The 70,690-nt window shown below is 36.8% G+C and overlaps 2 protein-coding genes across 5 annotated transcripts; one reads left to right on the forward strand and one right to left on the reverse strand.

Annotated features, from left to right (window-relative positions):
• The first annotated feature begins 25,472 nt into the window (after positions 1 to 25,472).
• On the forward strand, positions 25,473 to 38,688 carry KRR1 (KRR1 small subunit processome component homolog). Of its 2 annotated transcripts, XM_037845272.1 has the most exons (11): positions 25,473 to 25,694; positions 28,191 to 28,363; positions 29,820 to 29,954; positions 30,160 to 30,285; positions 30,391 to 30,474; positions 31,656 to 31,712; positions 32,871 to 33,041; positions 34,368 to 34,445; positions 34,556 to 34,649; positions 36,352 to 36,490; positions 37,263 to 38,688. In XM_037845272.1, exons 1-11 carry the CDS (start codon positions 25,610 to 25,612, stop codon positions 37,273 to 37,275), a joined length of 1,155 nt encoding a protein of 384 aa, XP_037701200.1. In that variant the 5' UTR covers positions 25,473 to 25,609; the 3' UTR covers positions 37,276 to 38,688. The 2 variants fall into 2 exon arrangements, with proteins under 2 accessions (XP_037701200.1, XP_037701201.1); XM_037845273.1 differs by lacking the exon at positions 37,263 to 38,688 and having other exon boundaries at positions 25,474 to 25,694; positions 36,352 to 36,942.
• Positions 37,508 to 60,688, reverse strand: GLIPR1 (GLI pathogenesis related 1). Of its 3 annotated transcripts, none has more exons than XM_037845279.1 (7): positions 60,499 to 60,688; positions 53,194 to 53,486; positions 52,156 to 52,401; positions 46,761 to 46,867; positions 40,933 to 41,018; positions 37,797 to 37,823; positions 37,508 to 37,698 (listed from the first exon to the last, which is right to left on the reverse strand). In XM_037845279.1, the coding sequence occupies exons 2-7, from the start codon at positions 53,365 to 53,367 to the stop codon at positions 37,544 to 37,546; spliced, it is 795 nt and encodes a 264-aa protein (XP_037701207.1). In that variant the 5' UTR covers positions 53,368 to 53,486; positions 60,499 to 60,688; the 3' UTR covers positions 37,508 to 37,543. The 3 variants fall into 3 exon arrangements, with proteins under 3 accessions (XP_037701207.1, XP_037701206.1, XP_037701208.1); XM_037845278.1 differs by lacking the exon at positions 60,499 to 60,688 and adding an exon at positions 59,845 to 60,071 and having other exon boundaries at positions 37,509 to 37,698; XM_037845280.1 differs by lacking the exons at positions 37,508 to 37,698; positions 37,797 to 37,823; positions 60,499 to 60,688 and adding exons at positions 37,830 to 40,723; positions 59,845 to 60,083.
• Between the last annotated feature and the right edge of the window lie 10,002 nt (positions 60,689 to 70,690).

Genomic DNA, 70,690 nt, shown 5'->3' on the forward strand with positions numbered 1-70,690 from the left:
ATTGTTAACATTTAATGAAATCTAAATAGGCATTAACTTTAAAATAAATAAGGTGTGTGTATGTATATGTATGTATATATTTGACTAGTTAGAGGATATTTAATAAGTGAAGGATATTTCTGTTTGACAATATACTGGATGATTAAGCCAGCATGGTTGAAGAAAAAGAAGGTATAAGGCCTGGAAAGGAAAAAAAAAAACACTATTATATGGAGACTACATTATTTATTTAATATCAATATAGAAAAGTCTATTTCATTCCAAATTAGCTACAATAACAGAAAAATATAATTTTAAAAGATACCATTTAAAATAAGAATAGATTCCCAGTTACCTAGGAATATGTCTAATAATTGCACAGAAGTATATGAAACATTATGGTAAGACCTTAAAGAAGACCTAAATAAGCAGGGAGTTTCTATGATGTTTATGAATACAAAATTGAATATCTTAATGACATCAGTTTTTACTAAGTTGATCTATAAACTGATTGCAATCAAAGTCAAATCCCAATATCTTTTTGTGTATAACTATTAGACTGGTAGCCAAACTGTTAACAATAATAAAGGCAGGAAGACAATGAACTAGTATCTGTAAAATACTGAAAATAATGTGAACCTAGAATTCTATACCCAAGTAAGTTTCTTCAGAGTGAGAACAAAATAAAGACATTCTCAAAAGAAGACTGAAAAAATTCCTTACAATATATTTTGTTTAGAAAGAAATTGAATCCAAAGGGTAAGAGTGGCAGTAATAAACAAAGAAATTGTTAACATTTAATGAAATAGCTTTTTGTGTATAACGAGAACTGATTCTAAATATTTGATTAATGAGCAAAAGGGCAAGGATAGCCCAGGCAGTTCTTTAAAAGAAGGACAAGGTACAGGAAATCTTGCTACTATATAGCAATATTTATTATAAAAATAGTATGCAGTTTGTGTAGGGATAGATAAATAGACCAGTAAAATAGACTGAACAGCACAAACCATATATGGAAACTTGATATATGACAGAGGAGGCATTGCAAAACCAAAGAAAGAACAGACAGTTCAATCAGCAGTGGTAGGACAATTGGTTTCTCATTTTGAAAAAATATAATTTGATTCCCACTTCAGACCACACACAAAAATCGGTGCCAAGTCAATTAAGTGTAAAAAGAATGTTCTGAAGGCCTTTAGAAAAAAAAAATGAGGATGTTTTATTATATTTTATAAAGAGAAGAATTTCTAAAACAGGACAAAAATCTCAAATCTTAAAGGAAGAAATTGATAATTTAGATTACATTAAAATGTAAAATCTCTATACATCAAAAGACACCATAGATACCGCAAACAATTGTATACTTTGGATGATTTTATGGTATATGAATATATCTCAATAAAATTGAATTTAAAAAAAAAGACCATAGAAAAGTGAAAAGAAAACTACATACTGGGAGAAATTGTTTGCAACACAATGCGATACCATTTTGTGACTATTGAATTGGTAGAAATTGAAGGCTGAATACCAAATATTGTGGAGGATGTGTAGTAAAGGGAATAATTATTTACAGCCGATGATGTTTAAGTTGATACAACCCAACTGGAGAAGTAATTTGGCAATATTTACTGAAGTTTAACTTGAACATTTCTTATGACCAAACTGTTTGATTCTTAAGTATATGCCCTGGAAAATTTCTTGCACATTGCAAAAGAAGACATATACAGAAATGTTTACTGTGGCTTTAATTGTAATAGCAAAAATTAAAATTAAAAGTGTTAGCAATAGAATGGAAAAACAAATCATGGAATATTTATATATTTATATTCCAATATCATTAAACATTAAAAGAAATGAATCAGGACTAAATATACCAACTTGCATAATTCTCAAGAAAAATAATATTAAGAAAGCATGTTACAAAATTTGTTCAATATAATGCTTATGTAAATTAAAACCATACAAACAATACTGTACGACACTATGAGTGCATGCATATGTTGTAAACGTAAAAATATGCTGGAAAGGATACTCATCAACCTCAGGATAGGAATAATTATTGGTGTGAAGGGTTAGGAATTCTGAAAACCAAATATGGCAAAATGTTACTCTGGGTAGTAGTTACTAGGGTGATTATTAAATTTTTTCTGTACTTTTCTGTGTTTAAAATATTTCATAATTAAACAAAACATTTTGAAAGAAGCAATGGAAAGATTATTCTTCTTATAAAAAGTCTTACATCTTAATCTGGTCACATTACATCCATTACCCTTGGTACATGACTCATTCCCTAGAAGGATGAAAACAAATAGTGTTTTCATGCCTGGTTCATCTTCATCCCTGTGTGATGTTCTCTCTGAAGATGATGAGGGTACAAAAACTGGTCTGGAGAAAACTTGAAAACTGGTGATGGAATAAATCTGGTTTCCAAATAAATCGAAATTCTGAACTCTCCAATAGCACAGATAGAACTGATATAAGCAAAATCACAGAAAGCACAGAGCTCTGGATGGCTGAACCAAGTTTATGTTTGGAGAGATTTCAGTTTGCATTTTTCTTTTAAATGAGGGTGGAGAAGAGGGCATGAAGAACAAGGACATTCCAGAGAGTTTTCTCTCTTGGTCACACCCTGCTGACCCTTGTTTGGCATTGAGGCCATCAGTCTTCAGTGCATGCTAAATAGTTGTCTAGCTGTTAAGAACTGATGGGCTTTTCCTATTCACTCACCATAAGCCAAATTTATTTAGGAGTTTCTTTTTATGGGGTGGCAGAACTGCCTCAAGGGCACTGATGGCACAGCTAATTAAAGACGTGGCTTGGCTGAATAAAAATTATGGCCAGAATGGTTTTCTGCTACAAGAGTATGTAGCCCTGCCAGATCCTCTCCTTTGCAGCCCCCACCTCAAACCAGTCCCCAAACTACAAGCTTCTTACCCCATCCCACCCCCTGTTGCACCCCAGGTTTACTTCCATGATAGCATCTACTACTTAGAATATACTATGCCTTTTTGTAGTTCTGTATTTATGGATTTGGAGCTCCTTAAGGGCAAGAACTATGTCTTAAACAATATACAGGTGATTTGTGCATTGTAGCCTAACAATGTTTGTGAAAAAACATATCTGCTAATAGGAAACTATAAGGATGCCAGAAAAGAAATTACAGAGCTTACATATTAAAAAGTCTTTCTTACAATTTAGACATCCTTAGAGACACACACACCACCACTTAGACACATATACATCCACAATTTATTCTAGTTAACATATTTTTAAACAGAAAATCACAAATATTTATTAAAAGAATGAATTTAATTTCCTATATGATTTTAGATTTTTTTATTGGAATATAATTCACATAACATAAAATTCACTATTTTAAAGTATACTGTAAATATTTAATATCTGCCTTCACCTCTACAATGTAAGCTCAAATGCAGGTATAAACTACATCTGTCTCATTAACTGCAGTATATCTAAGGCCCAACAGAAGTTGGGGGATAAAGTAGGCACTTAACATATTTATATTGAATAGATGAATGAAAGAACTAGATGCTGAGTTCAAAAGATGCTCAACAATATCTAAGGGAGATTGTAAACTTTTCCAATGAACAATATTTCCATGGCCATGGTTATTCATATCACAGCACAAATTGTGTTACAATTTTATAGTATTAGGCCACAGGGGGTTTTCCTACCTATTAAACTTCTGACCCCTCATTACCCATTTTTCCAGGACTAATTTCCTCCTGTTTGTGAATCTGTGGGTGAAGGAAAATGGGTATATTTTTGGTGAAGTGCTCCACTATTTGAGAAGATGGTAGCTACCTAATAGATATTATCCCAGAAATTATGAGTGAAGAATGAACCCAACATATACTTATAAGAAGAGAGCTAGAGATAATAATAGCATTTGTCATGGTAAATCCTAAGGAATCTTCATTGAGTAGCTCGGGGTGGAGTGGAATGTTTAACAGCTCACGTATTCTATCCTATACCCTTTACCTAGCTTAAGCCCAGTGACAAAACACCTTATTTTATTTTTGCCATATCTTTGGGGACCACTGTTATCTTATGTTTTCATTAGCTTACTTTTGGAGGTCGGTCTCAGCTTTTTATCATAACAAACCCTTAGATAAATCCAGAAAGTGACAGAGATTATTTGTTCTGTTTCACTTTGTTTCAAACAGAGATGCTGCCTAGTTGACTGGGGGTAGAGAATATGCCAGATTGCACAGATTGCCTAGTGAGAAAGGCATGTGAGAAGTTGGAAATCTCTGTCATTTGTTGCCCAAGGTAAGAATGCATTATAGGAAGAAGAATCACTTATTGTCGCCATTTTTAAATCTGTTTATAAACCCTATGTTCATAGCAAATAAGGCCCCATGGAATTAGGAAGACAGATTTTATAAGATGGGAATGGTAATTTCAGAGCTTCTTGGGAGTAGGTAAGGTTCTCTCTAGTGGTTGAAGGAGAAAAGTTTTGAATCCCTTTAAAGGCTGTAGTTTCTTCCACTGAAGAGCTTGCCCTATAGATTGAATGCTATTTTGTTTCCTAATGAATTAAAGACTTAAACAAATTGCTTTTGGTGTTAAGCTGATTGTTCTAACTGTAATTTTATCTCATTATCATTAATTTTAAAATCTTGGTGAATCTCACCATTACATGTTCTCATCTTGCCAAGTGAAGCTTATACTCTAAAAGCTGCACTATCATCTCACTTGAATTTTATCAATATTCTGTATCAGTAAGTCTTCACTCATTTATTCCACAAATTAATTGATAAGCATAAAAGTGACAAAAACTATTCATTTGCGTGATTTTTTTCTTCCTACCCTATTACCTTCATTCATTAAAGACAACTTTCTTTCAATTTCTACCAAGTCCTTTTCAGGCAATATCATGATTCACATCATCGGACTTTACAATGAGTTTTTCATGAACACAGACATTCCAGGATTTGCTCTTCTGACATTAGACCTATACGTGAATCAGATTAGAATGAAGCCAGATTGATTAGAAAGACATGTGAAGCACACTATGCATTGAGTTAACGAGTCTCATTTTATTCAGTGTTTAATTAATCCAATACACATTGACTAAGCAGTTGCTCTATATTTAGGACCACATTGGTCAATCAAGAGAAGATAACCTCTCCCAGCCTTCCAGGACCTTCAAGTCTAGTTGCCCACATCCACAGATCCTGGAGCAGGCAGATTGTGATAGAAGATGGTTGGGAAAATACAAAGTAAGGAATTGCCCAAGATGCACTAAGAAAAGGAAAAGAGCCCTGTTTTTGAGGTGACAATAAAATGACTGAGTCAAGAAAACTTTTGATCTGTTCTTGAGAGAATGTGTGATTTCTCAGTTATGGAAGTGCCATGTGCTTGCTGCACAATCCACTGTTTTCTTACTGTGCCTTGAATCTTTACAACAAGCTCAAGTCGCCTTTAATAATCTGAAAAGTTTCTTCCTAGCAACCTGGAAAAGTAGGACAAATACATTTCCTAATCTCATGATGCCTTACCTTTCTCTAGCTCACAGATATTCCATGATGATAAAAGAAACCATGGATGGAAATGGTTTTAAATGCCTTTATTCATTTAATTATAAAAGGAAAACAACAACAATGCCTACTCCATGCTCTGCACGCCACTGGTATTGGGAATATGTTTATAAACCATACAGACATTGTTTATTTAAACAATGTGGAAATGCCTTGACAGAACACTTACGGAATATCCTAGAGAATCACGCTTATGTATGAAAGAAGAGAAGAGTTTTCCTCTTAGAGGAATTTTCTTATAAAAATTGCCCTTAATTCAAAGGAAAATAGGTAACTGAAGCCTCCTAAGAAATTTAGGACTGTAAAAAATCTGTTCCTTTGTTTGTCTTTCCTAATTCAAACTTATTTTCTTTATATATATTTTTAAATTCAATTTTATTGAGATATATTCACATACCATATAATCCACTCAAAGTATATAACCAGTGCTCACAGTTTCATCTTATAGTTGTGCATTCATCGCCACAAACAATTTTAGAACATTTTCACTACTCCAAAGTAAAGGAAAAAATAAAAACAAAAAAGAACACCCCAAGCATAGCATACCCCCTTTCCGTACCATTAAACTTATTTTCTTTAAAGGACAGCAATGGTCATTTCTCAGGATCTGTGTTAACAGACTGGGAATGGGTAAAAATACTATCTGTTCTTCTGGTTCTAGCACATTCCATCTTTACCTTCCCCAAAACTAATAAGGTATGGAAGAAAAAAAAACTATCTCATCACATCAATTTCTTTGTCAGAATGAAACAGCCAGAGACATAAAGTCCAAAATGGGAAGGCCCTGCCTGCACCATAAATTGTGAGTATACATTCACACCAAGAAATTGCTAATTAGGTTGCAGATAATTAAACTGTGTTACAAGCTCAGGGGAACTTTTTCTTTCTTTTTTTCTGCCTATTAGTTTAATGCTGATGAGTCAGGGAGGGACCCTTTGAAAGACTATAATAATGCTATCGCATTACCCCCTCCCTCAATTGCAGTATCACTAGCTGAAATTATCTTTTCGTGGTGGTTGTTGTTATTTGTCTTCCCCAATTAGGATGTGAGCACCATGATCAGGGACTTTATCTGCCTCATTCAGCACTGTATACATCAAACCTAGAACTGTGGAGATAAATTTATTCAACAAATATCTATTGAACATGAATGAATGAAGGAAGAAAGAAAGGAATAAATGCTCTATTTTAAAAGACTTTTATGAAGCTAAAAACTGTATCCATTTAAAAAGAATTATAGTTTACTCCCATTCATTTTACCTAACTGTTACTTATTTTCCCATTTCATTTCTCTGAAGGAACCTTCTATTTCATTTCAAAAGAAAGGGGATTAAGAGATATATGACTGTAGTTTAAATGTTGATATGTGTTTCAAATATCTATTGCTGTATAGCAAACATCCCCAAAACTTATTGGCTTAGAATAACACAAATTTATTAATTCTCCTGGTTTTGCAATGTGGGGTGGGCAGATCTTTTGCTCAATGTGATGTCTATTAGGGCTGAAATGTCTAAGATTGCTTCTCACTCACATGTCCCAGAAGGACTGGAACATCTGAGAACTGACCTGGCATGTCTCTCCATCTCTGTCTCCACGTCCCTCTCCACATGGTTAGCTTTGGCTTCTTCACACTGAGGTGGTCTGAGGGTGGTTGAACTTCTTACATGGTAGCTCTCTTCCAGGAGAAAAGAGGTAGAAGCTGCCAGTCTTCCTAAGGCCTAATTAGCACAAAGTCATGTCCACAGCATTCTATTGGTCTAAGCAAATTTCAGAGCCCGTCCAGACTTGAGGTAGGGAGAAATACACTTGATCTCTTGGTGTGAAGAAGGGCATGTATGTATAACGAGGGAAGGCATCAATGGTAGCTCTCTTTGAAGACTATGCCAAATAGTGAGATGGTTCTTCTCGGGCTACCTGCTTGCCTGCCTTGGAAATGCTGTGACAGTGGACCAGTATGTGTCAGGCAGCAGCGATGAGCAAAGCCATTTTTCTCAATCTCTTATCCCATTGCCAAGAAGAACAGTATTCAGTCAACATGGCTGTTGTTTGGCAGCATCGCGTGAAGTAGCCTGATATTGCATCTTCCTTGCTCCTGACTCGATGCTGATATTTTGACATTATTTCATTGTTTTAGGGTGGCAGAAGCTCCAGCCAAGAAACTACTGCCATATGCCTGCCCATCTGTCCTAAAATATAACTAATGATCATTATAATGATCCTTCAACTTTATTAAACAGCTGACTTCTGCTGAATCAAATGAGATTCATACTTTCTCATTAATCATCACAGCCTCCCTGTTGAGATGCTGAAGGAGGTAGGTGAATCCTCATTTTAAAAATGAAGAAGGTGCAACAAAATGAAATTCTAGGAAGGGTAATCAAGCCCACATAGCTGGTCAGCTAGCAAGGGGTCGGGCCAATGTGTGTGTGTGCATGCATGTGTGTTTGTGTGTATGAGACAGATAAAGAGACAAAGAGAGGAGTCCTCTGGGAAGAAAAGGAAGAAGAGTCATAAAATTATTTGTTTTTCTTTCCTTTATCAATGCTATATAGCAACCACTCTTGTGAAAATATCAACATACTAAAGAAGCAACAAAGTTCTGGTGTAATCCCTAAGAAGAATTATAATGAGATTTAAACTGTATCAGATTCAAATTTCTGCTTTGCTACTTTCTAGCTGTATAACCTTGGAGAAGGTACTGACTCTTATGCATTGATGGATATAACTTTCAAAGGCTTATTGTACAGATTTAATGAAAATACACATAGTGTAGAGTGTAGGTAAGTGGCACATAATAGGCACCCAATAAGTGGGAAGGGTTGTTATTATCATAAATTTTGTGGTCTCAAGAATCTTAATATGCTAATTTAAATAGGGAGAATAAAAATAAGTCTTCTCTCTTTATTCTATACCTAGTGATTTTCAAAAACAACAGAATTGATTAATAGTTACCTGGTCTGCATGTTATTAAGCACAGCTGAGTTTGTACAAGTCTGTGTGACCTACACAGTCTGTTAATATCTCTGGACATTAGTTTCCTCATCTGTAAATTAATGGAGCTGAAACAAATGATCGCTTGGGTATTTTGCATCTCTGACCTCTGAGGTTCCATGGAAAGAGAAAAAGCCATTCGTTCTTTATCAACCCATCATTTGTGACCATGTTGCCCTCTAGTGGCAACAAGCAAGGAAAAACATTGCTATTGAGAAAAAGTTTCATGCTCAAACTCCATCAAAATCTGATAAATGCTTTGATAAATGCTTAGCCTTGCTTCAATATTGTGCTACTTATATCTAAGTAACAAATTACCCCCATAACTAGCAGCTTAAAACAACAAATTTCTATACAGTTTCTGAGGGTCATGAATTCATGAGCAACTTCACTGAGTGGTCTGTCTTAGGGTCTCTCGAGAAGCTGCAATCAAGGTGTCAGCTGGGACCATAGTCATCTAAAAGCTTGGCTGGGCTGAAGGAACTGCTTCCAAGCTCTCTCACGTGGCTGTTGGCAGGAAGCTTCAGTTCCTTACCTGTGGGTCTCTCCATAGGACTGCTGATGACAGGGCAGCTGGCTTGCCCAGAGTGACTGATCAGAGAGAGAGAGAGAGAGTACAATCAAGATAGAGGCTGCTAGGTCTTTTATAAACTAATTTCAAAAGTGATACACCATGTATATTAGTTTTCCAGCTGCTAAAACAAACATTCTACAGTGGGTTGTCTTGAACAATGGGAATTTAGTGGCTGACAGTTTGGCATCAGCAAGGCCCAGCTATCTTCCCGAAGACCTGGTGTTCTGGGGCTGGCTGCAGGTGATCCCTGATCTTTGACATTCCTGTCACATGGCAAATCACATGGTGGCATCTTCTCCTTTCTCCTCCAGATTCCATTGACCGCTGGCTTCTTGCTTCTCCACGTGACTTTCTCTTTCTCTGTCCAATTTCCTTTACTTATAAGGACTTCAGCAATATTGGATTAAGACTCTCCCTCATTCAGTTTGGACATAGTTTAACTAATAACATCTTCAAAGATTCTATTTACAAATGGGTTCACATCCACAGTACCAGGAATTGAGACCTGAACATGTCTTTTGTGGGGGACATATCCCAACATCATGGATAAATGAACTAGAATTACATGGATTCAACATGAATAAATGTCAATATGAAGTATTCAGCCAAAAAAAAAGCAAATTGCAGAAGAGCAGATTTAGCAGGATATATCACACACACATACCATGTCTTTGTATATATAATCTATAATGCATACATATATTAAATATGTATATAACTAATATACCATAAGTATACAATATTACTATAATAATTATATAATGTATCAATATATCATATAGTGTAAATGCAATGATATATATATAAATATGTAAAGCCTCCTTTATCTTATTTAAGAGCATGTAAATATGTAGTAGAAGTACAAAAATATGCATAAAATGGATAAACTCTAAAGTCTGCAAAGTGGTCACCTTTGGTGGAAGGAAAGGAATAAGGCTAGGGAGGTATACACAGAGGCATTGACTGGCAGTATTTTATGTCTGAAGCTGAATTATGACTATATATGCATTTTTATATTAGTCTATCTGGCTTTTTATAAGTATGAAGTGGTTCATAAAAAATAAAATAATATAGTTATTGCCTCTGGAAAATAAAACAGGGAAAGGTGACTGTGGGGAGAATGATTTCAATTTTGCATGTATGTAAGATTTTATTATACTCCAGTTTTATGTAAATCTGGAGCAAAAAAATGATAAAATGTTAACATCTATTAATCCTGCATGGAGAGGTCTTAGATGATGGTTATATCATTCCCTGAAGTTTCCTCTTTTTTTCCCCCCAAATTTACAGATACCTCTTCTAGGGACAATATGCTTGGGAGTCATTATAGATGGGATTACACCATGTCACCACAATTACAGCATATCACCTTTTCAGTATTGCCACATGTACCTGGCCAAATATAGAGCAACTTATTAGACCAATCTTTTAGAAACCTCACAGCAAATATAGTGAATTATGTTCCCTCCAAAAGTCAAAACAAAACAAAACCTTTTAGCAAATAATCCATCTATCTATCTGTGACTGAACCTAAGTAATTCTTCAAGTGTGTGGCTTATTTTAATAAAATTTTGGCATGGAGATGGGAGGTGGTGATGAATAAAACCCAAGAATGAATTAATCACTTGCATAACTTAACGATACTTACTATATGGACATCTTGTGGGTTTTTCCCCCTTTGAGAAAACCTTTTGGTAACAGCTCTCACTTTTCCCCCGGGACTCATCCCTTTCCCACTCCCAGTCCCATGGTTTATGTAGATGTGATCAACCTCTGGGCTTTTTGCCTGTGACTCAGGACTGGTTAATGGTAGTCTTCCTGGGACTTCTGATGAAACTCTTAGGAAAAAGAAACTCTTCTATTGAGAATGTAAATCCTGAAATTGCTGGTGGACCTTTTTGTTTCAGAACAATGAAAACTCAGAGGAAACCAGAAGCAAAATATAGAAGGGGTGAGAAGGAGAGAGATAAAGCAATTGAGAATACGACTGTCTTTATGACATTGTTGAGTTCCTAGATGTAGTTCCCAGCTATGTAAGACAATAAACTTATTTAATTTACTTTAAGTTGAGTTTCTGTCATCTGCAGTCAAAGGAGTCTTGAGAAGTATAACTACCTGCAAATGTCTAAATTACAATGAAACTCTAACTATAGAAGTAATGTACATATTTATTAAGGTTAAGTATCCCTTTGTGCCAGTTTGAATGTATTATGTCCCCCAGAACGCCATTATCTTTGATGCAATCTTGTGTGGGCAGACATATTGGTATTGATTGGATTGTGATGCTTTAATTGAGTGTTTCCATGGAGATGTGACCCACCGAACTGTAGGTGATCACTCTGATTAGATAATTTCCATGGAGGCATGGCCCCACCCATTCAGCATGGGCCATGATTAGTTCACTGAAGCCCTATAAAAGCTCAGACAGGAGAAGTGAGCTTGCTGCAGCTAAAAGGGACACTTTGAAGAATGCACAGGAGCTGAGAGAGTAACTGCAGTTTATAAAGACATTTTGGAGACAGGCTTTGAAAGCAGACTTTTGCTCCAGAGAAACTAAGAGAGGACAAACGCCCCAAGAGCAACTGAGAATGACATTTTGGAGAGAAGCTGAAGCCTTGAGAGGAACATTGTGGGAGAAAGCTATTTTGAAACCAGAACTCCGGAGCAGACACCAGCCATGTGCCTTCCCAGCTAACAGAGGTTTTCCGGACACCATTGGCCATCCTCCAGTGAAGGTACCTGATTGTTGATGCATTACCTTGGACACTTTATGGCCTCAAGACTGTAACCAAATAAACCCCTTTTATAAAAGCCAATCCATTTCTGGCATTTTGCATCCCGGCAGCATTAGCAAACTAGAACACCCTTCCATCCCTCTCTGCTTCTCCTGGACAGCTCTAAGAGCAGGGAACTGGTGCTCATGAAATCATACCCAGCTTCTCAGACACTTCTTTCATGTTGCTTTAAGGCAAGGGTCATTAACCTGACAGCCCAATCCTCTAAGGCATCTGTGGTAGAGCTTCATGGGGTGTGTGAACGTCCATTAAAATGTGTGTAAAATTTTATGTGTATCCAAATGTATGTATTTTTCTGGGAAAAGGGTCTATAGATTTTATCACATTAATAAAGGGACTGGTAAATCCAAAGATATTAAAATCACCTTTAGGTGTTCTAAGGCAAAAGTGTAGTATTAAAGTTTATATTTTTATGTTTCCAAGTGTTTCAAGTAGCTAAACGTATCAGTTAGAGTATTTGAAGCAATGAAGATGTCACAATCTTATTAGCATCATGAAATGACTTGTTTAAATAGAAGCCCACTTAATGTTTAAAATACTTCACCCAAAAAACTCATTTTATCACAACCCATCAGCAGTTACTACTATCTGAAAGGTGGTTGAGGTACATAGATTTAACAAATAACAAATGAGAGGCTGCCTAGAAAGGTTCAAATAGTCCTCCAGTGTCATGTATACAAATAGAAGACTGTAGTTTTCTAGTTCTCTTTGCATGAAATGTTAATTCTCAGCAGTATCAATACATTTCACATGCCACTGATTAAATCTTGAATATCATGCATGCATTTAAAACCCTTCTGTTGCTATGGTGGAAACTAATAACATGAAATGTGTTCCAGTTTCCCTTTAGGGAGAAAAATATTATAACTGAAAATTAAATCAAATCCATTGCTTATCAATGGATACAATCAGAAAGAGAAAGGAGTGTCCTGTGAATAGCAGGAGAGGCTAGATTCGATTTCCAACCAAATATTAATGTTTTGTGAGGCTGGGGCATGGAGAGATTAATAGTCCAGCAGTAATGGATGTCTTTAGATCCTCAAGTCCTATTGTTTATTTGGATAATAGGCAACAGAATTCCAGAATGACAGGGATGGAATTGAGGGAAATGGAGCAAGATTGCCCCACCAAGCAGCCTGGAATAAAATGAACAGCCATCAGGAAACCATGCTTTTTGACACCAGGTGAATTCTGTCCTGGGGTTGGGGGGTGGGGGGTGGTAAAAAGAACAGAAAATAGCTTTGCTTTCATGGCATGCCTGTTTAGGAGTAAGGCACTTAGTAGCCCTTTGAAGTAGAATTACGTAAATTCAGAACTCCTATAGGCCAGAGTTTCTCAACATCGGCACTATTGACATTTCGGGTCAGATAACTCTTTGTTGCTGGAGGGCTGTCCTGTGCCTCATGGGATGTTTAGCAAGATCCTTGGCCTCTATCCACTAGATACCAGCAGCGCCCAGTTGTGAGGGCCAAAAATATCTCCAGACATTATCTAATGTCCCCTGGGGGGCAAAATTGTTCTCTGCTGACCACTACTTCTGTGGACCTTAGCTACCAGCCAGCTCAGTGATTCTCAAAGTGTGGTCTCCACACCAGCAGTATTAGCATCTCCTGGAAACTTGTTAGAAATGCAAATTCTTGGGCCCTACCCAGAACTTTTGAACTAGAAACTGGGGGTTGGGCCCAAGAAACTGTGTTTTAATAACCTCTCCAGGTGATTCTGGGATTGATTCAAGTTTGAGAAACAATAATCTAACCCAATTTCCTCATTTTACAATTGAAGAAAGGTTGGTTAAGTGCCTACCCAAAATCAAATAGCTGGTTGGCAGCCAAAGCAGTATACACCATATCTCCTTATCCACAGAGTTTGCTAAGCCTGGCCTTGGAGGAAGACGTGCATATCCTGAAAAGATATGTCATCCAGACACTACATCACAGAAATGACATATGAAATATCCTGCTGCACAGCAGAAAACATTCCAACACTGGCTGAATATGTTTCTAAATTTGATCTCTCCCTTAGATTCCCAGGTTGCCTGTTTCCACATGAAACACCTCAAACTTAATGAGTCATTTTTTTTTATATACAATTGGTTAATAACATGATTCATTACAGCTAGGCTGCTTTATTGTGTATTGTTCTTTCTAACTGTTATCACTAGATGCCAATTTTATACAGTCACATAGTGGTAGAAAAGGCATATTTTCACAGCCACAGTTATTATTACTGTTATTGATGTCACTGAGTATTGATTTAAGATTTTAAACCTTTCTGTGAGGTTGAGTGGGATAATAAGCAGCATATGTATGCTAGAACATAAAAATGTGTCAACCTTATGCATTTGAACAATCCTATCTAGATTGCTTTTACTCCTATGCAAGCTTCAGCTAGATATGCCAAATGGCCACAGTATGTTAAACCTAAGTCAACAGCCATCCAGAAAACCCTAAAGAACACACAGATCCCTATCTAAGACTCCATAAAAGTTTCACTCACTAGTTTATTCTTCAGAAACTTAAATTCTCCAGAGTGCTCCTATGCCAGTGAAGTCCCTAAACCCAGAGGCAATAGCCTCTTCAAGAACATCAACCAGATGTGTCCCCTTTTCCCATAATTTTGATACCCCTTTTCAAAATGAAGAAGTTAGGGTGGACACTGCCTAGACATCCCTGAAGACAGAGGAAATGATTAATCTAGAGGAAGGGGTAGCAACAGACAAGATGGAATTTAACAAAGGATTATGAATACTGAATCCCAATATAATTTTCTTCTTTCTAGTTTCTAGGGTATTAGAATAGCTAGAAGGAAAGAATTGACATAGTGGAACTGTAACCCATAGCATCCTCTGAAATTTGTTCTATAGCTACTTGTTAAATTGTAATTTGAAAGTTATTACCTTTTTGTATATACGTTACACCTGACAATAAGGAAAAAACTGAAACTATGGTACTGTAATTCATATTTTTGGAAATTTCCTATATAATTACTTGTTAAATCAACTTTGAAAGATATTACCTTTTTGCATATATGTTATATTTCACAGTAAGGAAATAACTGAAACTGTGAAACTGTAACCCATAACATTCTTTGAAATTTGTTGTCTAACTACTTGCTAAATTGCACTTGGAAAGTTATCACTTCTATGTAAATATATTATATTCCACAATAAAAAATATGATTAAAAAAAATGAAGTTAGCAAAAAAAGGAAGAAAAAGGTTACTGTGCAAAAAGTAACCCTGGTAAATGAGGGAAGAAATGTTAAATGGAAAATAAACTGCACTTATTTGTTCAGTTTTTCTGCTCTTTTCAATAAGAAGATAAATGCACCCCCAGAGACACTGTTAAACTACATCCTGACTCCTTCCTTGATCACTCCCTGTCTGGTTACTGCGGGAACTAAGACTTTTAATTCCAAAGGCAAGTTGTGTGACCAATGTACTTTCCATGGGAAGATGGCTAAGCAGAATAAGAGCTGGCAGAGCACATCTCCTGGGAAGATGATGGCTCCATGTGCAAGTCAATCACCTAAGAGGCAGGGACTGAGGAAGGCACAATCAACATGGACCTGTCTGCTGTAGCTGCAGCCTGGAGGGGACGTTCCCACCCCAGATTTGTGCCAAGGAACTATTTAGAGATGACAATCTCTCTTCCCCTCTTTAGTGTTAGTTGCACAATTTCTGGAAATAACTTTGTGGATTTGAGTACATTTTTACACTTAGATTTCCAGGAATGTTAAAATAAAATGATGTCGGTTGCAATTGATCATTGGTATTGCTATTTAATTGCCTTCCTTTGAAATGCCTCCTTAATGAGAGGTAACATGGTACACATTTTGGGAATAATATTTTCATAGATATCCCTAGGTGCACACGCATAGACATACACACACAAATACGCAGTTTTACATAAATGGAATCATATTACACATGCTGTTTTATCGTTGTTTAGGCTACCTTCATCATCTATTCCAATAATCTTTATCACTGAGGTAGTCAGCCTTGAAAGCTTAATGTGTTTCCTTCCAAATCTTTTTTCAGGGTCCAATCACACACAAACATATATTCATATATAAGATATTATTAGAATTATTATTAATCCAATACCTGGAACAAAACCCAGTATTTAGAAGAGTACCTGAAATAACATCAGTGTTCAACAAATATTTGTTGAATGAATGAATGGTTTGCTTTACAAACATGGGATCATATTATATAATGCTTTTCTGTATCTGGCTTTTATCACTCAATACCTCTAAGTAATCTATCCATGTAAATCAAACTAATTCTTATGAATGGCTGCATAATAGTCCATGGTATGGAGGTAACATCAGTTTGTTTAACTATACTCCTAATCAATAGTCAAGCTGCTTTTATTTTTTTGCCACTATAAATAATAACAGTTAACACCTATTGAGTTTTTATCAGTGCTAAGCACATTTTTGGGGGAGGAGCACTTTACATGTATTAAGTTACTGAGGTAGGGTTATCTTCTTCATTTTAGGAAATTGAGCAGGAAAATCTAAAAAATGCATCAAATTCCATATATATAGCCAGTAGGAGGCAAACTAGTCAGAGAGGATCCAAAGTAAATCTCCCCAAACTACCTCTATACAAGGTAATAAACAACACCATTGTACAAACATCTAATGGACTGATGCTTTTATTTCTATTTGATAGTTTCCCAGGAGTGGGATTGCTCTGAAAGAATATGTATATTTTGATATTGCTAAATTGCTTTGCAAAAAGACAGCAACAATTTACATTTCCACCAGCAGGCTATGAGAGTGCTCTCTCACCCAGCAGTATTATCATTTTTAAAATATATGCTTTTCTCTGACAGTAGTGAAGTTGAGCATCATATATTTATTGGATATTTTGTTTTGCTCTACTATAAATTGCCTATTAATAAATTTTCCTTATTTTTCTGTTGGATTATCTTTTTCATATCATCTTGTATATCATTGATATTAACTCATTAAATAATATCTATGCTGTAAATGTTTTATCTGACATAAATGTTGCAAATATTTTCTAAAATCTATGTCCTTGTCTTTTCATATAAACATTCTAAATTTTAAATTACTATTTTGAATACTTTATAGGTGAACTGCAAAGTCATTGGAATTAGTTAAAATTTGTACAGTAGATGTGGACATCATTACTCTAATAATCACTTTTGGGTTTTTCATCTTTTAAGTTGATGTTAGGAGACCTTCCAATAATTATTTAAAATCAATTTTTTCTTTCAGCTCTAAAAATATTTGGGAAAAAGTTGAAATTAGATTATCTGCCCTTTTCCAAAGAAAGAAAACTACAGCAAACAGCTCCAACATATGGAAACTATTGTTTAGATGCTTTAAAGTTTGTAGTCATCGAAAGGCAATAACGTTTATAATGTTTAAGTCTTAGAAGAAGCAGGTGAGTGGATTTCAGAATTTATTAATTTTATAATGTCACTAAAATAAATAAGTTTATGTTTTTAAATTTTTCCCTCAAAATTCTTGGAAACATACTCATGAGACAATGATAATTAAATGCAGTGCATGGTCCTGAATGGGATCTGATAAGGGAGGTGAGGAGGCTCAGAAGGACACTATTGGGACATATGAAAAATTGGAATATAGGCAGTAAGCGTTATACCAATATTAAATTTCTTGAACTGGATAGCTGCACTTAAAGTGGTTAGATAACTGAATGTCCTTGTTCTTAAGAAATGTACATAGCAGGAGTAGGTGTTCAAGGAGCATGTGTATACAGCCTTCACTCAAGTGTTCAAAAAATGGATTGATAGAAGGATGGACAGATAGGTGGGTAGGTAGATGGTAGATAGATATAGGTCGATATCTAGATGGATAAAATGATATGGCAAATGTGGCCAACTATTGAAATTGGTGGCTATGCATATAGAGGGGAGTGGTAATATTTTGGAGTTCTCTGGGGTTTGTATTATTTTTGCGAGTTTGAAAGTATTTCAAAATAAAAGGTTTAAAAAATAAGAAAAAATGTACTCGTAAGCGAACTGTAGAAACAGAGTTCTTATTCAACTTATTTGATTTTTAATTTTCATTTTTAGCATTTAAATACAAGTATAAATACCTGCTTTTAATTAAATGATATATTATTTTAATGGTATTAAAATAATATTTAATTACATAAATATTTAAATTAAATAATGTATCATTTAAAGTAATAATAAGGAAATTAGGTAAATAAATACAGTCTTTAAGCATCAAAGACTGTTTAAACCTGAAAAAAATTATGCATGGATATTGAGGAAATGCCTCAGACCCTCAGATTTACATAAAGTTTTTATTCATTTAATGTTATATCACTTATTACCATAGCTACTAGTATCAATTTGGTATCTTGCTATATTGTTAATATCATATTTTCATCAAAGAAAAATACAGCTACCTTACAATTTTACATACCCTTCAGTGAACTGAAAATATTTTCATATTAATTTGTAAGTTTTTTTTGCCAGATTTATTAATAAAGTCTTTTCTTTCCCATATGTAAAGTTAATCCTCATTCCTAACTTTGACACCACCTTGGGTTAGATTATTGGCTCCTGGACTCACTTAACTTCCAGCCATATGCCTACTGGGTTCTGCATTGTGTATTCTGGTTGGATGGTTAGTTGGTTCGTCAACAATATGAGGATTTTAAGTTAGGCAAGAGAAAGAAACATTTAATACTGGAATAATTGTCTCTAGGAACCAGTTAAGTCTTTTTCCTTGGATATCTGAGAAAATAGTTTGGGTATGGTCTCATCTGTCACAAGGGATCTACAGGACCTAAGGAATCTTAGCACTCAATCATTAATTATCCACATTTGTACACACCTTACAGCAATGATAAGAAAGGGTGTAAAAAAAAATGGGATAGGGGCAAGATGGCGGCATAGAGAAGAGTGGAAGCTAAGTAGTCCCCCTGGAACAACTACAAAAAACCAGAAACAACTAGTAAATAATCCAGAATAACTGCAGGGGGACAAACGAGACCATCCACTCATCATACACCAACCTGAATTGGGAGGAATGCCCGAGAACACAGCATAAAATCTGTAAGTAAAACCTGCGGAACCAAGTCGTGGGACCCCTCCCCCATAGCCCGAGCTGCAAAGCCTCGTGGTGCCAGAGAGAAGCTCTCTCCCAGCAAGCGAATATAGCTCAGCTGAGCTCCAACTGGGGTTTTAAGTAGCGAGTGTGAACTGCTCACTACAGGTACGCATCCCCAAAAAACAGACAGAGGCTTTGGGTGACAACTGACCTGGGAGAGCCGGAGGGTCGCCTTGGACTGGGTCTGAAGGGGACTATCTGTTTCTTTTTTGGCTCAGTGGAGAAAGCCCCAGTCATTTTCAGTTTCCAGGGCTGTGAAGCGGAGAAGGGTGGAGACAGCACAAGCAGAGAGAGAGACCATTGAAATGCTAATGACCTCCACCTGGGGGCTCTGTCTTCTCTAGGAGGAAAGGGGTGGGGCCCTTTCCATTCAGAACCAGACCCCAGAGCCTGGGGGAACACGGCCATACCTCCTCACACCAGTCAAGAATTATAGGCTAACAGGCATCACCTGCTGGGCAGAAAAGCACAGTGACCTGAGGCATCAAAGGGTGGAGCAATTTTCTAAGACACACCCTCAGGGAAACCAGATACTGAATATTTCTTCCCTCTGGGACCTGAGCCTGTTCTGGTCTGGGAAAACCTGATTTGGATAACCAAGGAAACCATGCCTAGACAACAGAAAATTACAACCTACACTAAGAAAAACAAAGTTATGGCCCAGTCAAAGGAACAAATGTACCCTTCAACTGAGATACAGGAATTTAAACAACTAATGCTAAATCAAATCAAAAAGTTTAGAGAAGATATTGCAAAAGAGATAGAGGCTGTAAAGGAAGCACTGGGCATGTATACGGCAGAAATCAAAAGTTCAAAAAAACAACTAGTAGAATCTTTGGAAATGAAAGGCACAACACAAGAGATGAAAGACACAATGGAAACACACAACAGCAGATCTCAAGAGACAGAAGAAAACACTCAGGAACTGGAGAACAAAACACCTGAAAGCCTACACGCAAAGGAGCAGATGGAGAAAAGAATGAAAAAAATATGAGCAACGTCTCCGGAAACTCAAGGATGAAACAAAGTACAATAATGTACATATCATTGGTGTCCCAGAAAGAGAAGAGAAGGGAAAGGGGGCAGAAGCAATAATAGAGGAAATAATTAATGAAAATTTCCCATCTCTTATGAAAGACATAAAATTACAGATCCAAGAAGCGCAGCGTACTCCAAACAGAAGAGATACGAATAGACCTACGCCAAGACACTTAATAATCAGATTATCAAATGTCAAAGACAAAGAGAGAATCCTGAAAGCAGCAAGAGAAAAGCGATCCATTACATACAAAGGAAGGTTAATAAGACTGTGTGCGGATCTCTCAGCAGAAACCATGGAGACAAGAAGGAAGTGGAGTGATATATTTAAGATACTGAAAGAGAAAAACCGCCAACCAAGAATCCCGTATCCAGCAAAGCTGTCCTTCGAATATGAGGGAGAGCTCAAAATATTTTCTGACAAACAGACAATGAGAGACTTTGTGAACAAGACACCTGTCCTACAGGAAATACTAAAGGGAGCACTACAGGGTGATAGAAGACAGGAGTGCGTGGTTTGGAACACAATTTGAGGAGATGGTAGCACAACAATGTAAGTACACTGAACAAAGGTAACTATGAATACGGTTGAGAGAGGAAGGTGGGGAGCATGTGAGACACCACAAGAAATGAGGAAAGATAAAGACTGGGACTGTGTAACTTGGTGAAATCTAGAGTATTCAACAATTGTGATAAAATGTACAAATATGTTCTTTTATGAGGGAGAACAAGCAAATGTCAACCTTGCAAGGTGTTAAAAATGGGGAGGCATTGGGGTAGGGATGCAATCAGCATAAACTAGAGACTATAACTAATAGAATCATTGTATCATGCTTCCTTTAATGTAACAAAGGTGATATACCAAGGTGAATGCAGATAAGAGGGGGGGATAGGGGAGGCATGTTAGACACTTGACATTGGTGGTATTGTCTGATTCTTTATTCTACTTTGATTTAAGGTTATTTTTCCTTTTGCTGCTTCCTAGCTGTCATTTTTTTTTTCCTCTTTCTTTTGCCTCTCTACCTTCTTTGACTCTCCCTCCTGCCTTGTGGAAGAAATGTAGATGCTCTTATATAGATAATGGTGAAGGTGGTGAACACATAAATGTATGACCATGCAGAAAACCATCGATTATTTACTTGGGATGGAATGTATGGTGAGTGAACAAAACCATATTAAAAAAAAAATGGGTTGATGACAAAACCTCAAGGGCAATATACTGAGTGAAATAAGCCAGACACATTAGGACAATTATTGCAGGGTCTCACTGATAGGAACTAATTATAATATGTAAACTCATAGACATGAAATATAAGGTACCAAGATATAGGACGAGGCTTAAGAATGGGGAGTGGTTGCTTAGTATGAGCAGAATGTTCAATTAGGAGGGACTTAAATGTTTGGAAATGAACAGGGGTGTTGGTAGCAAGATGTGAGAATAACTAACAGCACCGAATGGTGTGTGAATGAGGTGGAAAGGGGAAGCTCAGAGTCATATATGTTACCAGAAGGAAAGTTGGAGGTCAAAAGATGGGAATGTATAAAACTGAATCCTATGGTGGGCAGTGTCCATGATCAACTGTACAAATACTAGAAATAGCTTCCATGAACCAGAACAAATGTATGACAATACAATTAGAAGTTAATAATAGAGGGGTATATAGGGAAGAACTATATACCTATTACAAACTATATACTACAGTTAGTAGTATTTCAACATTTTTTCATAAACAGTAACAAATGTACTATATCAATACTACGAGTCAACAATTGAGGGGGGCTGGTTAGGGATACGGGAGGATTAGAGTTTCCTTTTCTTTTCTTTTTTTTTTTTTTTCATCTTTCACTTTATTTCTTGTCTGGAGTAATGAAAAGTTTCTAAAAATTGAACAAAAAGTAAGTGTGATGGATGCACAGCTGTATGAGGGTACCCAGAGGCAAGTGATTGTACACTTTGGATCTTTGGATAATTGTATGGTATCTGAACAATCTCAATAAAAATGAAAAAAAAAAAAAAAAAACAGAATGAGAAGAAAAAAAATCACTAGAAGGTAAAAGGCAAGAAATGCTTTGAAAAGCTGGCTATGCCATAGAAGCAGTCTTAGTAAACAGCTGTTGCTGAAAATGTTAATAATTAAGACACCCTAAGATCTGGAAATCTCTTCTGAGGAGTGAACTGATTAAAGGAAGATCTCAAGTATACACAAATGGATAAGAGATGGTAAAATACAAAATATAAAACAGTTGTTTGAAACAGAATCTAATAGGCTGAATAAAAAGTGATCCCATACACTTGGTTTTCAATTTGAGTTGGGACAGGAAAAATAATAATTCCATGATATTAAGAAATAAAGTCCTTGGCCAAAAAAAAAAAAAAAAAACGGACAAAGGTACTCTGGGCTCGGTATAGTGTTAGTAGTAGAGTGTGGGTTTTAAAAACAGAATCAATAGTGGCAACAAAGGATGAGTTGGCTTTAGTCCCCCCCACCCCTGCCCCAAATCTCCATCAGCTTCCCAGACATCCTCAAATAATAGTAATAATGCTTACAGTAAAACGAGTATATATATAAAACATACATTTGCATTTTAGTGTAAATGAGTATATATAAATTTTGTAAATATGTAAATATGCATGTAAATATATATATATTCTACACATACATCTGTAGAAAATTTTTCTATTAAATTAAATGTGCTTATGCAAATACTACTTCAAGGCCATTTCCCCACCCCAACCCACCAGTGGCCTGCCATTACATATTTGCACATCATAATCCCTTTACTATAGTAACGCTGTCTGGATTTGCTACTGAGAAAACTGCTTAGACTTGAAGCCTGGATCTCACTTATTAATGACTGAGGGTGAGTTACTGAAAAATAGAATAATAAAAACCTGTTTCATAGAGTTTCTGGGAATGCTGAAGGAATTACCCCTCCCTGCATAATTTTCACCTATTGTTATTTTGTTGTATTGGAGGGATTTGCAATTGTTTTTGAGCAAATTGGAAGAACATAGGAATGAAATCCCTGCCTGTAATTTATGAGACACAGGATAAAAGCAAAATTCTTAACATAATCATCTGTTCCACATTTTTATAGAAAATACACGTGGATTTATGATAAACAGCCACCTGTTTCACTAATGCAAGAAATTCAGCTCTCAAAGTCTTTTCCTATTTGTGTTGCAGAAAATTTTACAAATAGTAAGCAAGAAGATCATTTATTTAAAGATTTTAGCATGTGTAAGAATATTTAGATTTCTAGAGTGTAGTGATTTATGAACCTCTTCACACATCTTGAAATCAGCCATATGCAGTGTTGGTGTAGAGAACAGGTAGTTATTTTGGGAACTCTTAGGCTGGTTGAAGTACTTCAAAAGTGCAGCTTTATAGTAGGGAAATGCTAATCAAAACCACAATGAGATATCATTTCACACCCACTAGAATGGCCACCGTTAAACAAACAGGAAAATACATGTGTTGGAGAGGATGTGGAGAAGTAGGCACACTTATTCACTGCTGGTGGGAATGTAAAATGGTGCAGCCACTGTGGAAGACAGTTTGGAGGTAACTCAGGAAGCTAAGTATAGAACTACCATATGATCCAGCAATCCTGAATCCTGGGTATATACCCAGAAGAACTGAAAGCAGGGATGTGAACAGACATTTGCACACCGACGGTCACAGTGGCATTATTACAATTGCCAAAAGATGGAAACAACCCAAGTGCCCATTAACTGATGAATGGATAAACAAAATTTAGTATATATCTATAATGAAATATTATTCGGCAGTAAGAAAGGAATGAAGTCCTGAAACCTGTGACAACATGGATGAACCTTGAAGGCATTGTGTTGAGTGAAATAAGCCAGACACAAAAAGACAAATATTGTATGATCTCACTAATATGAATTAATTATAGTATGTGAACTCATGGAATTAAAATCTAGACTATAGGTTACCAGGAGACAGAATGAGGGTAGAGAATGGGGAGCGGATGCTTAAAGTGTGCAGAATTTTTAACTAGGTTGAATTTAAATGTTTAGAAATGGCTAGAGGTAATGGTTGCACATTATGGTGAGTGTAATTAACAGCACCAAACTATGTTTATGATTGTGGTTGAAAGGGGAAGGTTAGAGTCATGTATGTCTCTAGAAGGAAAGTTAGAAGATAAAACATGGTGTTGTATAACACAGTGAACCCTGTGGTGGATGATGACTGTGATTAGCAGTACAAATATAAAAATGCTCTTTCATGAAATAGAACAAATGTATGTCACTATTACAAGGAGTTAATAATAGAGTGGTATATGGGGAAAACGTACCTGTTGCAAACTATTAACAGTAGTATTCTAATACCTGAAACTATCAAACTACAACCCAGAATCCATGAATCTCAAAGACAATTGTATAAAAATGTAGCTTATGAGTGGTGACAATGGGATTGGGAAAGCCATAAGGACCACACTCCCCTTTGTCTAGTTTATGGATGGATGAGTAGAAAAATAGGGGAAGGAAACAAACAAACAGACAAACAGACAAAGGTACCCAGTGTTCTTTTCTGCTTTTTACTTTAATTGCAAACTATTAACAGTAATATTTTAGTATTCTTTCATCAACAATAACAAATATACCACACCAATGGTAGGGGTCAATAAAAGGCGGGTGAGGTGGGATAACGATATGGGATGTTTTTATTTTGTTTTGTTTTGAGCAATGAAAATGTTCTAAAATTGTGGTGACCAATGTATAACTATGTAATGATACTCTGAACCACTGATTGTATAATTTATACGGATTATAATGGTGTATCAATATATCTCAGTAAAACTACAAAAAAAAGGGCAGCTTTAATTACTATTCCTCTGTCTTAGAAAGAGAAATATCAAGACTGGAAAATTACCATCATAAACAAAGATTTTTAAATCTTACCGTCCACAAAATTTACAGGCTTTTGTTTGGTCTAATTTTGGTTTTGTTTTACAGATTAGAAATAATGTAAAAAAAAAAAAAAAAGGTACCTTGCACAAAGTAGTCACACAACAAATGGTTGCTGTTATTGTTCTTTCTTGAGGACAAGGAGCATATATTTTGCTCCTCCTCCCAAGGTCCAGCACATATTTGGCAATCATATAAATGGTTATCGGATGGATGGATGAATGAATGAGTGAATGAATGATTGAATTGAATCGAATCCTAGACCGGTTGCAATCAGTTGCCAAACTCTGGAGTACAGCCTCCCCGGTAAGTCTTAGCCAAGGAGAAAATTTCGGTAAGACACGCTAACTAGGCCACACTACTAAACTACAATTCCCAGCATGCAAACTCCTAAGTGCATCTCGGGAAAGAAGTCTCCAGCTCTCCATTGGCCACTTTCGAGATGCGCTGTACTTTGTGCAAATACGCGAGCTCTAGCGAACGCATGTTTGGAGAGTGCGCAGATCGTCTCCTCACCCGAGTTCCACCGAACTCGTTTTCAGTAGCAGGGATTTTAGCCGGCAGGATTTAAGAATAGTTCCACTTCCGGGAGCACAGGAAGCAATTTGAAGATGGCGTCTTCCTCAGTAAATGGGTCAGCTACGGCGTCTGGGAAATCTGAATTTCGACACCAGAAGCTGAAGCCGGAGAACCGAGGTGAGTTGTATGACAATCAAAGCTTGGAGTTTATGCTCGTTGAGCTGCGATTTTTTTCTTTTGCTGGGTGTACACTTCAGCGCCTCTTTGAGTCTGTTCTGTGGGATCGAGAACCTGTAACTGCTGACAGTTGGGGAGCTGGCTGGGCCCACAGAAACGACTGAGGTGGCCGGTGTGGTGCCTCTCACGTGTACCTAACTCATTGCTTTTGCTAGCGACCCCCCTATAGCGAAGGTGTTGAGGAACCCGTCCTCCTGTAAAAGGGTCAGGATTAAGAAACTGCAGAGGGCGCTGCGGGACTTTACGGAGCGATGGTGGCTGGAGGTCGTTGACAGCATGAGGGGTGAGGTGGGGTTGGGGAGGGTCTTTATGTACGCGAGTGAAAAATGCTAATTGAAGGAGCGAGGCAGACGTAGGGATATAGGGAAGGAAATGTCTGGCCTGTTCTTATCGCTAGTTTATCAGTCACTGAAGAAATGTTGGAATGTTTATCATTCCATTACTCCATTTTATCATTTATCAGATTGCTAAAACGTTAGACCACGCAACTTCTACTCTTAAGACCGTCCCACTTGTTAATTGTTCTCCTACTTGAAGTCTTGTTTTCCCCATTTTTTTTCTGTATGAGTGACAGGTAGAGAGAGGTTAGAGAAGTTTCCCGGATCCTGCTTAAGCAGGCTTATAGGAAGTGTTAAAGACCTTGAACTCTCATTCTAGGGTATTGGAGAGATAGTGAAGGTTTTATTTTGTTGCTGCTGCTGTGCTGTTTTGTTTTGTTTTTAAATTAAGTATAACGTCCATAGCAGAGAGTTCAGTATATGTACTTGTGAAACAGTAAAATGAACACGTGAGAAACCAAGCACTTAGTCCATTTAGTAGAACAAAAGACATCAATGGTAGGGGTCAATAAAAGGGGGTTAGGGGTGGGATAAAGATATGGGATGTTTGTTTGTTTAATGAAAATGTTCTGAAATTGATTGTGGTGATCATTGCACAACTATGTAATGATACTGTGAGACACTGGTTGTATACTTTGTATGGATTATATGGTGTGTGAATATATCTCAATAAAACTACAAAGAAAAAGAGCAGCTTTAATTATTAGTTTTCTGGCTTAGAAAGAGAAATATCAAGAAAATTACCATCATAAACAAAGATTTTTAAATCTTACCCTCCACAAAATTTACTGGCTTTTGTTTGTTCTAATTTTGGTTTTGTTTTAAAGATTAGAAATAATGTTTTAAAAAAAAGTGCCTTGCATAAGAAACAGTAGTTATTACTGTCCCTTCTTGAGGACAGGGAGCATGTATTTCCTACCTCTTACCAAGGTCCAGCAGGTATTTGGCAATCATATAAATATTTATTGAATGAATGAATGAATGAATTGAATCCTAGACCAGTTGCAATCAGTTGCCAGACTCTGGCGTACAGCCTCCCAGGTAAGTCTTAGCCAATGAGAACATTTTGGGTAAGACTGATGCTTAACTAGTCCACAGTACTAAACTTATGATTCCCATACCCTAAAAAGCCTTCCGTGGGCACCTCCCACATCACATTCTTTATCTTTCTGGGACCATAAGTAACCATTCTGAGTTGTATTGGTCATTGTCTTGCTTATCGTCATAATTTTTATTACCTACCCAAAATGGTTTTGTTTGCCTGTTTTAAAATTTTATATGAATGAAAGCAGTCTGTATGCTTTCTTTTGTCTTATTTCTTAGGCTTAATTTTGTTTTTGCTGTTCAACAAGGCAGTATGTGTAACTAGTTATTTTCCTTGCTATCCTGTGTTGCCTTGTGTGAGTAAATATCCCCCATTATTTTCATTCTGTCATTGGTGGATTTTGAATTGTTTCCATTGTTTGTTATTATAAATAATGTTGCTATAAACATTTTTGCACCTGTCTCCTGGTAAATATGTTCAAGGAGTAAAACTGGTTTTTCTACTTTTTGTAGTTGTCATGAAAGGCATCCAAATATAAGGCACATGAAAGCTCTCTGGAACACCTAAAATCCTATACCAGTGATTACTAACTGAAAGTGTACATCAGAATCAGCTTTTTAAATGTTCATACATACATACAAATATATATATACATATATTTTACACACAAATGCCAAAGGCTCTACTCCAGGAAAGCCAGAAAGGATACTTATATTTAAAATAGTGATATAAACAAAATGGTATTTGAATCTTCATTCCACGACAGTTCAGTGCAATAAAAGTTAAATCTTGAGTACTCACTGTCTACCAGGCATATACCAAACAATATGGATACAAGGAACTTACTTTTAGGAGGTGACTGAACTGTATACAGATGCTTTTAATAGTATGCAGATGATAATCTGAGGAATGTTCTCTGCTGAATAATATAAAAAGGGAGGGAAAAGGAAATGCAAGGAAAGTTTTGGGAAGCTTGTGTATGTGTGCGTACAAGTGTTCAAAAATTGTCCAAATGACACTTAAAATGTGTGTGTAAAATTTTCCCCTCTGTAGATGAAGCAGAGCTCCTCACTGTTCCTGATGGTTGGAAGGAACCAGCCTTTTCCAAAGAGGATAATCCCAGAGGACTTCTAGAGGAAAGCAGTTTTGCAACTTTGTTTCCAAAATATAGGGAGGCTTACTTGAAAGAATGCTGGCCATTGGTACAGAAAGCCTTGAATGAACATGTATGTATATTTTATTAATTTCTTTGAAATTTTTCCTGTTTACGTGTACACATAAACAAGAGGAAACATGTATACGTGATGATGGAATTTTTTTTATAAAGTGTTGGCATAGCTGGTTAATTTGATTGCTTTGGTATTTTTAACAGCTTAGTTAAACTTTATTCTTAGAGTTCATTAGTTTATAATTTTGTGGGTAAAATATTGCTTTGAAAAATTTGCATACCTTTAAAATTTTATGGGTTTCATGGACTGTCTGAAACTTACCCCTGAACTCCAAATTTCAGAATGCCTATTCTAGGCAATGGTAGTTGCCATGTATATCCATTATGAGCTGAGGCATGTTCCTGATTCATTGTTTAACTTTCCATTATAAATGAAAGATGTGGATGTGGCTATCTTTCCTTTCCTTGTTTCTGCTACCATACCTCTAGAGCAGTGTGTTTGTTTTTGTCTCTCAAACTGCGAATTGAAACCTATTCATGGATCAAGAATTTAAGATAGTAGATGCAGTGAGCATTAAAAAATATGAATGTATCATATTTGGTAAGGGAAAGTATTGTTTTATGAAGCGTTTGTTTCAGTTTTGTGTATGTGAGTGTGTAGTGTACTAGGTTTGTTATAAAATATACTTTTACTGTAGGAGTTGCTCAGGAGTCCGGTGTGCCCATTAGGGTGAGAATGGCACAGTAAGCTGCAGACTCTGTTACAACTGTTTACATCTGGGACTGGACACATTTTGCTTTGGTTAACCCATAGAGAGCCAACTTCATGTTGAGGTGTTTATCATTCACTGTGTTGTATCTTCAGGTTATGCTCACGAGTTAGAAAATAGCATTTTTATTTGCTTTATTTAAATCTGATTCTTCCTACTGAGACCTGATGCTTACTTTCCCTTACTTTTCCCATATATTAGGTATATGCCTAATTTTAGCTTCTTTCTTGAATCCATGATAATTTGCTTTTACTTTGCCGTTAGTCCCTTAAACAACTAGAAAAAAAGTTCGAAAGGTAAAGTCCATTCATGCCCTAGGGACCAGATTGTAGATTGAATCTGGGTCCGGGGTGGAGAAACTATAAAACTTTACTGAGTTTATAAATCTACCTGAGTCACATCTTAAGTATGGCCTCATTTGAATTGATGCGTATTTATTAAACTAAAGGTAATCTTTTTCCTAATAAGTATAAGGTATTCTAAAGCCAAGTATAAATGGTTTCAATTGCCTGAATTTCTTATGTTCTGGGGGGGGTGGGGGTGGGGGTGGGGGGGGTGAAAGTAGACAAGTATTCTTTATTTGTATTTAACTACCCAGCTTCTTCAGAGAGGAAGTTGAAAGAATATGAGCGATGCCTTAATGGCACAAGAATGGATTAATGTTTGGTTGGGATAAGCTCTAATTATCTAAAATTGAATTCATTTTTAGGCAGCTGCCTGTTTGTTCTTTCTGTCTTTTCATAGCACATTAATGCAACCCTGGACCTGATCGAGGGCAGCATGACGGTTTATACAACAAAGAAGACTTTTGATCCATACATCATCATTAGGGCCAGAGACCTAATAAAACTTTTAGCAAGAAGTGTTTCATTTGAACAGGTAGGTTTAAAATTACAAAGACTGCTTTAGTTGAATCAGTATTAGAGATAATACCTAATGCTGCATTTATCTTTCTTTTATCTTTCCTTTTTTCTTTTGCCAGGCAGTTCTCATGTTTGTGCTTAGGTATTATTAACCTGGGCTTGGAAAAGAAATGTCTTTGTAAAGAATATTGATAGGAGTATAATCTTTATTTTTCCAAAAGGCAGTTCGAATTCTTCAGGATGATATTGCATGTGACATCATTAAAATAGGTTCTTTAGTACGAAATAAAGAAAGGTTTGTAAAAAGAAGACAACGGCTTATTGGTCCAAAAGGATCTACACTGAAGGTACATTTTGTCGATGAAAAACTTTTTATCAGAAAACTTGAATATCTTCCTCTATCAGTAATTTTTTCTTTTTGGTGTACTAAGTTTATTGTTCTTTTGACATAGGCATTGGAACTCTTAACAAACTGTTACATTATGGTTCAGGGAAACACGGTTTCTGCCATTGGACCTTTTAGTGGCTTAAAAGAGGTAAGATAACTATTTATTATCTTCTTGTTAAATTTTCAGCAGAGAACAAATTAAATAATTTTTTTATAATGTAATAGTTCATTGGATAATATATAGCTTTATGATTATTTTATTTTCTTAGATTTTCTTTGATTTCTCATGAGTAAATAATTTATATTTCACATAATTTGAGGGAATCATCACTCCTGGAGCCTAACCTGTTATGGCCAACCTCTGGCAGCTATGGAGAAGTCCATTTCTGAATTAGAAGATCTGCTCATCAGCATTCTTCCTACTACATATTTTAAATGGGCATTAAAGAGCTTGTGCCTGTAGCATATATAAGAAACTTGAGCTAGTTACATTTTTTTTTTTAAATCATTTTATTGAGATATATTCACATACCAGCTAGTTACATTTTTGCAGTAACGTATATAGCCAGCAGAGGTCAGACTCTGAAAACATCTTTCCTTCAAGAAATACTTTTTGTTTGTTTGTAGTTTAGTCTAATATTTATTAAATATTTCCATGAATATTTTCATTAACTTGTCAAATTAGTATTAGGAGAAAATCTGTGAAGCAGAGACTGTTTCTATTAACTACTTTTGATACTATTGCTATCTATGTGTCTAGGAGATTTTGCTTCCTTTTCCAGATCCCTTAATAGTAATTCAGTTTGGAACTCATTCTCATAAATTGTCTGCCCTTGTCTCATGGGGCAATAATAATTTAAATATATTGACTACTTCATAATTTTGTAAAGTGTTTAATATATATTATCTTATTTAATTCTTACAACTGACTCTTGAAGTAGGTAGTTTTAGTTCCTTATTACAAATGAGAATGCTGGAACAGGAAAATCAAGTGACTTTCCCATTTATAAGTAGCAGTTCCATTATTTGAACCCAAATTTTCTGTCTCTAATACCGGCCCTCTTCCCCATACATTGCATGACTCCACGGTGTTGCATTAGTTCTAGGTACCACATTTTAACCAGATGGTTGAGAAACTTCATTGTATCCAGGGGAAGTTGACTATTATGAAAGGTCTAGAGGCCACTCAGAGCAGTTGAAGGCACTACTGCATTCAATTTGATAACCATTGCCTGATTCATAGGATATTTTACAATATATTAATCCTCTCCTGTACCTTTCATTAAAATCTTTATAAGTGATTAATTCATTTTTCTTTGTAAATTTCAGGTTCGAAAAGTAGTCTTAGATACTATGAAGAATATTCATCCAATTTATAACATTAAAGTGAGTTAATTGTATATTATACCAGTGGTTGTCAAACTTCTTTTAGCTTGAAATTAATCTCTTATGAAAGCCTTATATATTTAAAACTGATGAAGCAGAGCTATTTTGGGTGAATTATAGGTAGAGTCAAACTCACTTAAAACTGCCCTCACTCTACCCCAGATTTTTGGTTACCTCCTTGTAAAGCTCAAATTGTCTCTGTGGAGCAATTTGAAAACATTGAAGAGGAAACTGATGTGTTGTATAGTTCTGATACAATTAAAATAAGCTTAACAGAATTTGTAGTAGATGATAATCAGTCCAGTTTTTCTTAGATTATAAGCCCATGTATTATGTTTAAAGATGTGATATATCAACAGAATTCTGCCTTTTTCTGTCAAAATCCGGAATATCCCAGATCACATTAAAACCTTTTTTGGAATTTTATACTCAAATTGTAGACCCTTTGAGAGAGATGTTATGTCACTGTGTGAACAAAGTTTGTTGTTGTGCTGGGAATTGTAACGATATTATAACAAGCTGTTTTATGATGGGCATTTGTTGAGCAGTCTACTTAAATTTAACAAAGTTAAGTCAAAAAGTCACTATTAGATTAGGACGAAAGAGTGATTTTGATTTACATTGGGACATTACAAATAAAAAGAAAGCTAGTGGTCCATCTGATGCCTGGCTTGCATCCTTTGATGTTCCATTCTCTATAAAATTCACATAGAATAGGGAAATGTGAGAATATTGACCTTGACTAATCATAAAAAAGCTTATACTTTTCTCTTTCCCTAGGATATCTGAGTTGCTACTAAAAACTTCCTGCTGTAAGGAAACATAGGGCTAATTAAGAACCCTCCCTCGATTAACACCTTGAATTTTAAGGGTTTTAATGAAACTAATGGTTAAAAAGCTGAATTACAATTTCATTTTCATCTTGATTTATTTTAATAGTTCTGTATTTCTTAATTTTCTAATGGTTTTCTGATACTTGATTAATTACACGTTTAAGATTTTTTGTTTCTTTATGGAATTGGTTTACTCTCACTGAAGAGACTAGAAACTACTACCTTTTTTATATGTTATAACAGTATTTATAATGTCTTAGGTTGATAAATGTATGACTTTTGAAACTAAAAATTTTTACTTTCTTCATATGTTGCCATGATTAAGACCTTAATGATTAAGCGAGAGTTGGCAAAAGATTCTGAGTTAAGATCACAAAGTTGGGAAAGATTTTTGCCACAGTTCAAACACAAAAATGTGAATAAACGCAAGGAACCAAAGAAAAAAACTGTTAAAAAAGAATATACGCCATTCCCACCACCACAACCAGAAAGTCAGGTTGGTATTAAATCTTGGATTTCTTTAAATGAAGGGGAAACTGTTTTAACCTATTTTGTCAGACCTTCTTGAGGCTATTTTAGGTGAAAATTTCTGTGTAAATGTTTGGGCATAGAGAGATGTAAGATGTAAATGTAAATAGGCTTGGGGGCTTCACCTCATCAGTATAAATTGCATTAAGGGGATTGGTGTCAGTTGTGTCCCTGAAGCCACTATGTATGTTTTGTGAAGGAAAAATTCAATGATTTAGCTCTGCAGTACACTAGTATGCTTCAGCAACATTCTCATGACCATGTACTATATGACTGCTCCAGTTCTAAAATCTTAAATTCTAATATCCATCCTTTCTTTTCCTGTATGTTGTTTCCTTTCCCACCATGACCAAAGTTTCCTTTTAGTTCTTACCCATTACTGTTTTCTTTCATAATCCCTTTTCCTTCTGTCATACTTGTCCAGCAAAACCATAAAACTTGGATTATTCCAAAAACTTACTTTCCCATACCTTGGCTACCAAACCTAGTTGGAGAAAATCATATCTTTGGATAAAATCCACTATAAATTCATGTTTCCAACTTCATGTAGGCCTTCAGTGTTGCCTGGCATTTCTTTTATGTGTCCTTAATTCTCTTAGTAGACTCCTAGTGGATGACTTTGCATTTTATTTACTGAAATAATTAAGACCATCAGGCAAGAGCTCCCTTAACTTCTCTTACCCACAATTTTTTCTTTTTCCTGTCTTCATCAGCCCTTTCTTTCTACCTGTTCTTTGAATTTCATCTTCACCTACATCCTGAGGAATCTTGCATTACCTCCTCCCTTGGCAGTATCTTAAAGTCTTTTCTGTATTTTGCTAAGCATGTAAAACCATCCCTTCCTGCATATCATCTTCTTCCCTCCACAGCCCTGTGTTTGGGGGTTTTCAAGGAAGGTTTGATGAAAGGTCAAAAGCAGAATAGGAATGATGATGATCATGGTGAAAACATAATGGAAGTGATGGATCATGTGGTCTGTTCTGGAAAGGGAAGAAAGTAAAGATGGAAGAAAACTGATAGTTGAGGGAAGGGGTTTGAGTACTTGTTTTACCTCTCCTGCTGGTTGGTAGGCTCCTGGAGTCCAGGAATACTGCCTTTTACTTGTGTTTACCCATTCTAGGGTCTAACACAGCTTGCAAAAACAAAGAAAGAAAAACACACGTCTGAAGCTCTCTGTATTCATATGGTCATTTTGCCAAAGTTGCAAAACTAAAAATCTCCCAGTTTTCAGCCTAAGGCAGTGACTTCTCATCCACTTTATTTCTTAAGTGATTGTAAATTCTGTTTTCCACAGATTGATAAAGAATTGGCTAGTGGTGAATACTTTTTGAAGGCAAGTCAGAAAAAGCGACAGAAAATGGAAACAATAAAGGTAAGACTTTACATCTAGCTCAGCATTAATAGAGAAGTTCACAGAAACCCAAATTCTTATTTAACTGTAAATTGTATTTTAATAATGTACTTTTTCTTCTAATAATGTAGGCTAAGCAAGCAGAAGCTCTCAGTAAGAGACAAGAGGAAAGAAACAAGGCTTTTATTCCGCCAAAAGAAAAACCAGTTGTGAAACCTAAGAAAGGTATATGTTTGTTTTTCATGTCTGTTTTTCAGCCCTTGTTATGGTGTTAAAATTCTTTTATCTGTGAACAGTAACTCCATAGTGAATTTGTCAATCTCTTTGATTGTTGAGTAAAAAAATAATCATATCATCTATCAATTCTCTTAGCATTTCATCAATTACTAATTCTAGGGGCAAGAGAAGACTGGAGTAATTTATAATTTAGTAGCTAAATAGGCTAAGCCCGATTTCAGGTTATCCCTGATTGATAATCCTCTCCTGACCTCTCTCTCCTATGCTCTAGAAGGACTCTTTCTTGTGAAAGATAGAAACCAGAGCAGTGCATCCTCTGTGGAGATTAAGGTTACTAAAGCAGTGAGATTCCTGAGCTCTGCTATCATGCCTCTTATAAAGGACTTATCATAAAGTTGTACTCTTCTTCCCTTTATTTATGTAATCTATGGCTTAAAGTTTGGTTCCTGTTAACATGGATTTCTCATCACCTTGGGCTAGAGGACACCAATAGAATAATGATAGGAAGGTCTCATTCAAGGGCTATTAAAAATACTCTAATAGAAAACACTTATGCCTTTTCTTTTCCATTCCTAGCCTCGTTTTCTTTCCCTCTGCTAACATTTGTACTCTTCCTAAAGTAGCCCTCTGAGGTAAACAGAGGCCACAATGTGGGGAGGAAGGGGTTTAGCAGGGTTGTACATGATCTCTTGGTCAAAAACAAATATAACACATTACTGTTTTAGTATCTTAAGTTGTATTAGTGTTAACAACTTTAAAAATGCTACATTCTACTATGGAGATCACTGGTTATGTAAAAGTTAAAGATGTCATAAGCACTGTAATTTCCAGTTTGTACGTTGCCAGGTATATGCTCTGAAGGTATTCACTATAGACTGTCAGTCTGTAATGACTAAAACTGTAGCTGTTTTGATGTAGTAGAGGTTTTAAATCTCTGTTTTCCCTAAGTTGCTGTATAGTTCGTATGATGACATTTAATCCTGTGCTGTAAAAACTGTGCTTGAAGTGCTAAGGAAAAGTACATTGTTTTGCTCTTTCCTTTCCCTATTTTGTTTGCATTTTTGGCATTGATAAAATGGTAGGGTTTTGTTAAGTGGACCCCCAAAAACTATCCGAATTATTTTTATTACCAAGATTTTGTTAAATAAAATACTAGTCATTCATTGAACATTTTTATTTTGAAGTTTTTGTTGTGTTATTAGATGAAGTAGATTGTGACCTATAGCTTCATGACTGGCTAATTAAATTTATCGAAACTTAGAAGGGTTACATGTAATATTCTTCATGAAATGTAACTTTAAAGTGCAGATGGAAAATTGGCATATTGATGAGTATTCTAAAGTCCCAAAAGCATATGAGTAAAAATCTTATTTCCACTATATTTAAGGAAAAATAGTTTTAATACAATAGAATCCAGTAATCGGTTCAACTTGCTAAACTGTAATGCTATTTTCAGTATACACTTCCACTAATGTATACTTATAATGCTTGATTTTGACTTATTTTCTCTTAGTTTGAAGAAAGTTTGAGATGGTTTTTCAAAATTTCCTGCTGAGGCAGATATTTTGTATTTTATAACATGATCTTTCATTTATAATAGTTCTCTGAAATTATTGCCCTAAACATACATTCTTTGTTTTATTTGGTAAAATCTAAATAATTACATATATTGTGTTTTTAATTTGTCTAGGTTCTACGGAAATTAAAATTGATGTGGCTGCCATCAAGGAAAAGGTTAAGAAAGCAAAGAATAAGAAACTGGGAGCACTTACAACTGAAGAAATTACACTTAAGATGGAAGCAGATGAAAAGAAAAAGAAAAAAAAGAAGTAACAGACCAAAAAAAAAAAAAAATCCTGAACTAGAATTTGCTAAGTTATTTCCTTTTGTAAAGGATTTTGAGATATGAGGACATTAGTTGCCTTATCTGTAAGAAATAATACTCTGGTCACTTTTTTCTCTGATTGTTTTTGTTCATGAAATAGCATTCTTTTAAAATATAAATTATGGAATTCTCCAAGTGTTTTTTGAAAACTTTTATACTAGACAGTGGTATATATGTCTTTGTATATGTTGCATCCCATGTGTTCCAGGCGGGTTTTGCCTAAGCATGATTATAGGAGTAATTCTTTAGTTTGTTTATGTCAAGATTTTGGGGATGAACTGCTGTTTGGCTTTTGTAACTATTCATCAAATCTGATGTCTGATGCTTTGGTTAATATTTTAAATATAATCATGTCCCAGCATCTGCTTTTGAGGAAAATAAATGTTTATTTTTCAATGCTTTCTCTCTCTAATGATAGCAAGTAAACACTTAGATGTATCCCACTTTACATCTCTTTTTATGTTTTATTCCAAGATTATGCAACCTATAGGCAGAAAAAGCAAGGCCTCTTAAATTAAATCCCTTAATTAGTATTTTTATCTTGAGTCTGGGAAAGGGATAAACCAGAAAGACAGCAAGTTGCAAGGAAGTGGGAAAAATCAGATCTTTAGAGTTGAGGCAGCATGTGACAAGTAATGTAGAAATGTTTTTTAACTAATAATGAGGACCACTGGTGTTACTTAGAATCATCTAAATGTAAGACACTCATTTTACAGATTTGGAAACTGAAGCACACAGATGCTAGATTACTTACCAAAGATTGCAGCAATGTGGCAGCCTGAAAATAACACTCCGAAAAGTGGAATGCAAAGATGGGTTTATCCTGTAGACTTACGAAGTTTACGAAGTTGAACAGTTTCATCTCTTGAGTAAGGGCTTACAGCAACATGTTTTTTTTTTTTTTTTTTCTGAAATGTTTTAAAATTAGAAATATACCCAATTGTTATTGTTATTAAAAAAGAAAAGCCAAATACAGATGATTTTTTTCTGGAGTGTATTATTTCCAAAGAACTAAATGAGGGTATTTGTGCTTGACCAAAATAATAATTATAGCAATCAGTATCAGAATTAATGGAATAATTCTTAAAAAGAGAGATGCATATCTATTTCGTAAGTATATCGGCCAGTCAGGATACTGAAGAGAGTAGTAACCTATGAAACAAACATAAGGTATCCTCTTAGACATTGTTTCTTATAATGCAGTGACATAATTCATATAGCTTTTAATGAAACAAGATTTGTATACATACGTGTGACTTTGTCTCGTTGTGGGTTAACTGTAAAGTCAGGGAGAAGAAACAAAAAATAATTTTAAAGAGAGGATATGGTGAGATTTTTGTTTTATTTACAGAAGCCAAGTCTGTAACTGCTGCTTTGGCTTTGTTGCAGTGATTGCAAAGGTTAATTATGCATGATTTTTTATACTAGCTGTACTAGCTTGATACTTTAAAATCAAATCACTTTAAATATAAAAGAAACTGTGTCAGTACTATAAATGGAAGATAATTTTATACTCCCTAACTAGAGGATAATAAATACCATTAAAATAAACATGAAATTAAAAATGAAAACACTAAAACTTAAAAATAAAAACATATTAGTAATAATGTGAGCAATTAATTAAAATGTTTACCAAGAAATAAGTTTCTCCCTGAAAAGACTGATACTATTTAGGATCAGTGAGTAGTAAAGAGAGGACAGAATCTCTTTAGTCCATTCCAGTGTGTAATTAAATATTAAAGGGGCATATGACTATCTTAAAGTCGCAATTACCCCCTTCCTTTACCTCAGTTTTCATACAGGTTTTGACAGTCACAATACTGGGAAGAAATAAATTCTATACCTGTTTTTAACTTTCTTGACGTTTTCTTTTATTTGCCAGTCCCTTTGCTCCAAACCAGTTCTATGTCAGCTGCTATTTAATGTCTGCGGTGGAACCCATCAAAGAGCTGGCCCTCTGGGCATTTGTGAGCATCCCTGAACATAATGCCTGTGATTGGGCTTTGTCTATGTTGAATTACTGTGTAGTTGCTACTCTGACTTTTCTCAGCAATAATACCCATGAAATCAAGGGTTTGATGTGCTAGTTATATTTTTTCCGGTATGTATATTTTTAAAACATTAAATATTCAACTGTTGAAACCAATGCACATCTATGTATTGCCTAAAATCACTTTATGTACTAGTGGGGTGCCCAACACATTTTGAGAAACAGTCCTGATTGGGCCTTTATGTATTTGTTGAACTACCAACAGAATCTAGAAGATCCTCAGAGGATTTTTTTCTTCCATCAGTTGCTGTAATTTGTCAGAGATGGAAATCTCTGAAGTAAAAGCTTTCATCTTCTAACTCTTACCCCCATCTAAGTTCATGAAAAAGATGAGGATGGCTATTACGATTTTTTTTAGTTGCAAATCCTATTCAGTATTAGTGTCAAAAATAAAATGCTTTAAAATAAGCCTACATTTATATGAAACTGAAACTATATTACAAATTGAGGTTTGTGGATAGGAAATTAGTGACAGGCCCAATCTGGAAGATGTTGAGAAACTAAAGTAAATGGGTAATGCGTTTTAGAGTATCTTTTAAATATGCAAGTTAGCATGTTCCCTCTTTATGTTTCTTAAGAGTCCAGGGCCTTTTTATAATTGGACAGCAGCCCTAATCTGAATGTTATCTCAAAAGTTTTATCTAGATTTTTAAAGGGAATGTCAGATTTTTCTAGGAAACATGCACTCAAATATTAAGTGTTTATTTGCCAGTCCCTAGACTAGGCACTTTTTATACAAAGGTTGAGTAAAACAGGCATAATTTCCATCTTTTTTGTGGGGAGGACAGGCAACTAACCAGTGGCAACAATTAAATTACTGTTTAAATAATTTTAAATAATTGTCTCAATTTTCATCATTAGTTTTAAAGTGTCACAAAGATTGCTATGGGCATTAAAAACATGTCACCTAAAAGTTTGTGCCTAAAGAAAACACCAAGTAAGATCAAAGTTTAGGATTACAGGGAGGATGAATTTGTGGATAATAGCTAATGTTTAGAGCATTATTGTATGTCAGGTTGTTATAAGCATGAATATTCCATTTATATTTTTTCATTGAATTGTTTCAGTAAACCAGTGATGAAAGAGGTACTGTCTACCACATTTCACTGTTGAGGAAACAGGTCCAGAAACTTGCCCATAGTCACAGTGGTAGGACTGATAATTGAGTCCAGGCATGTTGGTTCCAGAATCATTGCTTTTAATCCCTATGTTATATTGCCTGACTTGAAAAAATAATAATAGTATGCTTTGGAGTGTTGTAGGAACATGAAAGGAAAAATTCAATAATATGTCAGTTGAGAAGAAATCAGTTGCATTGTGGCTACATGTCACCGATATCTCTTAACAAGACTGATAGGAGTGAAATAAAGAATGGTTGAAGTTGGTGAAAAATGACTGGCACAGAAAACTGGGCTAAGAAGTATTATGGTATCTGGAGTAAAGATGAGAATTCAGTGTTTACAAATAGGAACAAGGGAACAAGCAGTTTAAAAGACTTTTATAATATTAGAGCTGGAAGGCACCTTAGAAAACGTCTGAGTAATGTAACACTTTCTCCAAAGAAAATTTCATGCTCTGGAATGCCACTCTGTCCTCCCTCTAAGAACCCCCACCCCATCCTTGGACTTCTGAGGAATTCAGTTTATTATAGATGTAGACAGTAATGGTTTCACAGGATTTGCACAATTCTAACAGTTTATGTGAGGTCTCTCTTCTTCACACCATGGGAAAAAAATGAAATGACATACTAGGATGGAAAGCCATGTGTCTGGGAGGAACCAAAAGCTCTTAGCTAATTACATATTAATATTTCAAAATTACAAAGCAAAGTTTTGCAAGGAAGTTTAGTAAAACATCTTTGGAAAGTTACCTTTATTGGTCTTCTGCAGTGTTCCTCCTTAAATGCTGTCTTGCTCATAAAAAGCACCAAGTTGAAGTTTTATTTCATTTATTTAGTTCCACACATGAAGATGCAAGGCTTCAGAGTGCCTTGGGCAGGTGGGAAACCAAAGTGCAGAATTCTGGTATCTTGGGTGACCTTGTTATATATATTTTTGATCTTGCTGAAATTAGTAAATCTTGGGTCTACAGTTTCCAACACCATAGTGATTTTTTTTGTTGGGCCAACTACAGCCAAAAAAAAGTACAATTCGTTTCCTTAAATTTTTCTTAAACATAAACACCTAGGACAGTAAACAGTTGGTTTGATTGCTACCTGATGCCAGTTTCCTTGAAAATAGCTGTTAGGATAAAGTAAATGTTGGCATTCTTAACTATAGAAAGTTACAGGAGCTTCAATTACATTGTATTTTTGGTAGATTCGTTTTTGTACTCACCACAGAGTTTGTCCAAACAGTTGTCATTTTGGGGGCAGGCACTGCAAGTGGCTCCTCTCTTATATGGCCAGGTTGGGTAATTTCCTCTATCAAGTAGAAGAAAGCTGTCCATTAGGAGAGAATTTTTTTTTTTCACTTCCAATGTACTATGAATCCTTGATTAAATCTAGGAGAATGGTAGGAAGGAAATCTAAAGGTCCAAAGGGTTAGTAAGAGAAGTGGAGAGAGGGAAACACTCATGGAAGGATGCTAATACTTACAGAGTTCATTCTGTGAGCTAAAATCTTTTCATCATCTCATTTAATACGATGGGCAGAAGTTACTTTTATTTCTGTTTAACAGATAAGAAAACTAACCTTCCAAGAGATTAAATAACTTGCCTAAGATCACAATTTATAAATGTCAGAATTGGGATGAAACCTAGATTTGCCTGTCTCTAGGGCCATGTTCCTTTTACTTACCCTTTGGTCTGTACAGTTCCTGCCATCCAAAAAACTTCCCATCTTAGAAAAGCTATTGTGACCCACATTTACTCTCCCCAGTCCAGCAAACTTCCATAGTTTTTTATCGTATAGAAGCCATTTGGCTGGAGAAGTGACTTCCAGAAGATAAGAGACAAGGGAGAATTTGTACCGTGCAACATTTTTACGTAAAATTTGTGATATGAATAATAGCTAATACTCAGCACTCATCATGTAGTAGACACTGTTCTAAGCTATCCTTCTTGAATGAAATAATTAACCCTCACAGCAATCCTATGAGGAAAATACTATTATGTATCCTCATTATATAGATAGAGGCTGAGGCATAGAGTGTAAATAGTTGACCAAAATCACAGGCTAGAAAGAGAATATTGAAATATTTTATTTCCTCACAAATATCTTTAGAGTACTGGTGATGGGTGGGTGTACATTTCTGTCAATGACCCTGCCTTTCCACTAATCCTTTCTGGAACTCCACTTTTGCAAAGGAGTTTCTTAATTACCTTGTGTCACAGTATCCTTTGGCAGCCTGGTGAAACCTGTGAACGCTCTTAGAATAATTTGTTGTTTTAAATGCAGAATATAAAATGCATAGAATTATAAAGGAAATTGAAATAGTTATCAAAATATTAAAAATGATTTGTGATATAATGTGTGCTTCTCTAAGTATGAATAAGATCTAGAATGGGGTCAAGTACAGTAATTTCAAAGTAGTGATGAACATAAACCATATTTTGCAATATCTGCAGCAACTGGAATGGAATATGAAAATATATGTGGTATTTATGAGATGCCAATATTGCTAATACAAAGTCATAAGTATTGTTAATATGACTGTGAAGTGTTGCCTTCATTCATAATGGAAGGCAATATTATTTTCAATAGAGTGTAGTGAAAATAAAGTTGAAACTTTTTTCTAATCCAAGTTCATGGATCTCCTGGATACATTTCTCTCCAAAGTTAAGAGCTCCCTCTTGAGAGGTATTACTTTATATTAACATCTCATTTCCAATCCCCCAAAATATTTGCTAATTTTGTTGGGTTCCAAGTTAATTTAGGTTGTTTCAGAAATTAAATTTACCCTGGCTTACCCTATACCATGGAAAATCATTAAAGGAATATCGTAGAGCATTTGATAGCAATTACAAAGAGATGAGCTCCCAAACAGACATTAATCATTGGAATATTCTTCATTGTTAAAAAGCACAACACTCATTAAGTGGTTAAGGTCTAGAATGTTTGTTTTAAAATCATTTATGCTATTTTATTCTTTGTGCATTCCAAACTGTAAAGGAGAGGAAAAAATATTCTTAGAAAAAAACTAAAAGCCAAGGCAGGTGTGAGTTCTAGGGAGACTGCAGAATTCATTTTGGGAGAAACTGTTCCTGGAAAGGCCTCGATTTATCTAAATGGGACTGATTAAGACAAATTGTCCTAAAGTATTCCCCCAGTAAAGATGCAGGAAGTTGTATCCTTGTCCCTGGTGGCCTGAGGGAGATGGAGTTGGGGCCTGGGCTCTGGGGAGAGAGAGGACAGTTCTTTTAGGGAAAGATGGACTTGAATAAGGGTCCCCACAGCAGTGATGGCCAGAGCACATTAGATACTGCACTGAGTCAAAGTTGTTATTTTCTGTTCCGTGCTGTAATCGTCTCCTTCACTAATCCACTGAGTGAAGGTCTGTTAACACACCACAGCCTTGCTCAGTGAAGATGAGAGGGTTGTGCCTGTGTTTCTGGATAATGTAGATCAGGGAGACCTGGAGAAGCCAGGAGTTCAGGTGTTGAATCTGCCCCGGATGATGGAAGCTTCAGCTGAGTTCAAGACTCCAGAGCTTGAGTGACAGGTGACTGGAGAATTAAGTACCCCACACCCCAGTGCTTCTCAGAAATATTGGGAAGGATTCTTGCCTTCCTATGATTATGTAGAATGGAGGCATATGACTCTTTCTTTGTATATAGAAGGAAAAACAAAACAAAACCCAGAAGGCAAAACTTTTTAGGTATTCCTCTAATCTCTCTGCTTCCCCTCTTACGCTTTTTCAATCCATTCTCCACATTTCACCAGATTGATCTCCAAATTTCTCAACACTCTCCAGTATGAATACTTGAATGGCTTCCCATTGTGATTTGAGTACATTTAAACATTGCCATGACCTACAAGGCCCTACAAGATCTGAGCCAACCAGCCCTCTGTGCCCCCAAACTTCATCTCATTTAATTTTCCAAGCATTCAGGTCTTCCGTCAGTTCTTTAAACTTGCCAAACTCCTTTCCACAAGACATTTATGCTTGTTTTCTCTACCAGCTGTTCTTTGCATGGCTGGTTCCTTCCATTCTTCAAGCTAATGCCTAAATATAGCACAGAAAACCCTTCCCTGATCATCCTACCTTAAGTAGGGGATTTGCCTATTGATAATCTCTATTATAGTATTATTTATATTTTCTTCATTGCCCCATCTTAATATTTTATTTGTATTTTAATTGTCTGTCCCATCAACATAAATTCCTTAAGGGCAGGGACTATGCCTGGTTTGTTCTCCTTTGAAGTACAGTAAACAATAAATATTTATTCAATGAATGAATGAAGTTACTCAATCTTTTTACAAGCATTATAACTTTGGCTATAAGTTTTACAGTTTAATATTTATTTTTGAAAATAAAGTCATTCTAAACTAGGAGAATTCACATTTGTACCTCATTGTTATAACAGCAATAATAATGACTACTTATCAAATAATCATCATCGCTAGACACTGTATGTACTTGGTGTTTTACATGGCTTTCTCATGTTAATTTTCATAGTCATCCTATATGGAAGGTATTATAATTATTCTGATCCTTCAGAGAGGAAACAAATTCAGAGAGGCTAAGTAACTTGTCCAAGGTCACACCATAAGTAAAATAAGATAGTTGGTCTCAAAAACTTGTACTTCAATCATTATGCTATATAAATGCCATATGAAAAGTTACTACTAATTGAACTATGGCTTTGGCTAATTTTTCCTGGTTTCCCTTGTTTTCTGACTCTGGGGTTTTAAATCAAAGTGACTATCTTCTGAATGACAACTGAATTTACTCCCTTCTTTCCCATTTCCATTCAATAATAGTATCAAAAATCTGTCCTGACTTCCTCACCTGGATCGTTGCTGATGTTCTCACAAACATTGGGGACTGACGGCTTGATGTGTTGAGCCCTCTGTCTTGGGGCTGGCCCCTATGAAGCCTGTTACTGCAAGGAGAGGCTAAACCTGCTTATAATTGTGCCGAAGAGTCTCCCCCTGAGTGACTCTTTGTTGCTCAGCTGTGGCCCTCTCTCTCTAGCTAAGCCACCTTGGTGGATGATCTCGCTGCCCTCCCCTCTACGTGGGACCTGACTCCCAGAGGTGTAAATCTCCCTGGCAACACAGGATATGACCCCCAGGGATGAATCTAGACCCGGCATCATGGGATTGAGAACATCTTCTTGACCGAAAGGGGAATGAGAAATGAAACAAAATAAAGCTTCAGTGGCTGAGAGATTTCAAATGGAGTCGAGAGGTCGCTCTGGTGGACATTCTTACACACTATATAGATAACACGTTTTAGGTTTTACTATACTGGAATAGCTAGAAGTAAATACCTGAAACTACCAAACTCCAACGCAGTAGCCTTGACTCTTGAAGTAGATTGTACAACAATGTAGCTTACAAGGGGTGACAGTGTGATTGTGAAAACCCTGTGGATTGCACTCCCTTTATCCAGTGTATGGATGGATGAGTAGAAAAATGGGGACAAAACCTAAATGAAAAATAGGGTGGGATGGGGGGGTGATTTGGGTGTTCTATTTTTATTTTTTATTCTGATTCCGATTCTTTCTGGTGTAAGGAAAATGTTCAAAAACAGATTGGGGTGATGAATGCACAATTATAAGATGGTACTGTGAACAGTTGATTGTATACCATGGATGATTGTATTGTATGTGAATATATCTCAATAAAACTGAATTAAAAAACAAATCTGTCCTGAAAATTACTTCAGGGAAAGAGAGAGAAGTTTTTTCCAACTATTCTTCAATAAACCAAATGTTGGTCAAATCCAAACAAAATTCAAGGGCAACAAATTAGGGAAAAATTAGTACATATTAGGCAAAGAGTTAAAGCTTTAAAGTAAAAAGAGCTACCATAAATCAGCAAGAAAACTTTTTGTAGTAGAAAAATGTGTAGATCTCATGAATCACAAATAGAGGAAGGTAAATAGATAATAAGGTGAGAAAATGTTTATAATCACTTGTAATGAAAGAGATGCAAAAGAAAATAAATGAAATACCATTTTTTATCAAATTAAACTATGCTTAAAATTTGTAAATGCCCTTTACTGATGAGGAAGTATAAATTGATGTAATAATGCTATAGTGTAATTTGGCAAAATGTATTAAGGAAAGAAAAAGCCTTAAAAAAAACCATACCTTTTACCAAGTAGTATAACTTCTAGGAATTGCAGGGAAATAGATATAAGCAGAGATTTATGTACAAGTTTTTTCATCATATATTAAAAGAAAATATATAGAAAAACCTGAACTCTTTAATAGGATAGACTGTTGTGCTACCATGAAGTCAAAGACTCTGGAGTTAGTCAGCTGTCAGAGCCCAGCTACAATATTCACTAACCATGGGCCCTGGACAGCTTACTCACCCATTCTGTGCCTCAGTTTTCTATCTGTAAAACAGGGGTAATAATAGGCCCTATCTCATAGACTTTTAATGAAGATTAAATAAGTTAATATATGTGAAGCACTAAGAACAGTGCTTGACACACAGTGAACATTATATAAGCATTTCTGTCACTGAAATCATGTTTAAAATTTTAATAACATGGAAAATGCTCAAGGTATAATTTTAAGTAAAAATTAGAATACATGTATTTCCAGGATGATCTCAGTTTTCTAAATATGTGTATGACGAATATGCACACATATATAAGTTTAAAGGAAGTGGGAGGATATGAATCTCCATTTCCCAAAGAGGAAAAATTAAAACCATTTCAGAAACATAGAACTGTCAAAAGCAAATAAATGTTATGCAAATTGAGGAATTCAATTTGTAATTCTTTTTGTTTTGAAAATCATGGAAAAATTGTCAAGTTTTAGTCTCGCTATTCTTAAAAAATACATGTGTATGTTTACATAGTGTTATAAAGGATACACACACTCAAATGTACTAGAATATTGATAAAATCTAAATCTCTGTGCAAAGGAATCGAGGGTATTAATTTTTTTCTGTACATTTTCCTTTATTATCCAGATTTCATATAATTAAGATAAATGTTTCTATGATAGGATTTTTTAAAAAGAGGTTGATTTAGGCACTTACGCTGGTCCGTAGTTGCATATGAAATGTGCTACATTGGACAATTTGGCAGAAACTCTAGGGCAAAATTGTACTGCACAGCCAACTTTGTAACTATTTGCCCAAACAACCTGAAAGAGAATAAGGATTTTTAACAGAGAGACAATAACACATACACTTGAGTATGATTAGGCCTAATAAGCCTGGAGAGGTACATAACTGCTATTCATTCTAGCCAGTTAGAGCACTTACTACCAGAGAAGTTCTAGGTGTTCAGAATTCAGTGGGAAACAAGACCTGGAGTCACTATTATTGTGTGTGTGTTGTTGGTGGTGGTGGTGGTGGTGGTTATGGTGAAATAAACATATAAATAACCAACAAAGAAATACCACAGGGTAACACAACAGACAGTGGCTGATGAGGAAGAGGGACCTACTTCAAGCTGGGTGTTTGGCAAAGACCTCTCTGAGAAGGAGGCATTTGAGCTGAGACCTGAATAATGACGAGGCGGCTCTCAGGATGGACTTTTAGGAGACGTGGAGGATGGAGAAAGAGCATTCCTTGCAGATGGAACACCAGGGGCAAAGTCTCTACAATGAACTTTGCTTGGCATGTTAGAGCGACAGAAAAACAGGGTGACTATAGAGCTGGGACCGATGTGTGGGGGTGAGTCGTAAGCGATGAGGGTCAGAGGTAGGGACGGATCATGGAGAACCTTACATGTAAGTGAGTGATATGCTCTTTTCACACATTTTAGAGAGATCACTTTGGTTTTTATGAGGTAAGTGGGCTGAGAAAGGGGAGGTAATTTTGTTTCAATGGTATAAAAAAGAGAACACGGTGACTCACATTTGGGTGATGGCAGCGGAGCTCCCGAGAATTGATCATGATCAAGATATAGTTTAGAGGTCAAGCTGAAAGGATTTGCTCATTGATGGGGGATGGGGCATGGAGGCAGAGGGTAAGAGGAGAAAAGAAGAATAAACTATGATTCAGGTTTTTGGCCTGAGCAAAATTTATTGAGGTGAGGAAAACTAGGGGGAAAGGAAAGTAGGTGGCGCATGGGCAAGGGGTTCAGTTGGGACATGTTAACTCTGACAGGCCTGTTATAGACATCCAAGTGAAGACTGGCTTGGTTGTTGGATACAACCATCTGGGGTTCAGAGATCATGTTTAAATTTACAACTTATAGAGAGAGTAAAATTCACCCTTTGAGATGTAAAGTTCTATGAATTTTAACAAAATCATATAGTCATCACATTCAAAATAAAGAACATGATACAGACCATTTCTATCACCCCAAAAAAGTTCCTTTGTGTGCATTTGTGGTCAACCCCTAGCCCCAGCCCCTGCCCCCCCAACAATCACTGCTCTGTTTTCCATCCCTATAGATTTGGGATGTTCAGAATGTACAAATGGAATCAGCGTAAAGATAGCTTTTTCAATTTGGCTTATTTCACTTAGCATAATTCATTTGAGAGTCATTTGTGTCATTGCATTTATGAATAGCCATTCCTTCACAATATTTTATTGCATGAATGTAGCAGTTTATCCATTCAAGTTGGTCTGTTTTTAGCTCCATGGGCATTAGGATTTTGGGTTCAACTTGTGGGCTCTGGAGTCAAAAAACCTGAGTTCATGGTCTACCTCTGCCACTTATTGCGTGACCTTGGAGTGAGCCTCCTCATCTGATACATGAGGATAATAACAGTACCAATTTTTTAGACTTATTTTGAAGTTTTAAACGAGCTAATAATAAAGTACCTGGAAGAGCTTCCAGAATATTGCAAACTCTCAGCAAATGTTAGCTATTAGTGTTCATGTTTTATTTTCATACCACTAATTTTCTCCCCCTTAAAAAAAATTTAAACTTTTTATCTGGTAGATTTCTGTTGTATTTTTTAAAGTATTTTAATATAGCAAACAGAAAACATAATTATAAAAAAAAAAAAGAGAGCTACTAATTATTGAGAATTTACATAGAGCCAGGTCATGGTTTAAGCACTTCGCAGACATCATGTTTAACCCTTGCAGCTCAATAAATAGGTGCTGTGTTCCCTACTTTTATACATGAGTGATTAGAACCTAATTCTGCCTGACCACAATGTATTGTGAGGACAGACCCGGCCCTGAAGAATATGCTTTCAGAGTGTTTTCTCTTTTAGCAAGTTCCCCAGAACCAGCAATGACTTTAAACCTTTCCAACAAAAGCATTGCAACTGGGAAACCCAGTGGCACGGGCTTCTCCCTCCTTGCTGATGTCTTCTAACCCCTGTACGTTTTCTATATGAGACCAGGTGGCTTATTAACAGAGTGTGTAAAATTACAACATACATAAAACCAGAAAGAGAAATTGTGAAACATGCCACGCTTCCATTAGCTCTGTGAGTGTTAAAATAACAAAAAACTCAGGGCTGAGTGGGGTGGAATAAAAACAAAAGTGAGGTCAATAGTGCCATCTAGTGGAAAGGGGTAGCACTACCAAACCCTACTGATGACTCTCCCAGTCCATTTTAGTCAAACTATTCCCAAATTTTACAAAGCTGAATGGTCAGCAACAAAGTATCTAATTTGATTAACTTGTCATATTCATGTACCAACATTTTCCTTATTGCAAGTTTATCTCTCATGAAGACACAGCTAATGATAAATTAACATATCGAGAAATATACTTTTATGAGGTGATGATGTATCTGAATCAATTGCCTTTACACTGTACAACTACCAATAATCAATCAAAATCTGAAAGCAGCTTGCTTTTCAATAGGAGATGAAGATAAGTATGAGGATACAATACTCACTTGAGATAACTCTCCAGAATAAATTAAAAATGGCAACTGAGTAGTCTTGACTCCCCCAACACAATTTCTTGCAATGTTGGAAACACGGTTTCTATAACCCAAGCTATTAGAGCATTCTTACAATATAATTACCGGAAAAATGGCTCAAGGAAGGGAACTAACCTTGTTCAATGCCTACTAAATACTAGTACCTTACTTTACATATATTTATATTATTTAATACTTAAAACATCCCTGTTGTCTAAATCCCAACTCCTCTGCTAGCCAGCTAAATGACACTGGGAAAATAACCTCTTTGAGCCTGTTTGCTCTTCTATGGATAATAGCACCTTCCTTATAGGTTTGTGGTGAGGATTAAATGAGGTTTTAAATATGGAGAGATCTAAGCACCACACTCACTTAAAAAGTGGTTGTGGCTGCTGCATCTTCCCAGACCCAGAGGTTCCCTGGACATCGTGGGGGTGACGAGGGTTCCTCTTCCGAAGTGTGTGTAGGATGCAATGGTCTCTTAGAGAAAAGACCAGAATCACTCAGTTTGCTCTATTATCTGTACGCAAGGGATCTGGGTTTTAGAAAATGGATATTCTCACATCCAAAATACTAGCTCTCCTTGTCCCTGAATGTAAGGAAATTTTACCTGTAAGCTCAGTTAATTTCTGGAGGGCCATCTCTGAAATCTCAGGCCCATGTGACATAAACCAGAGTTTCTTCCTCTTGTTTTGACACACTGGAAAGAGGGACATGGTGTGCCTTAGCTTGAGAATGGTTTTGGAGTCTGTTGTCCATTTTACAGACTTCCAATCTCTATATTTTTGGCATGCTGAGCTACTTGCCATTAATCAGAAGCTACTTACCAGGCTCATTTGTATACATTATATATCTTGCACCCTTTGTTAACTTTGCCTGAAATTCTCTTCCCTTTTCTTTTCATTTGATACTCTCACTCAGTTTTCAAGAACCAATTCACAAGTCTCCTTGCTGTGTGAAGGCATGCACCTTCCTTTGGCTGCATTAATTGTTCTCTCCTCTTGGCTCACATGGCACTTTGGTAGTTTCTTGGAAATGTATTCACCATGCCTTGTGATCTATCTATTTATAAATCTGTCCCTCCCCAGAGTAGGTCTACTCCAAATGCTCAGGGACCATTCCCAGCTGCATCCCTCCTTCCCAGCCTCAGGCTTTATTTCCACTCCCTCCTGTTTCCTTGGGATTCTACTCCTTGGTAAAGTATTAGCACATAAGCTATTGTCTCAGGCTCTGTTTTCTAGAAATCTGGACGAAGCCAAATGAGAGTCAGCACTCCCAAACTGACGATTACTTGTGGAGATTTAAATACCACAATGGGTAATGGTACTGAGTACCACATTTCAGCAATCTGGACTTCACTTTCTTTCCCTCTAGTGGGAATCCAAAGGATTTTTTTTTTTGTCATTGTTAAATGTATTTGTAAGCATAAACCAAAATTGTTGGCTTATGGAATAAGTTTAAGGAAAAACCTTATTTGCATTTCCAAGGAAGAGATGCATGCTATTGATAGTTTGACAGCCCTTTCTGCTTACAATAATCTTTGAGTTGGAAATTGCATTGAAATCAGTTCTTTTTCCCTCATCATAATAATCGTATGTCAAACCTGTTTGTAGCTATAACACCACCAATGATATCAGAGGCTTTATAAGGCTGAGCCAGATAGAGTGAGTTTTTCTAAAAAAAAGTTGCTCATTAAAACCCCTAAATGTTCCAACTTAACTGTTTTGTTAGAAATGTTTTTTGCCTTCAGATCTCATTTCAACAAATTTTTGTAAGTTGAAACTAGTCAAACCTAGGTTCAGTTTTTTTTTTAGTTCTTGGTTTGACAACAGACTTCTGGGAAATAAAAGTAAATAAGCAAAATGTGGCCAGGAGAGAAAGGTAGCATATTAAGAAGATGGCTAGGGATTTGTTTCCATTAGGTTGCAAACTTGAGTTAGGGCCAAGGAGTCCAAACATTTTGAGTAAAAATGTTCAGTGGGAGGCTCTGAATATGGTTATTGGGACTAATATAGTGAATTTGGGGGGCAGAATAAGCACAGGAAGGTTCAGATAAGTTTACATGTTGCCTTCCCATTGGGGTGGGGACTGTGTTTCTTCCTCCTTGTGTGGAGCAGTGCCTGCCACACTGTAGATTCTCAGTGGATGTTTGAAAGAACGAGGGGTCATGGATGCATCAATTGATTACTGCAGTCTCAGGGGCTTGTTTCTCCCAATATTCTAGTCCCAAAGCAACTCCCTCAAATATTGTAGATGACTCATACCAGCTGGAATCTGGACATCCACCCTCTCACAAGGTCCTCTGATTGCTCACAAATGGAATAAAGCCCCATGTGAAGATAGCATGTTATCAGAATTGCTTAAGCCTATCTAAATTGGTGCACCTTAATTTTGCCTATGCTCCCCTAACTAGAACCTTCAAACACTATGCCCCTCTGGTATTGGAGTCTGTTCCATTCTTTCTTTTTCTTTCTTTTTTTTAAAGTAAGCCTGTAACCCCCTTCACCCTCATACTTACAGGTGCACCAGCTTACTATCTATTTTCTTAATACCAGATTCTGGTTTTGTCCTCGCTCATGAAAGATACTTACCTGAGTGTAATGGCCACAGACATGTTGGCATTCCTGAGTCTTGAAGTCGTAGTATTTGATTTCATTGTACCAGCTCCCGATAGCTGAAGTCACAGAAAATAGGGACAGAGATCCGGTCCAGATATTTTCTCCCAGGGAAGTGAAGTTTGGATGTAACTTGTAGGGTGGATTCAGCCGTGTGTTATGTGCAAACTGACAATTTGATGCCCATGTCTTTGCAATTTGGGCAAGTGCTGGGTCCCAAGTCTGCAAAAATAAATATTAAACAATAAGGGGGTCAAGAATGGAAGCTGTTAGCCAACAGTGTGACTGGGGTGAACAGAGTGGGAATTTGAATGGGGAACAAGGTATGCTGATAAGAATAGGGAAAGAACCACTAAACATGAATCCTCTGCATAAATTTGGTCTTTAGGTATTGCCTAGGGCTGGTAGGAAACATGATAATCTGATTTCCTGGAATTTAGAATCTAAGTGAGGCAAATGGACCAACATTTCACTGAAGGCCTATTATGTGCAAAATACTGTGTGCTGTATTTTTCATATTTTATATAATTCAGTCACCACAATAGTCCATGTTCCAGGAAGCTTAGAAAGGTTAAAAATCAGCTCAAAGCCACAAAGCTGGGCTTCAAACAGTTCAAGCCCAGTTGAATAAAAGTCTCATTCTTTCTCAGGATGCTGTGCTGCCAGCAACCAAAATGAGTAAAATTAGAGACCAAAAAGAAAAAAGAAAAAAAAGAAACCTTACAAAAATTAACAGTAAAGAAAATTTCAAAAAAGAGAAGTCAAGTCTACCCATGACCAAAGAAAGTGAAGTTCCCAAAAAGAGAAGTAAAATATACTATGGAGCTTGCTTGTAACAAGAGGGGAGGAGCAAGCAGAGCTTGGCTGGTTGTGTTTTGATTATAGATTGCAAATTTACTGCACGCATTAATCACAAAGATAAAGCCATTCAGAATTTACCAAGGATTTACCTCCCCGAATCAACACACAGTAGTAGTTTTTTACTATGCCACAAATAACTGATATCTTCCTTACCATGTATAGCATATCACTGGCTGTTGGATTCACCTCTGATCGGAACTTGTTATGAATCCTAACACAGTCTTTGATGAAATCTTCATTTTTGATATCTGGCAAAGTATTTGATGAATATGAATAACTGGAGACTAAAGAAATCATCCAGGCTGCCATAGCACTTGGGACCCACATGTCCCGTCCGTCTGGCACCAAGTCTCCGGAGGCTGAAATCCACAATCGGCGTCAGGTTCTGAGAGGGTGCCCCTCTCAAAGTGTTCAGTCAGCAGTTTTCAAAGCACAGCCGACTTCAGCTTTGAGAAAGGGAAATAGAACATGAGTTCATACAAGTTTGAAGAAATGGGTTTCTCCATATATGGTTTGCAGCTCATTTGCACTTTTAACCCTGTCTTTTCAGTGCTTCTCTGTGACTCAGCACCTATTGCAACATAGATTCTTATGAGGCTGCATCAGGCTGCCTCTGGAGTTAGAGGATCTTTCCAAAGGAAATTCTGAAGACTCTAGAAATAACAGTCTCCATTTTTTATGAATGGTTATGGTGATTAAATAAAACATATCTCTTCCTTCTATAAATATCTTGCAAAGTGTTTTTAAAAAACTTTTCTTTAGAGTTATATCAATACACAGTGGTTGGCATATGGGGTTAATATTATACTTTACCTAGAATTCATTTCAGATGGTGGAAGTGTGTGTGTGTGTGTGTGTGTGTGTGTGTGTGTGTGTGTGTGTGTGTATGACTGTACGTGCATGGGAAAGAAGGGGCAAAGAGAGACGGAACAGTAGAGAGAGCCTCAGTCTCAAATCCAGATTTTAGTTTCTGTTCCATAACAGCTAGAAGACCTTGGACAAGTCACCAAACTTTCTGAGCCTCAGATGTCTATTGAATGAAGCTAATGGGACCTTGTCTACCTCTTTAATCACAGAAGGTTTGGGAGGATCAAGTGAGCTAGATAATATATTAATGCAACAGATATTAAATTCTTGCTCTGCATACTAGGCTAAGTAGTATAGAGATAAAAACCACAGTCCCTGTTCTCAAGGAGCTCACAGTGAAGAGAATTGTGAGATGGGGGTGAGAAGGACAACTGCAACACTGGGAGCTGAGGATCTGGATGGAGGAAAGCTCAAGGAGGTAAGGAATCAGAGGACAGGGTGCGTAGTTCATTCTGAAAAGGACAGGGTTGGCCTCCTAGAGCACGTGAGGTCTCCATGGTTGCTCAAATAAGGTAGATGTTGATCAAGTGGAACAGGGATGGAGAAATGAAGGGGAGGGGGGGAAGGAAATAAATACATGTCCAGTTGTGAAGTAGGAAATGCAGTGTGATGGCAAGGCTAGAGAAGGAACCACTGCACTATTGTCTTTCTCTGTAAATATGGTCTTCAAGAATTGATGACGGTGGTGGAATATGCCTTCTCATGGTAGGGAGGATGAGTCAAATCAGAGAGGACTTCTGGAATCTACCAATGATTTGGATGTTATCACTACAGTGACGGGAAATTGTTGGATGGAGGGTTCTTAGCAATGGGTGGGGTGTGATCTGGTTTTAGAAAACACCCATGTTTTAGAAAATCAAGAGATATGGAGAATGGAATGGAGTGGAGAATGGAACTCATGGGCGTTCTTCAAAAAAATAATCACATATTCCAGAATCACATGACAAAATTATTATTGTTGCCAAACACAAAAAAATAATCTCACAAAGTCCTGATATATAATTTCAAATTTTGTCCAAGCTGCCTAATTTCTACTAGCATTCCTTTCTATTATATGGATCTAGGACATGCACTGACTTGTCTGGGGGTTAAAGGCAATTTTTTTGATCAAGGTAATGGCAATCAGCAGTGAGATCTTCTCCCAGCTTGAGGTGAAAACCAGGCCATGGGCCTACTTCCCATTGTAACCGAGAAATTAAGAATAAACAAATGGTTATCATTACTGAATCACTGTAGAGAAAAATTTTTTCTTACTTTCTAGTGTATTGTAGAATAGCCAGTAAGAAAAACCTGAAATTATTGAGCTGTAACCCAGCTCCCTTGATCTTTGATAATGATTGGGTAACTATTTAGCCTTTATCTTGTGATTGTAAAAATCTTGTGACTGGCTCTGCTTGAACCCCTTATCCTGTTTTACAACTTTAGAGTTTTATGATCACAAAAGACAGAAAAATAATTAATGCTTATTAATGAAAGAACTTGAGTCAGCCGAGAACTAACCCATCCCAAATCCTAAACTATCTTACTAGACGAAGCTGAATCTAACCAAAATTGGCCTGCCTGACAAGCAGTAGCTTAAACTTTAACCCGTAATTGACTTATACCTCATCATAATACTAAAAATCATGCCTATTATCATATTAAGGCTGCCATTTTCTTACATACATTCTCTGACTAAGCATGAAATCAACCTGTGCATGCTCAATCATTAAATCACTCTAACTTCGTTATCTCAAGCCATTTACTGATTATCCTAAAACTTGCCCATCTTTTGATACTATAAAACTGTCAGAGTTACTGCAGTTCAGGGAGATAGATTTTTAGGATGACAGGCTATCTGATCTCCTGCTTCCTGCTTAGTAATAAATTCTTTCTCTTTTTGAAACCCTGGTGTCCAGGAATTGGTTCATTTGAGCACATCAGGCAGAGAACCCCCTGCTTTTGATCAGTATCATCATCTTCTCTGGGTTACCATGAGCTAGACTGTCTGAGTTTTGTACAAGCAAGCCAGGTAACATTTTATGGTTGCTTGAACAATACCAATTTTACACATACAACTCCCAAGGATAAGCAATACTGTCTTGATATTGAACAGAATTAAATATTTTTTCTTTATTTTCCTGAACATAATGAGCAGAAAGAAAAGTCTGCCCTCCACAGAAACCATTTTTGCATTATTATAGGGAGCAATTTGGCTCCTCAAAGCCACAACCATCAACTCTCAATTCATACTTCATTTCCGCAACAAAAGCCCATAGAAGTGATTTGCCACAACAGGAACTTTTACCTGACGGCAAATGCAAGCCTCCACTTCTTAGAAGATTTACAGCTTTGCTGAGTTTTCCCACTCATTGCTCTGGGTCTTTCCCATAGTATATGGATAAGTATGTGTGTGTTTTTTAAGAAGGAGATAAATCTTCAGTGAATTCTGGGATTAAGAGATTTTTCTATGCTTATTTTATTCTCTTCTATATTGTTTAAAGTTTATTACACTGAGTATGTACTATTTTTTGTAATCAGAAAATAAATTAAAACTATTTTTATTTGGGGGGAGCCATGTAATCTTTATAGTCACATACAAATTAACACATATACATAGCCTGGTAAACCCATGCATAGATAAAAGACTAAAGAGATACCAGTATATGATTACGGCTTTCTTTTTGCAAGATGGAATATGTGCTCTGTATGCCAGCATGTTCTACGAAAGTATCTTAGAAAAAGCAGTAGTCTTTCAACATAATTGGAAATAACTGTATTTATCATATGGATAATTCTTACCCTTACTATATTGTTCTAAACATGTCCATTTACATATATGATGAGATTTTTACTTCTGAAGAAATGTCAGAACTCCCTATACTCCCACCACCATCTCTAATTAGGTTCTGCAAACATTTAGTCTGCAAAAATATCTAGTAACTTGGTCTAAGGGGATGGGAGTAAGGGGTAGGATGGACAGGGGTTAAGGATCCAGAAAGGGAGAGGGACTCTAATATTTATCAAACTTGCCACTATTATATTGTCTGTGTAATAATACTTTAACATCACTTGGGATAAGCCAGTTTTTTTTTTTTGTTTTTTTTTCTTTTTTTTGTATTCCAGTGTCTACAAATTAATTCCAATACACATGCTAGGAGCAGTTAATTAGCACTGAAGTAATCTAATCAGGAATCCAGAAAGAAGGATCTCCTCAAGCTGTAGAAAGGGTGATATGACTATTTTGTAACAGCTTGTTAATAAATGTGTATACATTCATCATCATTTGGCATAAGACTTGCTTTCATAGTAGTGTATCATTAGGTATTGAGGTTCCCCGACAGGGGGAAATAGCCCTTGCCTAACGTAGCTAGAACTTATCCTCCTGTAGGAGGATACCCATATTTAGCAAAATCATCTGACATTTGAAGCCATGATAGCTTAAGTCAGTTGGAAGCAGTGACAACAAGCACCAAGCCAGGCTACCCCATATTCATTATCTCACTCTGCTCTCACAATAACTGTGTGAGATATATATTAGTATTTCTAAGTTACTGATAGAGTATTGAGACAAAAAAGAGGTTAAAAAGTTGGACCAAGAGCGTAACACTAGTAAGATGTTAACACAGGGTCTGTGTGGTAGATTGAATCATGTACCCCACAAAAGACATGTTCAGGTCTTAGTCTGCATTCCTGTGGATGTGAACCCATTTGTAAATAAGATCTTTGAAGATGTTATTATTAGTTCAGGTGAGGCCAAACTGAATGAGGGTGGGTCTTCACTCAATATGGCTGAAGTCTTTATAAGCAAAGCACATTGGACACAAAAGCAGAAGCCAGAAGTAAGAAGGCAGAAGTAAGAAGAAGCCAGAAACCAATAGAAGCCAGAAGTGAGTAGAAATCAAAGGAGCAGACACAAGGAGAGGGAGATGGTTTTGTGACAGAGGACTGCTGAAACTACAGACTCCAGGAGAAAGCAAGACCTGCCAATTCCTTAATGGTGGACTTCTAGCCTCCAAATTTATTAGACAATAAATTCCTATTGTTTAAGCCAAGCAGTTTATAGTATTTGTCATAGGAGCCTTGGCAAACTGAGATAGTCTGTCTGATACCAAAGCCCTTCTGCAGTTGTTAAGAGTACAAGTTCTTTAGACTGTCTGGGTTCAAGTCAAGTCCTATATACTGGCTGTATGACTTTGAATATTTTACCTCTCTAATCCCTGGTTTCCTTATCTATAAAGTGGAGATAGCTGAAGCATCTCCTCATTGGATTAAGAGAATTTAAGTAAGAAAATATTTGTAAAAAGAGCTTAGAGTGCCTGGCACGTAGTAAGTACTCTGCATGTATTTTAGTTTCCTTGTTGCTAAAGCCAATACTGTGCAATGGGTTGTCTTAAACAACAGGAATTCATTGGCTCATGGTTTTGAGGTAGGAGAAGTCCAGAATCAAGGCATCATCAAGGGGATGCTTTCTCCTGGAAGACTGTAGTATTCTGAAGCTAACTGCTGGTGATCGTTGGTCCTTGGGTTTTCTGCCACATGACAATGCACGAGGCAGCCTCTCCTGGCTTCTCTGTTCCATTGATTTTCAGCCTCTGGCTTCTCCCTCCTGCTTTCTCTCTGTCTGATTCTCACTCTGCTTGTAAAGGACTCCAGTAATTTGGATGAAAGCCCAACCTGATTCATTTGGGCCACACTTTAACTTAAGTAACATCTTGAAGAGGTCTTTTGCATCAGGTCCACTCCACAGGAATGGATTAAGTTTAAGAACATGTTTTTTTTGGGGTATGTAGCTCCCAACCACTACAACATGTTAGCTATTATTATTACTTCCCTTTTACTACCCTATACATACATTTGTGCATTCCACAGGTACAATTTAACCTCAAACATAATTATATTTACAGTATACTATTTAGATAAGAAACATAAAATCAAGCTAATAGCTAGAAAAAATACATTTTGACACTATAAAAATTATTGCTATAGATTCACAATGGGTTTAGATGAAAAATATTCAGAATGGAGTTAAAGAGATATATTTCTTAATAGAATTATCTTGTGATTTTTTCACACTACTGTAATTAGTAGTCTAAACAAATAGTCCAAATAAATCATTTATTTTCCTAATTTTAGAAATGGAAGGGCTGAATTGTCCCCAATGATATTTTATAATTAGTTTTTAAACATTTTGGAGACTTAGATGGAAAATGATAAGAAATGCTACTTCTTATTTAAAGCTACCTCTTATACAAAGATATTATACAAGAGAAATGCCCCTACTGATAGAAATACTCATTTCTTTTAAAATAATCTACAAAACAAAGGCATATTGGCATTTTTTAGTTATTAGACTGATCCTTGGGCCTCCACTAGGCATGCCTCAAGGAGCCAGGCCATCAGGGTGGTTCCAAAGTAGGGCTCCAACCCCAGATCCTTTTCCATGTTTACTACACTCTCCAACAGGATTTGGACTGGGAGATAAATCCCAGTGACAGTTCCCATACTGTTCAGAATCTCTCTTCTCTGTCAAAATCTATTGGGCCAACCTCAGTGTGAGTTCCCTCCTAGGGAGCTCCTTAGTCATCATGAAAACAGACTTTTGACCAGACAAGCCTAGGAATGCCCAGACTTGCGCTTAGACTCAAACAGGAGATCCCCTTCCACTGTTCTCCTAGGTGCTACTAGTGCCATCATGCAAGGCACTTTTCACATTTCTATCTTCAGACTCATGTCTTCTACTGCTGCTTACCCTCTCCACCAGGATCTTACCATCTCACTGTGTTACCCCAAATTCCAAATTCTTACACCAAAATCTTGGCGTCATCCTAGACTTTTCTTCCCCTTACTCCCACATGTAACTTATCAGCAAAATCTATTAACTCTATGTTTGAAATATATCCAGAATTCTACCACTTCTCATATGCCCCACCCCCACCCCACCACCAACCAACTTACCTTCATTTCTTGCCTTGATTATTGCAATTGCTTCGTAAGTAGTCTCCTTACTTCCTTCCCTCCTTGCTATGGTATATTCTCCCAGCACCCAGAATTATCCTTTTACATAAGAGTCAGTTAAGTCACTCCTCTGCTCAAAACCTGCCAAGACTTTGATTTGGAGATGAGTAACACGAGGAAACAGTCTGCACGGAGCTTCCGTTTTTGCTGGGTGGATGGCTGCAGGCATGTACAGCTATTGGGAGTTGTAGTTTAAGGGGTGGCCATTTTCCAGAAGAGCTGCAAGCCACCAGTTATAGAAAAATCAGGCAGTTGGCACTTAGTCAGCAGCAGCAGTGTCAATAGTTTTCTTATCAGCCAGGAAACTCGGCTATTTTTCCACGCCCCTCAATCATTCTGTCAGTGTAGTAGATTGAATTATGTGCCTCAAGAAAGCATGTTCTTAATCTTAAACCATCCCTGTGGGTGTGAACTCATCATAAATAGGACCTTTTGAAGAGGTTATTATTAGTTAAGGTCTGGCCAACTGAATCAGGATGGATCTTAATCCTATTATTGGTGGCCTTATGGAGAAGGCCACAGGGAGCCAAGCCACTACGGAGGAGTAGACGCTGGAAGTCAATGGAACCCGGAAGAGAAAGGAGAAGAACTCACCATGTGTCAGAAAAGCTGAGGAACTCCGAGAATTGCCGACAGCCAGCCCCAGGACACCACAGTCTTCAGGGAGAAAGCATCACTTTGCTGACACCTAACCTCAAAACTGTAAGCCAATAAATTCCTGTTGCTAAGCCGACTGAAACTGTGGTAGGGGACAGTCCTAGTGCTGCCTTTCCCTATCCTGTGCTCAGAACCACATGTGTCAGCCTAGTAGATAAGGAGACTGCTGTTACATTCCTTCCCCTATTGCCCCGAGCATATGTAAACATCCACTGGAGTGTCTGACTCTGGGGCGTGTTTTACAGCGTTTGGCTCACTCCCTGGTGGTATATCCATCCCTGGTGGGGACAGAGCAGGGTTCTTCCACTGCAGCAGCACATGAACACAAGACAGAGGTGTTGTGCCACGCATCAATATAGAGACCTTTATAGGTCAATATAGAGACCTTTTGCTTATGGCAACTGTTGCTCGCTAGTGAAGCTGACCCTGCTCTGTCTCTTCTCTATGTGAGTTAAATGTCTTTCCATCAGAGTTTGTGTGAGTTGTGCTTTTGCTGGTGACCTGATACCTGTCTTGGAGTGGACTGACATCTCTTCAGGTGTCTCTTCTTCTGACACCAACCCATTGTATGGTATTTGCTTTAGCAGATGGTAAACTAGGACAGTCAGCTACCTAATTTCTTTTGATGAATGCCTTTTCTGCTGAACTTTGCCAGAATGCCTTCTTTTGTTTGCAACTAAGAATCCTGACTTTTTGAGAAAGAAGAAAAAAAAAAATCTAGGAATCTGTCTTGGAAGATTCCTTCTCAAAACATTTTGGTGTTCTATGAGACTTTTTTATTCATCCATATGTAAATATGTATACACACACATACATATACACGTATACATATACACAGAGTTTTTATTTGTTGAGGGTATAATTTTATGCAATTTGGTATCTTGCTTTTTTCCTCTACTTACCCTCATTCTGTAAGTATGGTTTCAATTAGTATAACCCTTCAGAAACATTTTGAGGGCTGTACCATATTTCCTCAAATGAATTTATCATAATTTACATTAAAATTTCTGTATTGTTGGATATTCAATTTGCTTTAAATTTTCCTTTGTTATAAAGAGTGCTGATGTGAATAGCTTTATACATAAAGTGTATTCCCTATTTAATAGGATTGATTCCTAGAAATAGAATTGCTATGTTAAAGGGGATGAGTGTTATAAGATTGCAATATAGAGTGCCAAATTACCCTCTGAGAACCTGTACTAATTTACACTCCACTGTCAGCATATGGGCATTGGGACCATACATTATCTTTAACATTGGGACTGTGTGTGTGTGTGTGTGTGTGTGTGTGTGTGTGTGTAGATATGTATGTATCTGGTTTTGCAATAGGCACATTAAAGTACTTCCTGTTTTTCTCTTCCTTTGCACAGTAGATATTACCTTATATATTGCTATTTCCCTTACTGTATCAAACAAGTCAAAGGCAAAATGCAGTTCTACTGTGGCTTCCTGCTTGTGCCTCAAGGTCAGGAAAAGTCAAGGAGAGATAAACTATGGATTTGAAGATGATGTTAAGGTAAATATTAACATGCATTTCTAAACTCTTTAACATTGTAACACTTGTTTTTTCTATAAATATTCTTCAAAACTTTCTTTAGTGTAGGTGTTTCTCAGAAAAAATATTTACTCAGGGTTCACATCCTCTTGTTAGACTTCTTTGTAAGTGTGCCAGTTTGAAACTGTTACGTACCACAGGAAAGACTATGTTCTTTTAATCCACTCTTGTGGGTGCAAACTTATTGTGGGTGGAATCTTTTGATTGGGTTGTTTCCATGGAGATGTGACCCATCCAACTGTGGGTGAGAACTCTGATTACATTATTTCCATGGAGGTGTGATCCTGCCCATTCTAGGTGGGTCTTAATTAGTTCACTGGTGTCCTCTATGAAAGAATAAAAGGCAGAGACATTTTGAAGAGAGATGCTTAGAGAGAAAACACCCAGAGATATTTTGGAGACCCCCGTTGAAACCAGATGTTTAGAGATGCTAAGTGAAGAGATGAAGCCCGGAGTTTGCCCTGGAGAAGCCAAGTAATAACCCACCGTTGCTTAAACAGAAGGCCACTGGAATCAGAAGCTGAAGGCAATGCAACCTGGGAGCAAAGGACCAGCACATGCCAGCCACGTGCCTTCCCAGCCAACAGAGGTGTTCCGGATGCCATCAGCCTTTCCTCAGTGAAGGTATCCTTTTGTTGATGCCTTAGTTTGGACACTTTTATGGCCTCAGAACTGTAGTAACCTAATAAATCCCCTTTATAAAAGCCAATCCATTTTTGGTATTTTGCATAGCAGCAGATTTAGCAAACTGGAACAATAAATGAGGGTGTTTTGAGACACAGATATAAGTTAACTCAATTTCAGCATAAAAATCTGCCCAGCACTCTCCTGTTTCTCTATTGGGCAATGCTGTTCTGATTTGCATCAGGCAAGGAATTTCTCCCTGCACACTTCATCAAGTTTCTCAGGGTCTTTCTGCCAGGGTGACCGCAGAGAATGGTGCACAGCTTCAGCAGTTATACTGCCAGCTTCTTAGGGCTGAGCAAAGACCTCTGTGCAAACAGCAATTGTGTGTGGGTATATCAGCTTTTGTGGAGAGGAGCTGAGAGAGCTGGGTTACAGAATTGCCATAACAACACACCTTCATCTTCTGCTCTTTAGCTTATGCCCTACTCCAGGCTTCAGGAGCCTAGTGGTGACACACAAGGTTTGCTCAAAGAGGACAATTCTCTTCTACCATTAACTGGGGTTCATTCACCAGGCAGAGATCCACAGCCACCAGTCCTATACTTTTCATGGTCTGACATGTTCTCAGTCATTGTAATATTAGCAACATTTTTGATGAGGAAACTGAAAGCCAGAATTAAGTCATTTTGAGTTAAGTCATTCAGGTTCACATGATTAATAAGTGAAAGAAGTGAAAATAAACCTAGGGCTGTCTCTCTCTCTTCTTTATAACAGTGGCTAATAAACCATGGCATGCCTTAGAAAGCTTACACTGGAACAACCCATCAGTGCTCTTAATCACCTCTCCTCAGCATTTCTGGGATACTATCAAAGGTTGAGAAACACTATTTTACACAGTGCTGTCTCTCTTTGCTCTGCTGACATCCTGTTTCCCACAAAAGTGCTTAGAGCAAAGGGGATCACTCATGCTCATTCACTCCATCTTGGGGTCATGCTGCTTCCAGACCATGGTCACTCAGCCTTCTCTCAGTAACTTTCTTTGAGGTGCAAGGCATTCATTCATACCAAATTCCATTCTCATCACCATCATCCTCGGATTGCCTCCACAATCCCTGAGGTCTTGGGCCTCAACCCACGGTCCTTGTCTCCGCTTGAATTTTCTGCCCACAAACTTCTCTAACCAACTCTACTCCATTGATTTTCACAATCAGGCACATGCATCACATGCACATATCCTGGGCCTTACCAACTGGAATTGCTCTACCTCCAAACTCCTACTTTCTGGCCACAACCTCCTGCCGTCTCATCTCTACCACTGGCGCTGCATCTGCTACTAAATATTTATTGTGACTCACAGGCTTCTCATACCTTCTTATTCTCTCAGCCCATCACCCCTGATCCCTACCTCTTTTTATTTCTTTTCTCTAGCTAATCTAGTCACCAACAATCAATAATCACACCATGTTGACACCAATATCTTCAATGCTCTTACCTGTGAGCTTCTAGTGAACTAGCTAAGGCAAAGCTTGATCAAAAAAATATTTATTGTCTTAGTTTCTACTAAGGGGAATAGCAGAAAATAGAAAAACTATACTCACTGGCATCATCACAGTTTGTTGTTACTCAGCAATATTTTTTTATTTTGAACAGTGGTTGTTCCAGACTTTTCTGCAGCCCTTGGGTTTTCTACTTACCTTGTGGACCTCACCCCCTATGGTTCAGCTACATTAAACTTCTTACCATACACCAAATGCCCGACTCTTCTGTGACTCTGTGCTTTTGTTCCTTCTTACTGGAGTGCCCTTTTCTCACTTCTTTCTCTGTCTAACTGTTACTCATCCTTCAAGGCCTAACTCAAATGTTAATTTTTCAGTGATGTGTTTTTGGGCTGTGGGGTTACATGTCTCACCCTCCCGCTCAAATGTGCCCTGCTCCCTGTACACTGTGCACCGTGAGCCTCTGGGGTGTAGGGGGACTCCTTGTGCTTCTGTTTGGTGCCCTCGCCTATCCTCACCTCTGTCTGTGCACACCAAGGACTTCCGAGGAGGGAGAATAAATGCAGTCAACAAAGGTCTGCCATTTCCCGAGTTCCCGCATGTTGCTCCCAGCTGCGGGGCTCAGGAGAATTATCTTCGCAGCTAATTGCTGAGATGGGTGCATGGGAGTGGAGAGCTGCTCCCTCCCCTGTCTGGTGGCCATCTCACCACTGCCAGCCCCCACCCCTACTCCCACCCCACCCACCACTACCACCACCACCATCCCTCAGTAGTCCCAGCTGAATAAATTCACCCCATTCTTTGAGACACAATTTCTCTGTGTTTTCATCCAAGTCCCCACCACGTATTGTAGAGGTCCCTCTCTGGCAGCTCACACCTGGAATTGCTATCCAGGGCCTTTTCTGCCTTTTCTCTAGTTTCTTTTATGGAGGAGACGTTTGCTCTGCCTCACCTATTCCGCCGTCTTCACAGAAGTCCTCCCCTTTGATCATTTCACAATATATAAGAAAGTAAGAAAAGCATCTGTATAATGATTCAGTAATCATAGTCATTTGTTAATTCCTAACTCTCGGTTATAATATCATGTTTAATAGTGTTGCTGGATATAGTCATTAGTCATTCCTAAGTAAACTTGTTAGGCAGTTGAACATAACACAAGTGTTTATATTACAGGAAGGATTAAAAAATACAATTGGTAAAAGAGATAATATACTCAGTATAATTTGATGGCATTGAGACTTATCCAATCAATGTTTAGTGTTTGACTAGCTACACATTTTAGCCTAGTTAAATTCTCACTTCTGAGAAGAAAATTATTTTGAACTTACTCAACAGAAAGGAAATGTTGGTTCCAAAAGCAATTTTGTGGTTTCCTTTTCACATTTGAATTCTTAACTTCTTTTTTCTTGTTTCCTTTTTAGCAGTTTCTTTGCTAAAACACCTTCTAATGCTTGCCCTTGTCAGCTGTGGCTCCAGGGGACAACTTGTTTTTTTATAGACCTTGGAGAATTATTTGATTTTTAAAATCATGTACACGAATATTTTAAGAAACAAATAATGGTTTTTAGAAGATTTCATTTTTTACTATTGTGGTGTGTAAAATACTGCCTTTGTCTCTGACGAAGAACTCTTATATCTTCTTTCAGTACCCTTGAAACAACAGTGGGCTAACTTGTTAGCTTACACATAGGGTAAAATCTCAGTTCCTTCAATATTCTCTTTCTTCTTTTTTTCAGGTACAAAGTAGTTTTATTTCAAGTTAAAATAGTATGCATTTTAAAAAAAACTTTTTGTTTTGAGGTACTTTCAAACTTATAGGACAGTTACAAAATTATGCAAAACCCATACAGAAAACTCCCAAATTCCCCTATTTACTCCCCAGATACCTAGGTCTACCAACTTTAACATTTTGCAACATTTGCCAAATTGTTCTGTCAATCCATCTATCTGTCTATCTATTTATCGATCCACTTTCTGAACATTTGAGTGTAGGTTGTATCATCATGCTCCTTGAACACAATACTGCCATGTACATTTCCTAAGAAAAGGAGTATTCACTTATATAATCATCTTCAGTGCAGTCATCCAGTTCAAGAAATTTAGCATTAATATAAAGCTTACTGTCCATATTCAAATTTTTTCATGTGTCCCAATAATGTCCTTTGGAGCCTTTCCTCCTCCCTTGTTAGGTCCCACTGAGGATCATATATTGCATTTAATTGTCATTGTCTCTTCAGTTGCTCTTTCTTTTTTTTTTTTCATTGTGAGAACATATATATATATATAACATAAACTTTCCCATCTCAACCATTCCCATGCATATCATTCAGTGGGATTAATCACATTCACAATATTGAGGTACCCTGACCACCTTACATTACTAACCCTTCCTCTTCTCCCCAAACAGAAAACCTACACCCATTATGCATTAACTCCCCATTCTCCCTGCCCCCACCTCTGGCAACCTGTACACTAATTTTTGTTTCTCTGAGCTTGTGTGTTCTCTGATATTACTTTGTAGTTACCGTAGGGCTTAAATTTAACATCCTAAATCTATAACAATCTCATTTGCTTTGACACCAACTTTACAATAGTATACACAAACTAGATTCCTATCTCCTCCATCTCCCTCCTTTTATTAGTTCTTCTCATAAATAAAATATTTATATATTTTGAGCCCCAAACCACTGACTTATCATGAGATTTTATGCATTTGCCTTTTAGATCCTGTAGGAAATAAAAAGTGGAGTTACAAACCAAAAATACAATAATACTGGCATTTATATTTACTCATGTTGTTACCCTTACCTTCACAATTCTTGAATATTTATTCTCTATGCTCTATTTATTCTCAAGTTAGTTTGGGAAGTGATTACCTTTCAAGCATTTGTCCATTTCATCTCAATTGAAAAATCTATTGGCAAAAAGTTATTCATTAAAGTCACTTATTAGTTTTCCAGTTTCTCCAGCATCTCTAATGTTGTCCCTTGTTTTAGTCCTGTTAGTGATAGTTTTTGTTTCTCTCTGTTTTACTTAATCAGTTCTGCCAAGGGGTTATCAGTTTTATCAACCCACTGTATGTAGGCTGCACCAGGATTCCCCGGGGCTGCCACTTGCAAGGAGGGTTAAAAGCAAAGGTAAAGTCAGTGCTAGGGAACCTGACCTGGACAAAGAAAGGATTGAGAAACAGCCAGCCAGATCAGAAACCAAACAGGAAATTTACCAATGGGCAGTGTCTGAGGTCATTTGAGAGCTAAAATAAAAGTCAGCTAAGGCAAAGCCCAACAGAAAATGAGACCTAAGAACAAGTGAGTTGTTTACTGATGGTCCTTTTGTGAGGAGAACATTTGTCACTGACGAGACCCCAAATGTACAACTTCACTAATACGTGTGGAGATGCAGAAGGCTACACTTGGATTTAAAACAAAGAGAACAAAAATTAGAGAGCTCAGATATGTTCTAACTTTTATTTTGAAAGGATATCATCTGTTTGTGTTGAACTGCTAAGATATGCCCATATTACATCACTAATAAACATAATTTGCTTTGATAGATTTGCATGAGCAGTCTAGTGAGCACTGAGAAGCAAGCTGTTAAGCACAAGCTGTTTCATTTTGCATTTCAAATGGTCTTACGGTTGTTTTTGAAGGCAGAAGAGTGTATTTGTTACTCAAAAACTCATCTACAGGGGCTTAACTACAATGGGGTATCACTTTTCTAAAATAATAAAATGTAGAAAGGTAGGAAGTTTAGGGCTAGTGCAGCAGCAAAATTATGTCGTCAACATCTCAAGCTCTTTCTCTATTCCTGTGGCATCATTTTTAGCATGTGGTTTTTCCACTCATGCTTTTTAATCTCAGGGTCACAAGATAGCTGTTTCATCTATGACGTTACATCCACACTCCAAGCATGAAACAGGAGGGAAAGGATGGTGCCTGTATCAGACTAGGAGTAAACTGGAGATGGCTGCTTTCTGCCTTGTGTAGGGACAGACAATAAAATTAGGTCAGGGGAAGTTATGTCAGAGAGATACCAGAATCCGCAGCTGAGGCGCTTAACCCAGATTTTAGGGGCATTGATTGCAGAGTGCCAGAACGTAAGGGGACAGTAAGAAAACAAAGCGTATTTAGAGGAAGATCTTCTTGGGTGTCCTCTTGGGAGGATAACAAAATAAGCATTACTATACCTCTATAAAGGAATTAGAAGTAGAAATAGTAAAGAAATTATTAAAACCAAAGTATTAAGGTTTTCAAGTAGGACAATGGTTTTTAATTATTATATTTAGAAAAACACTATTTGTTTTGCTCTTTGTTATTTTAAATAGTTCAATAAATTAAGTCATACTAAAGTGTATTTATATTCTATTTTTAAAGAAAGAGTAACTAATACATTTTAAATATTTAAGAAAAATTGATTTTCAAAGTTTTGTTTATTATTATATAACTAATAAATTTACCGTTAAGATAGGGAGAGTAACATTCATATACAAAACCCTCTTTGATTTTAGAGAGCCTACTAATTGATACCATTAAACAGCTACTCAAATCCTAATAATTATATATAAATTATAAGACTGTTAAGCTGGAGACAAATATATATATATTACCCAGTTGTAATACAGGAGTATATCATGGTGGGGAAGAGGGGAAAGAATGAGGCAGGTGGGGAAAAAGGCCTCGCTCAAGGAAGAAATGGGAAAAATAATGGAAGGAAAGGAGAAGCTGAGTGATGGAGATGAAATAGTGCACCACAGAGGAAAGGAACTTAGAAATAAGTAAGTACATAAATAAATTGAATAAATATGGAGCTATATGATGTTCCTGGATTGACAAATTGCACTGAGAAATGTCAGTTCTGTTTTTATTTTAAAAATATTTTTGTTGTAAAAATATAACACAATTCCAATTATAATAATCCCTTGCCCAGAAATAATGAGATCTGTTTTATAAACTGACAAAATGAACCTAGAGTTCATTCAGAGGAATAAATGGTAATAGCAAAAATTATTTTAAAAAAGAAGAAATAAGGGAAGATTTCTCTATAAGAGATGAGAGAATATACTGTATTACTATAATGATAATAATAAAAGAATCTTACTTCTGCAAGAATGGACAAGTTGGCCTCTATCAGGAGTTCAAGTTCCTCATTTATATCTTGGCCCTTTTACTCCACCCCTATCAGAAATGATAACATGTCATTTTCATTTAGACAGGCCTTTTCTTATTTAAATGCTTTTCTGACAACACCCAGGTTCTTATCTTTAATCTCAAAATTATTGGAATCCTTCAGTAGTAAGTACAGTTTCAAACAGTACCCAGTAGAAAGCTTATCATTATAACTCAAAGAGAAAGTGGTGAGTAGCTGGATCAGGGATCATTAGGTCTAAAATCCCAATATTCTTCCCTGTTACATTCCTCCAGCTTTCTGCTAGAAGTACAATTTCCTACTGTGGCTCGGGGAGTCTGTATTGTCAAAACTTTCCATGTCTTTTAGCTTTGATTACTCCAAAGTTCCCATTTAATGACTCCTTATTCTCTTGGTGGCAGCAGTAGGGTTTCCCACTCACTCAGAACATCCATACCTACAATGTGTTCCAGTATTCCTCAGAACAGAATTAAAAAAAATTTTTCTTTAATTAGAGATGTTATAGGTTTACAGAAAAGTTATATAGAAATACAGCATTCCCATATACCCCCCTAGTGTTAAAAGTTTGCATTAGTGTAATACCTTTTTTACAATTGATGAAAGAATATTAAAACTGTGCTATTAACTACAGTCCATAGTTTACATAAGGGGGTATTTTTTTTCCCCATGTTCCACTGTGAGGACCCAGGGCTTCGCCCCTCCTCCATTTTGAGAGCAAGTCACACAGCTGCCTACATGACCAGGACAGATGTTAAAAGGTCTCAGACCTCCCGGAGTGGGGGGAAAGAATGATATTGTAAACAAAGCATTGAAACTCCCCTCCCCTGATTCAAAAGCTAAAGTTGTTGCACCTGAGGTAGCTGTTGAACTACCCTTGGTACACTGATGGTTCCACTAGTGGGCAGCCTCTCACAAGGACAGCTATTGCAGTGCAACCCAGTATTGATGCTATATGGTGGGAGACTGTTGCTATGCAAAACAATCAATGGGCTAAGTTAAGAGCAGTGTGGATGGTAATAGTGCACGAACCAGGAGATGTGCTAACCATCTGTATCAACAGCTGGGCTGTTTTCAAAGGCTTTGCAACCTGGATGGCAACCTGGAAGCAGGAACAATGGACAATCATAGGTCACCCCATCTGGAGACAAGAAGTGTGGAAAGACATCTGGGATGCTTGCTAATGATGAAAGGTATCTGTTGCGAGGAGCTAGGAGGCATCATTGGAGAGTGCCCTTTGTGCTCCCTGTGTCGACCACATAAACTATCACACCAAATGGGACATGTGGACTACATTGCTACCCTTCCT

Source organism: Choloepus didactylus, chromosome 8 (assembly GCF_015220235.1).
Source record: "Choloepus didactylus isolate mChoDid1 chromosome 8, mChoDid1.pri, whole genome shotgun sequence".
Classification (NCBI taxonomy): domain Eukaryota; kingdom Metazoa; phylum Chordata; class Mammalia; order Pilosa; family Megalonychidae; genus Choloepus; species Choloepus didactylus.

Excerpts from the sequence above, each read along its gene's own strand:
- KRR1 (XM_037845272.1), top strand. The coding sequence starts at position 25,610 with ATGGCGTCTTCCTCAGTAAATGGGTCAGCTACGGCGTCTGGGAAATCT. Across the intron at positions 25,695-28,190 it reads GCTGAAGCCGGAGAACCGAG|ATGAAGCAGAGCTCCTCACT; the intron begins GTGAGTTGTATG and ends TCCCCTCTGTAG. Across the intron at positions 28,364-29,819 it reads AGAAAGCCTTGAATGAACAT|CACATTAATGCAACCCTGGA; the intron begins GTATGTATATTT and ends GTCTTTTCATAG.
- GLIPR1 (XM_037845279.1), bottom strand. The coding sequence starts at position 53,367 with ATGTGGGTCCCAAGTGCTATGGCAGCCTGGATGATTTCTTTAGTCTCC. Across the intron at positions 41,019-46,760 it reads ATATGCAACTACGGACCAGC|AGGAAATTACCCAACCTGGC; the intron begins GTAAGTGCCTAA and ends TCTACTTGATAG. Across the intron at positions 37,699-37,796 it reads ACAACGAGACAAAGTCACAC|GTTACTACTCTCTTCAGTAT; the intron begins GTATGTATACAA and ends TTTGTTTCATAG.